Source organism: Vulpes vulpes, chromosome 4 (genome assembly GCF_048418805.1).
Source record: "Vulpes vulpes isolate BD-2025 chromosome 4, VulVul3, whole genome shotgun sequence".
Classification (NCBI taxonomy): domain Eukaryota; kingdom Metazoa; phylum Chordata; class Mammalia; order Carnivora; family Canidae; genus Vulpes; species Vulpes vulpes.
Window position 1 is genome coordinate 22,789,638 of NC_132783.1, and position 64,167 is coordinate 22,853,804.

General features: G+C 39.6%; 1 long non-coding RNA gene across 1 annotated transcript; it reads left to right on the top strand.

Moving 5' to 3' along the window:
• The first annotated feature begins 41,610 nt into the window (after positions 1-41,610).
• Positions 41,611-59,545, top strand: LOC140598518 (uncharacterized). The gene is made up of 5 exons (XR_012000954.1): positions 41,611-42,341; positions 45,386-45,506; positions 52,704-52,810; positions 56,050-56,196; positions 58,302-59,545. It is a non-coding gene; the product is annotated as an uncharacterized lncRNA (long non-coding RNA).
• Positions 59,546-64,167: the final 4,622 nt, after the last annotated feature.

A 64,167-nucleotide genomic window follows, 5' to 3' on the forward strand; every position in this document is an offset into this window, starting at 1 on the left:
TATTTCCTGGATCTGAATGCCTGTTTCCCTTCCCAGATTAGGAAAGTTTTCAGCTAGGATTTGTTCAAATACATATTCTGGACCTCTGTTCCTTATGGCGCCCTCGGGAATCCCAATTAAACGTAGGTTTTTCTTCCTCAGGCTGTTGTTTATTTCCCTTAATCTGTCTTCATGGTCTGTTAATTGTCTGTCTCTTTTTTCCTCAGTTTCCGTCTTTGCCATCATCTTGTCTTCTATGTCACTCACTCGTTCTTCCACTTCGTTAACCCTCGTCGTTAGGACTTCTAGCGTGGATTGCATCTCATTGAATTGATTTTTAATTTCTGCCTGATTGGATCTAAATTCTGCAGTCATGAAGTCTCTTGAGTCCTTTATGCTTTTTTCTAGAGCCACTAGTAGCTGTATAATAGTGCTTCTGAATTGGCTTTCTGACATTGAATTGTAATCCAGAGTTTGTAACTCTGTTGGAGAGAGGAGTGTTTCTGATTCTTTCTTTTGAGGTGAGGTTTTCCTTCTAGTCATTTTGCTCAGTGCAGACTGGCCAAAAACAAGTTGTATTGGGAAAAAGAGAAAAAGAGAGAGAGAGAGAAGGAAAAAAAAAGAGAAAAAGGAAAAAGAGAAAGGAGAAAAAAGGGGAAAAAAGAAAAAGAGAAAGAAAAAGAAAGAAAGGTGAAAAAAAGGGGTGGGGGAAGCAATCAGAAATCAAAAAGAGAGAAAAAAACACAAAACAAAACAAAAAATACAAAAAACACGGGGGAGTATCTTCTGATTCTGTATCCTTTAAGTCCCTTGACTTCCCCTGGAACTGGTCCTTCTAGCTGGTCTTCTGGGGGAGGGGCCTGTTGTGCTGATTTTCAGGTGTTAGCACTTGGGGGAGCTGCTCTGCCCCCTGCCTGGTGGAGGGCTCAGTGGGGGTTGTTTACCCGTGAGGCCCCAGGAGGAACAGCCACAGTGGGGTGGCAGCTCAGGATACCTGGATTCGGCCCCGCAGTAACTCCGGGGCTCTCTGTCTGCAGGGCCTGGAGGCCCCGGGGCAGGGCCGCTGATCTGCTCAGCTCCTGGCAGGAGCGTCCTTGCTCTCCTGGGCCCTCCCGGCCTCTTCCTGTCCCTGGGGGAGGCCGGATTCTGGGCTGTGTCCTGGCGCCCTGTGCTTTGGCGCCTGCGCCCTTGGATTCGTGCTCCAGGCCATGCAGCCCTCTCCACGGAGCCGCCCCCCGAGACCCTCTGAGCTGCTCCGGTCCCGCCGTGTTTGCTACAGCCCTTAGGGATCTCAGCGCACTCTCCTTGGTGCGCCGCAGGTGCCTGTTTGTGTCCCAGGGAGCCCGAGGGCATCCCCGCCTTCCTGGGTCCTGCTCTAACTCCCTAAGGGTGCCTTTCCACGGGGAAGGTTGGTGCAGCTCCTGCTTCTCCGGGACGGGGCTCTCCTGTCCTGGGGACAGTCGCCCTGGCCTCAGCCCGGCTGCTCGCAGGGCCCCTCCCTCTTGGAGGCCTTTTGTTTCTTTATTTCTTTTTCCCCGTCTTCCTACCTTGAGAGAAGCGTGAACTCTTCTCACTGTAGCATTCCAGCTGGTCTCTCTTTAAATCTCAGGCAGAATTCGTACATTTTCAGATTGATTTGAAGGTTATCTAGGTAATTTGGTGGGGACAGGATATTGGGGACCCTACTCTTCCGCCATCTTGCCCCTCCTCCATGAAATCCATTTCTTAAATGAGGAAGTATCTGAGTTGGAACGTGGAGAATCTTGTGGGGTTTTTTTCTATTTTGTTTTTGTTTGTTTGTTTTTGTTTTTGAGGAAAAACTCACATGGCTGGAGAGAACTGGAGAGAAAACATGTCTGTCTGTATAACTGCAGTCCCTCCTTATGTCTTGCTTTGCCTAATGCTGGCTGTCGTCGTGAGCTTGGGGTAAAGCTGTCATCTTATTAGACAGTGTTATGACCAGAGGAGCTCATTGTGTTATGAGGAAGCCATGACTTTGCCTATGTTTACAAGCTCCACCCCCCATCACAGATCAGGTTGAGAGTTGAACCTTGGCTTGTCAAACTCCAGAGCCCTGGTTCTTTTCTATCTTATCACACCACTCTTCTCTCTCTTTTGTGTAGTCAGTCTAGTATGTAATCTCCTGGACGGGAAGAAAGCGACTCAACTGCTCTCTGTTTCACACTTTAACAACACCCCTTCCCATATTCCACCAGCGTAGGATAATGAACTCTGCCATTCCAAGGAAGCCTATGAGGATGCGCACTTTTCAGAACTGAACCAGTTTACTACTACACATTTCAGATTCAAAGCATGGATTCTAAACCCCAAGGGACACAAATGAGAACTCTCTTACCTTTTTTATAAAGTTGTTTATCAATTCAAAGCTGGAGGAATTAGGTGGACAAAGAATGCATGGGGCTCTACTCTCTGATAAATTAAAATCTGTCATCTGATTGGATGAGGATTGTTGCTCAATGTTGTATAACACTCCAAAAAGGCATCACAAGAGAACAGCATTCGCTTTTGGCAGCTGGGCTAGAAGCCTAAAGTCAGACAGATGCACTTTTGAATAAGGCAAGTCATTGCACTTAGGAAGCTGGAAGTATAGAGACGGAGAACAGAGAATATCATTCTAGATCTAGTACACAACGCGTTGTAGCAGAGTTCCAGGCATTAATGTATACAAAAAAAAGTTACACTGAATTCAATTTCTGAGCCAACCCACTCCGGTTAAAGGTTTGATAAGCTTATGGTTATACTTCTGGCTACTGATGCTCTAGCATCTCTCTTAGGCCACTGAGTTTTGTCTACTAGTTTCATATATTCAGATTGTGTACAATGGTAAAGGATTCTACATTAATAAGGTCAGGTGAAGAGCAAAAATAGCCAGAACACATGCCTGTATTCTGAAACATGCCTCCATGGGTATGTAGAATTGAAACTCTTTGGCATTGATCATTATTTTAGTGGACAGAGTGGCAAAAATTAAGCCAATATTTTCCTAATAGTATATTGGCTATACTTCAGATACATGACCAGAGTCGAGTAATTATAGCATCATTACCTTTGGGCTACATTTATTTTCTCCTCCTCAGTCGATTCATCAATAACACCAAGCCATTTATCATAGAGGTCGAATGAAAACATACCTCCTTGGATATTTTGAAAAAAATCCTTATGGTTATAAAAAATATAAACACACAATAGAAAATATATGTTGGAAGTATTACAGAGAAAACAGTTGAAAACTTCAGTTAAGTCCCTACTTCCTTCATAGATACCCAAACTGTGTCCCACACGGAGCTCAGCTCTGACTCTCCATTGATGTGCACATTCGAAAGCAGGTGTAGATTTTCTCCAACAAAAACGAAAGCTTCAAAGCAGAGCCTAGGCTTTAGTGGAAATAAAGACAAAGCTCCGTTCTATCATATGGCACTTACTCTTTTGTGTGCTTTTTTGCAAACTACTACAAAAGCTGCTCTCATAATTGCCTCACTCTTCCTTTCCTTTACTGTATAAAATAGACAGTCTAATGGCAAACTCATGATGGTCCTGAGGATATATTAATTTCTAGTGGAGACCAATTATCCAGATAGTTTGACATGATACTATTCAGGCCAAGGTTGCAGAGACTGATTCTCCACAAAGATTAGACAGCTTTAAGAAGGGAAAACTTTAGAAAGGTCTAAGAACCTACGCACACGTGGACACCATATAATCTGTGCTTGTAACATGGAAATAGAAAGGACCCTACTAAGTCTTGGTAGAAAAGTCAATTCCATGTGTGCACATTAAAGAGGACAACACTTATCCTGCGATTCGGGTACGTAATGTATCATCATTCTTTCCCCTGTCTCTTGATGGCTATATATATTTTTTTACTGGTGTGTTTTACTGTTGCCCAGTGTAGTAGTGGTCAGGGACTATTGCTATTTATCATAGAGTTGAACAGTAATGGGGGACAAGGAAATTCCAAAGGTGAAAAAGAAGGATGAAATATGACCTTGATTCTAAGAGTGTCATCATTACTGCATTAACATCCCTTTGTTTAGAGCTGTTAGGTGCCAAGGTAGATGGATTAAATTGTCTGTTCTAATTTTCACTTCTTTCTCCATTTCCCTTTCAGAAATAGAGCTGGATATCTGTGATTTAGCTGTATAATTTCGAAACTAATCTATTTCTTGGTTGATCTATAGAATTTTCAGAATTCCAAACTACTTTTCTCTGTTGCACCTACTCCAAAAGTTAGATTTATCAAAAGAGGCATGTAGCAAGAGCTGGTTACCATGTTGTTATAACCTTGCGTGGTGGGCTAGACATCACAAATATTAACCAAAGGATGCTTAGGATGTGGTGAAAGGAGGCACAATTGGCAAAATCCTTCCTCCATGACTTACAAAGTATAAGGCATTAAGAGACAGGAGAGAATGATGGTTAAGAATGATTTGGTCACCTCACTGAGCCTTTTTGGATTCCTCATAAAGTAAACACTTGCTTACTATTGTAAACTTCTATACCAATTTTCAAATGTTTCATATTATTTTCCTTTTGGAAACTGCCTTCATTAGGAGGGTGGTGAGGAAGTCATCAAAAGCAGGATGTTTGCTTTGGTAAACATTATGTATGTGCCAGTGGATATTTTGAAATTTATTATTATTACTAGTAGTCATATTAGTATTAGTATTTTTAAGGGGTCTTCAGGTGGGCGGTGTGTGGTGAAAACAAAGTATTTCTAATCTATGTGGCTTTTAACCCCTACAGTATCTTCCTTAAATTTTCATTTCATGAAGTGTTTTCCAGTGTGTCAAGTTCTTAATCAGTTATGCCTATGATGGTTCTTGGGAAATCTTAATGAAAGACACCAATCAAACCTTGAGTTACTCATGTGTGGATAAGGCTAGAACTTTCCCGACCTTTAAACAGATGCTACCACAATAACATTCACTGTCAAAGTTCACTCTGTCCCCAGAATTTAGTTTCCTTTATGATTCTGTATGAATTTATATGGGCTGATTTTCTGAAGATGCCTTCTGTGAGTGGTCCTTTCTGATTGATAAGAAAGCATATCCTGTAGGAAAAAAGAAGGGTATATGGCATGTCATATGCCAATCCCAGAGCAAAAGCTTGCTTCCTTTGGGAAAGAGGTAGGGAATGTGATGGTATACGGTTTTAGAGCTGGAAAGACTAAATTCAATTTAGATTCTTTAGTCAATGTCTCTCTATAGTTTCTACCCAAAAGTCCACCTTACACTCATACACTGAAACATTGTAATCACTTACTTTAATCAGATTTTTTCATTGAATTTACCCTTTTAAACAAACTTCCATGTTTCAAGGCCTTTGTGGAATCCTCGCCTGTCTCCTACTTTGCCAGTCTTTTCTCCTTATTCCCTTCCATAGATGCTCTTCCCCCAAGTATGGAATACTTTTTGCCATACTCATTTCCCATTTGTTGATTCCCCTTAAGTGATTACATCCTCCATTCCTACTACCTCTATTTCCTTTCCTTTTCAAACCAAGCTCAAATGCTCTCTTATTCTCTTATTACATTCCCTTCATGAGTCTTTCACTGTCCTTTGATCTATCTTCATGTCCTCTCCCTGTGGTGTAGAACGATAATAAGGGCTGGAGTCAGAAAGACCAAGGGATTGGAAACCTATTATGCTTCTTATTGTGTGACCTGGGGCACATGCAAACTGTTCTGAATACCTTTCTAACTTTCTAACTCATTTGTAAAGTGTGGAGGACAGTAGTTCTAGCTACCCCCTAAAACTGCTGTGATGCAAGGACTGGGGTAGTAGGTAGCATGTAACTAACATGGTAAATTTCTCCACATCTAGCATAACATTCCCAAATCTAGTGTAGCCCTTGCAGAGGTACTGGGTATTCAGTAAATTTCCACACTAACAATTCAGTACACCAATTTGAGATAACACAGGCCAAACTCTGTGGCTTTCATTAAGCATATTCTGTTAGAATTAATGGACTCATATTTGCCACAGGATGCATCTTTATGCTTAGGTAAGATGTTTTCTAGTGTTAGATTAAGTAGACTCAGTTGAAGGAGACCTGAGACTACTGTGAATTCAGGAAGACAATGGCAGAATGTGAAGATGATTCATGCACACAGAGTCCATTTTGACTGATCTTAACAGGCCTACATGGGTCTCTGTGCAAACAAGTGGAATGGACAAAAAGTTGTCCTGCTGTATTGGCCTCATGACTCTGCAGTGGCTAAATCAAATGACACTATCAATGCTCCTCAGCCACAGCCAGGGGCTGTCTAATAATTTCCACATTTGAGGGTAGGTTTGTATGAAAACACTTGGCCTCTCCAAGTTCCTTCTCCTCAGGAAGGCAATAAAAGACCAAACTGAGACCTACCAGAATTGGAAAGGGCAAGTTGTCATTATCACAGATATCTGTGAGGGAAAATCCAAAGAGCTGTCCTGGTTTTGCAGATGGTGCAGTTGTGCACTGGTTGTTCTTGCAAGTGCCAGCACACCGCCAAAATGCCGAGTTTCTGAAAGCACTGCTTTTCATGGTCTTGTGGCCTGTATCTAAGGAAGAAGGTTGATTAGTGTATTTTAATTCACTTAGCCTTATTTTCACCATGGCCATTATACAGCATGTCATCTAGTGTAAATGTCCCCAGGATGATTAATTAATGGGGTCACTTCAAAAGGGTCAAGTAATGTCAAATAAATATGGAAAAAAATTGGGGCATTTGACTTTCAAAGGGAAAGTATGAATTTTCCAAACCTATTTGACAGGGGAACTCTTTCTGGGAATGGGAAAACAATCCTTGGATCGTATATTCTATATGCACTGATAGCAATCTCTGTCTATACACTGGCATATGTAAGAAATGTACAATTCTGTAGTTCTAAATAGCTCACTTGATGTCTAGTTTGATAATCTGTTCCAAGATTGCTGGAGATTTAGGATTTCTTAATTGCCCTCATGAGTGTGTCTATGTTCTAGAGTCTTTTCGTGCTGTGGAGGCTGTAAAATAGTGAAGTGGCACTTATCTGGTTGCTCTGTGTCATTGATGTATACTAATAGCCGCTGAGGTGTCCAAACTGCTATCTGACCATGGGAAATTGGTCTGTGTGACTGTTGCTGAGGCATGTCTTTCAATCGCAGTGGCTCTCTATTTCTTCCATACTATTCTGGGACTGATCGAAATACATTTACTAACTGATCTGTTCCATGTTGAGGTATAAGGAATTCTGCATGGACATAGAGGGCCATCTTTCTTAGACATGTCAGCTCGCTATTCTGTGAGGAATTTCTGCTTCCTTTTGGTTTCCATCCAGGAAATGGTGCAGATATCCCATGTACCTAACCTAGTGGGTTTGGGCTTTTCCTGTGAGATTGCCACAGAAACCTTTTACTCTATGCCATGATCATTTTTGTTTCCTAGAAAGTTAATCTGTAAAACTGATAAGCAACATGGACCTCCCTTTTCCTAATATTCTCCTGTTGCTTTATTCCCTGAGAATGTGATTAGTTGCCTAAGGCAGCTTAAGACAGGAAGATGGATGAGGGAAAGACCTGCGGTAAGAAATGAGTTTTTATTTCTAAGACATTTCCAACCATACTTGGAATATCCCTTAGGAAATTCTGGGGTACAGAACTGAGGATTAAAAGGCAGTAAAGGAAAGGATATGTGTAGTAGTGGTGCTGCCGTGAGTTTTATGATGTGTGCTCTTAAGTAATAATGCCTCCTTGTCTTGTGAACCACCATCTTTGGCATGGTCCTTTGCACATCCTCTCCCACATTAACTCTTGAGAAGTCTCTCTTGCTTCTGGGAGCTCTTCCTCCACCTTATGAAAAGAGGAAAAGCTACCTTATGGAAGACATAGGGACCAATTGAGTTCCAGCACCAATAGACAGACACCTACGTTAGCTCCAGATGAGCTCCAGGCTAACTGCAAGTGCACAAGTGACCTCAACTGAGACCAGAACTGCTCAGATGAGCCTCCACTGAAGTGTTATATGAATCAGAACCAAATTAAATGGTTGTCTTACCTACTGAGTTACGGAATCATTTTTATTATCCATGTAAAAATATACAGCACAACACAACACAGTACAATACAGTACAATACAATACAATACAAAAAGTATGTAATAGGATATGGTAGGCATTGAAGATAGAGAAGATATTTTGTGGGAAGTTTTCCTCAATATCAACATATGGGACCAAGGAAAAAAATTTAAATGGAAATAGCAGGGTCTTGGAAGGGGCTCGTTTATCATCACTGGAAAAATAAAGAAAGAGGAAGTGTCAAGTGCCGTTATGGAGTATCCAGTCTTCAGTGACTTAGTAAACTGTAGACATATAGGTGGATGGACCCATGCCAGATCGGGATTTGGTATCATTGGGCAGTTGTGCCTTTTGAAATTTACTGTTCTTCTTACTGGCTGGATTCAACAGTTTGTGTTTCTGTCACAGATGAAATGAAAAACAAACACTTGATTTATACCAGCGAATTCTCAGACATGACACTAGACTCACCTTAATTCCTGATGACATGGATTACCCTAAAGATTACCTCAACACAATGTGGTATATGTCGTAAAAAGAAGACATATCAAAACTATGGAGGAATCGATGATATGGGTCTCCAGGTTCTGAATCTAAACTCTGTTTTATAAATGTGGTGTTGCCAGTGAGCTGTGTTTAACTAGGCTCCAATAATACTAACACTAGTCTCAGGGGAACTTCTCCTAGTTCTATTAGTTGGCTTTTTAGAAATGTGTTTTACATCCTTTATCTTATTGAATCTTGACAAAATTTCTAAGATTTGGACATTATGTTTTTCCACATTTTGGGCATAAATAAAGTGATACTGAGCTGGACTAATTGGCCAAAGGTCATATAGCTGACAAATGGGGGCACTGGAGTTTGTACTCTGTAGAGGTGGTTTGACATCAAGTCAAGTCCTTTTCTATCAGTGTTGCTGGTTCTTTTCAACTCATTTTAAAGAGCACTGAATTTCTGAATGCCTCATGAGCCACTGAGGAAAAAGAGGAGGGAGGAGGAATAAAAGCCCCATGCTCTGGTTTCAACCAGAGCACATTTATATATTATAAATTGAAATACACAGTTATGTATTATATGCTTATCAACATATATAATATAATATATATGTGGGATCCATTTAAAATTGTGCTCAAAAAAATTCCCTAAAACTGTATCATTCCATGCTATCTCCTAATACTGCTAGAAACTTCTTGAAGTTTCTATGCTTTTATTGGTCTCCAACAGTGTGAAACCTCCCTTGACCTGTGAGCCAGCCTTCGGAAGAAGGAGCAGCTGAGAATCATTGCCCTGGGGATGCCCTGGGCTCCAGAACAGGGGTAAGTATCTGCCAGACCAATGGCAACCTTGCTGTCTGCTTCTGGCTAAAGCCAATTAAATTATTCACAGTACCTGCGGCCTTCTCATTGTTATCACAACCCATTGAATTCTCTCCCAAGAGAGAAGTGATGTCTACTCCAAATATCTTGAGGCAATTTTCAATCAAAAAGTGTACAAGAGAAACCTGTAATGAAAAGGACCACAAAGGGGTGTTCTTTTTCATATGGCATAGCTATAAGTCATAATAGTCATAGCTATTAAACTAGGCCACAAATTATAACTTTAGCCCACTGACTAGTACTATTTTAAAATCTATACCCAAAGTACAACGGAAAGTATCACTCTATGTTATTTTTCTTTGGGAACTCTTCTTTCTGTATATTTTTATTAACACATCACAATTAACATTGTGATACCTATGGTTACATCATTAAAACTAAGATAGTTTTTGAAGTAACCTAATTTGTTAAACTTTACTTATTTTTTTAAATTTTGTTTCCAATACATATTGGGTTATAACTTCTGTATAATATCTAATTAAAATGTATAAAGCATAGAGAAAAACTTATGAAATCAATTTCTTAAATGAGGAAGTATCTTAGTGGAATTTGGAGATTCCTGAGGGTTTCTTTGTATTTGTTTTTTGTTTTTTGTTTTTTTTTTTTTTTTTTTTGAGGAAAAACTCACATGGCTGGAGAGAAAACATGTCTGTCTGTATAACTGCAGTCCCTCCTCATGTCTTCCTTTGTCTAATGCTGTCTCTCGGCATGTGCTTGGGGAAAAGCAGTCATCTTATTAGACATCTGTGGCTCCATTAGGATGTTCTGGAATATTCTAGTAGTTTCTGTCTGATGTAACAGAGGCAAAACAGTAGCCATGTATTTTTCTAAATGAGCCACAACTTACAGAGGAAGGTCAATGTGTTTGGAGCCATGGGTACTCATAGTGCCTGATCCACCTAGGATGTGCCAGTACTGACTAGAGGACCTAGGTGTTGTTACCATTGTGTTATCAGGAATCCATGGCTTTGCCCAAAATCCATGGCTTTTGCCTTTACAAGCTCCCCCACCCCTCAAAGATCAGGCTGAGAGTTTAACCTTGGCATGTCAAACTCCAAAGCCCAGGTTCTTTTCAATCATATCACACCACTCTTCTCTCTTGTTTATTTAGGTAGTGTAGTATTGAACCTCCTGGATGGGAAGAAAGCGACTCAACTGCTCTGCGTTTCACACTTTAACAACATCCCTTCCCATATTCCACCAGAGTAGGATAACGAACTCTGCCATTCCAAGGAAGCCTATGAAGTTGTGCACATTTAAGAACTGATCCATCCAGTTCACTACTACACATTTCAGATTCAAAGCATGGATTCTAAACCTCAAGGGACAGAAATGAGAGCTCTCTTACCTTTTTTATAAAGTTGTTTATCAACTCAAAGCTGGAGGAATTAGGTGGACAAAGAATGCATGGCGCTATACTCTGTGATAAATTATAAACTGTCATCTGATTGGATGAGGATTGTTGCTCAATATTGTATAACACTCCAAAAAGGCATCACAAGAGAACAGCATTCGCTTTTGGCAGCTGGGCTAGAAGCCTAAAGTCAGAAAGATGCACTTTTGAATAAGGCAAGTCTTTGCACTTAGGAAGCTGGAAGTATAGAGATGGAGAACAGAGGACATCTTTCTAGATCTAGTTCACAACCTGCTGTAGCAGAGTTCCAGGCATGAATGTATACAAAAATGTTTCACCGAATTCGATTTCTGAGCTAACCCACTCTCGTTAAATGTTTGACAAATGTAAGATTATACCACGGGCTGTTGATGCTCTAGGATCTCTCTTAGGCCACTGAATTTTGTCTACCAGTTTCATATATTCAGAAGGTGTACAATGGCTAAGGAGTCCACATTAATAATGCTCTTCAGGCGAAGAGCATTAATAGCCATAAGGCATGCCTGTATTCTGAAACATGCGTCCATGGGTCTGAAGAATTGAAACTCTTTGGCTTTGATCATTACTGTAGTGAACAAAGTGGCAAATGTAAGCCAATATTTTCCTAAAAGTATATTGCCTGTATTTCTGAGACATGACCAGAGTAGAGTAATTATTGCATCATTACCTCTGGGCTGCATTTATTTTCTCCTCCTCAGTCACTTCATCAAAAACACCAAGCCATTTATCCTAGAGGTCAGATAAAAGTAAACTTCCTTGGATATTTAGAAGAAAATACTATGTAGATAACAAAAATACACACACACACACACACACACACATATTGGAAATATTACAGAGAAAACACTTAGTTGAAAACTTCAGTTAAGTCCCTACTTCTTTCATAGATACCCAAACTGTGACCCACACGGAGCTCAGCTCTGACTCTCCATCGATGTGCACATGCGAAAGAAGGTGTGTGGATTTTCTCCAACAAAAACGAAAGCTTCAAAGCAGAGCCTAAGCTTTAGTGGAAATGAAGACAAAGCTCCGTTCTATCATATGGCACTTACTCTTTTGTGTGCTTTTTTGCAAACTACTAAAAAAATACTCTCATAATTGCATCATTCTTCCTTTCAATCACTGTATCAAATAGTCTAATGGCAAACTCATGATGGTCCTGAGGATATATTAATTTCTAGTGTAGGCCAATTCTCCAGATAGTTTGACATGATACTATTCAGGCCAAGGTTGCAGAGTCTGATTCTCCACAAAGATTAGTCAACTTTAGGAAGGGAAAACTTTAGAAATGTCTAAGAACTCTACACACACTTGGTCACCATCTTCCTAGTCTGTGCTTATAACACAGGAATAGAAAAGACCTGACTAAGTCTTGCTAGAAAAGTCAATTCCATGTGTGCAGCTTAAAGAGGGCAACACTTACCATGCTATGCAAGTACTTAATGTATCATCATTCTTTCCCCTTTCTCTTGGTGTCTATACATATATTTACTGGTGTGTTTTATTATAGCCCAGTGTAGTAGTGGTCAGAGACTATTGCTATCTATCATAGAGTTAAACAGTAATGGGGGACAAGGAAGGACCAAATATGACCTTGGTTCTAACAGTGTCATCATTATTGCCTTAACATAGTTTTGTTCAGAGTTGTTAGCAAGTGCCAAGGTAGATGGATTAAATTGTTTGTTCTAGTTCTCACTTCTTTCTCCATTTCCCTTTTAGGAATATAACTGGATATCTGTGAATTAGCTGTATAATTTCAAAAACCTATTGTTTTAGTCAATCTTTTGAATTTTAAGAATCGAAACTATTTTTGTATGTTGTGCCTACTCCAAAAGTTAGCTTTATCAAAAGAGGCATGTAGCCAGAGCTTGTTACCATGTCGTTATAACCTTGGATGGTGGGATAGACATCTCAAATATTAATAAAAGGATGCTTAGGATGTGGTGAAAGGAGACACAAATGGCAAAATCCTTCCTCCATGACTTATAAAGTAAAAGGCATTAAGAGACAGGAGAAAATGATGCTTAAGAATGATTGCCTCACTGAGCCTTTTTGGATTCCTCATAAAGTAAACACTTGCGTACTATTGTAAACTTCTATACCTATTTTCAAATGTTTCATATGATTTTTCTTTTGGAAACTGCCTGCATTAGGAGGGTGGTGAGGATGTAATCAAAAGCGGGATGTTTGCTTTGGTAAACATTATGTATGTGCCAGTGGATATTTTGAAATTTATTTTTACTAGTAGTCATATTAGCATTAGTATTTTGCATGGGGTCTTCAGGCGGGCGGTGAATGGTGAAAACAGAACGTATTTCTAATGTATGGGGCTTTTAACTCCTACAGTATCTTCCTTAAATTTTGATTTCATGAAGTGTTTTCCAGTGTGTCAAGTTCTTAATCAGTTATGCCTATGATGGTTCCTGGGCAATCATAATGAAAGACAACAATCAAACCTTGAGTTGTTCATGTGTGGATAAAGCTAGAACTTTGCCCAGCTTTAAAACAGATGCTACCACAAGAACAGATTCACTGTCAAAGTTCACTCTGTCCCCAGAATTTAGTTTCTCCTTTATGATTCCGTATGAATTTATATGGGCTGATTTTCTGAAGATGCCTTCTGTGAGTGGTCCTTTCTGATTGATAAAGGAATGCATATCCTGTAGGGAAAAAAAAGAAAGAGTATATAGCATTTCATATCCCAAGCCCAGAGCAAAAGCTTTCTTCCTTTTGGAAAGAGGTAGGGATGTGATGGTATACATTTTAGAGCTGGAAGTACTAAAGTCAATTTAGATTCTTTAGTCAATGACTCTCTATAGTTTCTAACCAAAAAATCCACCTTACAGTCATACACTGAAATATTGTAATCACTTATTTTAATAAGATTTTTTCATTGAATTTATCCTTTTAAACAAACTTCCATGTTTCAAGGCCTTTGTGGAATCCTCGCCTGTCTCCTACTTTACCAGTCTTTTCTCCTTATTCCCTTACATAGATGCTCTTCCCCCAAGTATGGAATACTTTTTGCCATACTCATTTCCCATTCATTGATTCCTCTTTAAGTGATTGCATCCTCCATTCCTACTATCTCTATTTCATTTCCTCTTTTCAAATCAAGCTCAAATGCTCTCTTCTTATTCTCTTATTACATTCCCTTCATGAGTCTTTCACTGTCCTTTGCTCTATCTTCATGTCCTCTCCCTGCAGTGTAGAAAGATAATAAGGGCTGGAGTGAGATAGACCAAGGGACCAGAAACTTATTATGCTTCTGATCTATTGTGGGACCTTGGGCACATGCAAACTGTACTGAGAACTTTCTAATTCATTTGTAAACTGTGGAGGATGATAGTTTTAGCTACCCCCTAAAATTGCCATGATGTAAGGACTGGGGTAGTAGCTAGCAAGTAAGTAATGTGGTAAATTTCTTCACACATAGCATAACATTCCCAAATCTAGTGCAGTGCTTGCAGAGGTCCTGGGTACTCAGTGAATTTCCACACTGAAAATTCAGTACACCAATTTCAGATAACACATAACCAAACTCTTTGGCTGTCATTTAACATATTCTGGTAGGATTAATGGATTCATATTTGCCACAAGATGAGTCTTTATGCTTAGGTAAGATGTTTTCTAGTGTTAGATTAAGTAGACTCAGTTGAAGGAGACCTGAAACTACTGTGAGTTCCGGAAGACAATGGCAGACTGTGAAGATGATTCATGCACACAGAGTCCATTTTGACTGATCTGAACAGCACTACGTAGGTCTCTGTGGAAACAAGTGGAATGGACAAAAAGTTGTCCTATTGTATTAGCCTCATGACTCTGCAGTACCTAAATCAAATGACACTACGAAAGCTTCTCAGCCACAGCAGGGGCTGTCCAATGATTTCTCCATTTGGGTGTAGGTTTACATGAAAACACTTGGCCTCTCCAAGGTCCCCCTCCTCAGGAAGGCAATAAAAGACCAAACTGAGACCTACCAGAATTGGGAAGGGCAAGTTGTCATTATCACAGATATCAATGAGGGAAAATGGAAAGAGCTGTCTGGGTTTTGCAGAAGGTGCAGGTGTGCACTGGTTATTTTTGCAAGTGCCAGCGCACCGCCAAAAGGCCAAGTTTCTGAAAACACTAATTTTAATGGTCTTCTGGCCTGAATCTAAGGAAGAAGGGAGATTAGTGTATTTTAATTCACTTAGCCTTATTTTCACCATTGCTATTATACAGCGTGTTCATTGTACTGGCTAGACGAGGGAAACTGAGTCATTTGTTGTATAGAATTCTGCACGTTCTGATGTTGGCTAATACCATCCTCTTGGTGTTGAAGACTTCTTGCCCATATCCTTCAGACTGATGGTTAAGACTAGAGACTCGATCACACTCAAGGTCAGTATTTCCTGTGCCATCAGTTACTGTCGATTACACTGCATCAGGAGACACTGAACCTGTAGACGTTTGTTTTCTACTGGTGTGATCAGTGGGTTCAGGTGTCGGATCTCATTTTAAAAGCTAGAAGGATTTATATTCAAATCACGTGGAGTTTGCTAATCATAGGCTTTCCCAGCCCTTCTCCCCTCAGCCTCAGATATCCTCTTTGGTTTTCTCAGTGCTCAAGTTTCTCCCATGCAGAGGATCTGCCTCTCGTGACACAATTTGCCTGAGCCCTACTTCTCTGGTTCCTCTGCTCTGGGTCATCTTCAAGGACGACTTTCTGCAGTCAGGGTCCTTGGGAAGTTGTCATCACATGCTGGCTATGTGGTGGCTGTGTTTTCTTGTCATACCCCACCAACCCACCCAGAGATGATGTTTTTGTTTAAATATGTTTAACATTTACTGAAAAGAGCCTAAACCACAATGAACTGTGGAAACACACTTCCTCATACACACACTCAAACATACATGTATATATACATCTACACACAAGTACAAGGCTTGAGAAAACATAGAAAAAGCAAAACAATGAGAGGTTATAAATGCATTTATTTACCACCAGTTTCCAGAGATGATTTTTAATTACTCAACATTCCCTATCAAAGGAAGAGCTTTCCAAAGAAAAGGTGATCAGCAGTGAAAAGCTGAATTCAGTGTTTCGAGTGGTCAGCTATGAATGTTTTCCTTTGAAGATACCTTAACATTGCTTAAATAAGTGAATTCCTTAAAAGTCAACAGATGAGCCAAGCTGTTGAAGGATAAAGAGATGAGCAACATTTCACCAAATGACCTTAAACACCTGGCCTCTTGGCTTTTCTGGAATGTAGTGAGTACATCACCACCTCCACTGATGTGGGTGCCAGCACTCCACCAGAAGCATCCTGGTTCTGCCACTTAGGAAGCTCAGCATTTTAAAGCTTCGGTTTGCTCAACTTTAACATAAATGATGCTGCCTACAACTCTTAAACTAAATATATAATATTCTACTCAGCACAAGGCAATAAATGTCCCCAGGATGATTAATTTTCGGGGTCACTTCAAAAAGGTCAAATAATGACAAATAAATGTGGCAAAATTTGGGGCATTTGACTTTCAAAATAAAAATATGAATTTTCCAAAGCAATTTGACAATGGAACATTTCTGGGAATGGGAAAACAATGCACGGATCATATATTCTATATGCACAGATACCAATCTCTGTCTATACACTGGCATATGTAAGAAACCTACAGTTCTGTAGTTCTAAATAGCTCACTTGATGTCTAGTTTGGTTCTCTGTTCCAAGACTGCTAGAGTTTTAGGATTCCTTAATTGCCCCCATGAGTGTGTCTATTATCTGGAGTCTTCTAGTGCCAGGGAGGCTGTAAAATGGTGAAGTGGCACTTATCTGGTTGCTCTGTGTCATTGATGTTCACTAATGGCCATTGAGGTGTCGGCACTGCTCTCTTGACCTGGGAAATTGGTCTGTGTGCCTGTTGATGAGGCATGTCTTTCAAACCCAGTGGATTTCTATTTCTTCCATACTATTCTGTGACTGATGGAGATACTTTTACTAACCGATCTGTTCCATGTTGAGGTATAAGAAACTCTGCGTGACCATAGAGGGCCATATTTCTTAGACATGTCAGCTCGCTATTCTGTGAGGAATATCTGCTTCCTTTTGGTTTCCATGCAGGAAATGGTGCAGATATCCCATGGACCTGCCTAGTGGTTTTGAGCTTTTCCCATGAGATTGCCACCAAAATCTTCTACTCTATGCCATGAATCATTTTTGTTTCCTAGAAAGCTAAATCTTTAAGACTCATAAGCAACAAAGAGCTCCCTTTTCCTCATATTCTCCTCTTGCTTCTATTCCCTGAGGAGGTGATTTAGTTGCCTCTTAAGGCAGCTTAAGATGGGAAGAAGGATGAGGGACAAAATACCTGAGGTAAAAAAATGAGTTAGTACTTCAAAGATACTTCCTACCATACTTGGAATACCCCTTAGGAAATGCTGTTGTAGAGAACTGAGGATTAAAAGCCAGTGAAGAAGAGGATATGTGTAGTAGTGGTGCTGCCATGAGTTTTATGATGTGTGGTCTCAAGAAATAATGCCTCCTCATCTTGTAAACCACCATCTTGGGCGTGGTCCTTTGCACAGTCCTCTCCCACATTAACTCTTGAAAAGTCTCTTTTGGTTCTGGGAACTCTTCCTCCACCCTATGAAAGGAGGAGAAGCTACCTTATGGAAGACATGAGGACCAATTGAGAGCCAGCTCCAACAGACAGACACCTAGGTTAGCTCCAGATGAGCTGCAGGCTAACTGCAAGTGCACAAGTGACCTCAGATGAGCCTCCACTGAAGTGTTATGTGAATCATAACCAAGTTAAAAAGTTGTCTAACCTACTGAGTTATGGAATGATTTTTATTATCCATATAAAAACATACAACACAACACAATACAGTACAGTACAATACAATACATTAAAATACAATACAAAAAGTATGTAATAGGATATGGTAGGCATTGAAGAAAAAGGAGATATTTTGTGGGAAGATTTCCTCAATATGAATATATGGGACCAAGGGAAAAAAATTAAATGGAAATAGCTGGGTCTTGGAAGGGGTTCATTTCTCATTCACTGGAAAAATAAAGAAAGAGGAAAAGTCAAGCGTCATTATGGAGATTCCAGTCTTCAGGACTTAGTAAACTGTAGACATGTAGATGGATGGACCCGTGCCAGATGGGTACTTTGTAGCATTCTACAGTTTTGCCTTTTTGGAAATCACTATCACTCTCAGTGGCTTATTTTCAGGAGTTTGTTTTTATGTCACTGATGAAAAACAAACAATTGTCTTATACCAGCATATTCTCAGACATGACACTAGACTAATCTTAATTCCTAATGACGTGGGTTACCCTAAAGATTTCCTCAACACAATGAGGTATATGTCGTAAAAATGCAGACATGTCAAAACTATGGAGAGATTTATGATATGTGTCTCTAGGTTCTGAATCTAAACTCTGTTTTACAAAATGGGGTGTTGCCAGAGAGCTGTGGTCAGCTAGGCTCCAATAATACTCGCTCTAGTCTCAGGGGGAACTTCTAGTTCCATTAGTTGCTTTATTAGAAATGTATTTTACATACATTATTTTATTTAATCTTTACAGTATATCTGAGATTTAGACATTATTTTTATCCACATATTAGGGATCAATAAACTGATACTGAGCTTGAGTAATAGGTCAAATGTCATATAGCTGATTAATGGGAGCACTGGAGTTTGTACTCTGGAGAGGTGGTTTGAAGTCAAGTCAAGTCCTTTTTTACTCAATGATGTTGGTTCTTTTCAACTCATTTTAAAGAGCACTGGAATCCTATGGTACCTCAAGACCACTGAGCAAAACGAGGAGGGAGGAGGAATAAAGCCTTGCACTCTGGTTTCAAACAGAACACATTTATATATTACAAATAGAAATACAAAATTATGCATTATATGCTTAACTACATATATAATATAATATATATGTGGGATCCATTTAAAACTGTGTTTAAAAAAAATTCCCAAACACTCTATCATACCATGCTATCTCCTAATACTGCTAGAAACTTCTTGAAGTTTCTATGCTTTCTTTGTTCTCCAACAGTATGAAACCTCCCTTGAACTGTGAGCTAGCCTTCGGAAAAAGGAGCAGCTGGGAATCATTGCCCTGGGGATGCTCTGGGCTCCAAAACGGGGCGAAGTATCTACCATGACCCCCGGCAACCTTGCTGTCTGCATCTGGCCAAAGCCAATTAAATTATTCACAGTACCTGCGGCCTTCTCATTGTTATCACAACTCATTGAATTCTCTCCCAAGAGAGAAGTGATGTCTTCTCCAAATATCTTGAGGCAATTTTCAATCAAAAAGTGTACAAGACAAGCCTGTAATGCAAAAAGACCACAAAGGGGTGCTCTTTTTTATATGGCATAGCTATAAGTCACATTTTGTTTATAAATCTTGGATCTAACCAATAATGTGAAAGACTTCTAAGAAGAATTCAGAGTTGATAAAAATATAGAGAAACCTGAGTTCTCTAAGAAAAATAACATAGAGTGATACTTTACAGTGTACTTTGGGTACAGATTTTAAAATACTACTAGTCAGTGGGCTAAAGTTCTAATTTGTGGCCTAGTTTAATAGCTAACATTGTGATATCAATGGTTACATTTTTTAAACTAGCATGGTTTTCAAAGTAACCTACTTTATTAAACTTTACTTATTTTTCAAAATCTCATTTCCAGTTTATATTGGATTGTAACTTATGTATAATATCTTATTTAAATGCGTAAACCATAGACAAAAACTTATGAAATCCATTTCTTAAAAGAGGAAGTATCTTAGTTGGAACGTGGAGATTCTCGTGGGTTTTTTTGTTTGTTCATTTGTCTGTTTTTTGAGGAAAATCTCACATGGCTGGAGAGAAAACATGTCTGTCTGTCTAACTGCAGTCCCTTCTCATGTCTTGCTTTGCCTAATGCTGGCTCTAGACATGGGCTGGGAAAAATCTGTCATCTTATTAGGTAGGTGTGACTACATTAGGAATTCCTAAATACTCTAGAGGTTTCTGTCTGATGTAGCAGAGGCAAAACAGTAGCCAAGTATTTTTCTAAATGAGCCACAACTTGCAGAGCAAGGCCAATGTATTTGGAGCCATGGGTGCTCATAGTGCCCGAGCCAACTAGAATGTGCCTTAATGACCAGAGGAGCTGGGTGTTGTTACCACTGTGTCATGAGGAGCCATGGCTTTGCCCAAGGTTCCAAGCTCCCCCCTCAAGGATCAGGTTGAGAGTTGAAGCTTGGCATGTCAAACTCCGGAGCCCAGGTTCTTTTCTACCATATCACCCCACTCTATCTCTTTTGTTTAGTCAGTCTAGTATTGAATCTCCTGGATAGGAAAGGAGCTACTCAACTGCTCTGCATTTCCCACTTTAACAACACCCCTTCCCATATTCCACCCGAGTAGGATAACAAACTCTGCCATTCCAAGGAAGCCTATGAAGATGTGCTCTTTTCAGTACTGATGCATCCGATTTACTACTATGGATTCTAAACCCCAGAGGACACAAATGAGAGCTCTCTCTACCTTTTTTAGGAAGTTGTCTTACAATTCCAAGCTGCAGGAATTAGACGGACAAAGAATGCTTGGGGCTATACGCAGTGATAAAATAAAAGCTGTCATCTGATTGGATGAGGTTCATTGCTCAATGTTGTATAACACTCCAAAACGGCATCACAAGAGAACAAGATTCGCTTTTGGCAGCTGGGCTAGAAGCCTAAAGTCAGAAAGATGCACTTTTGAATAAGGCAAGTCATTGCACTTAGGAAGCTGGAAGCATAGAGACGGAGAACAGAGGACATCTTTTTAGATCTAGTACACAACCCGCTGTAGCAGAGTTCCAGGCATGAACGTATACAAAAATGTTTCACCGAATTCGATTTCTGAGGTAACCCACTCTGGTTAAATGTTTGACAAACGTAAGGTTATACCATGGGCTGTTGATGCTCTAGGATATCTCTTAGGCCACTGAATTTTGTCTACCAGTTTCATATATTCAGAAGGTGTACAATGGCTAAGGAATCTACATTAATAAGGTCAAGTGAAGAGCAATAATAGCCATAACACATGCCTGTATTCTGAAACATGCCTCCACGGGTATGTAGAATTGAAACTCTTTGGCATTGATCGGTATTTTAGTGGACAAAGTGGCAAAAAGTAAGACAATATTTTCCTAATAGTATATTGGCTGTATTTCTGAGAAATGACCAGACAAGAGCAATTATTGTATCATTACATTTGGGCTGCATTTATTTTCTCCTCCTCACTCGATTCATCAATAACACCAAGGCATTTATCATAAAGGTAGAATGAAAATATACATCCTTGGATATTTCGAAGAAAATCCTTATGTAGATTAAAAAATATAAATATATGCACATATATATGTATATATAATATAAAATATTTATTGGAAATATTACAGAGAAAACACTTAGTTGAAGCTTCTCTCAGTCCCTACTTCCTTCATAGATACCCAAACTGTGACCCACGTGGAGCTCAGCTCTGACTATCCATTGACTTGCACATGCAAAAGCAGGTGTGTGGATTTTCTCCAACAAAAATGAAAGCATCAAAGCAGAGCCTAGGGTTCAGTGGAAAGGAAGACAAAGCTCCCTTCCATCATATCGCACTTACTCTTTTGTGTACTTTTTTGCAAACTATTACAAAAGCTACTCTCATAATTGCTTCATTCTTCCTTTCCTTAACTGTATAAAAGTAGATGGTCTAATGACAACCTCATGTTGGCCCTGAGGATATATTCATTTCTAGTGTAGGCCAATTCTCCAGATAGTTTGACATGATACTATTCAGGCCAAGGTTGCAGAGTCTGATTCTCCACAAAGATTAGTCAACTTTAGGAAGGGAAAACTTTAGAAATGTCTAAGAACTCTATGCACACGTGGTCACCATCTTCCTAGTCTGTGCTTATAACATGGAAATAGAAAAGACCCTACTAAGTCTTCTAGAAACATGAATTCCATGTGTGCACCTTAAAGAGGGCAACACTTATCATGTTATCTGAGTACCTAATGTATCATCATTCTTTCCCCTGTCTCTTGATGCCTATATATATATATATATATATATATATATATATATATATATATATTTAGTGCTGTGTTTTACTGTAGCCCAGTGTAGTAGTGGTCAGGGACTATTGCGATTTATCATAGAGTTGAACAGTAATGGACCAAATATGACCTTGATTCTAAGAGTGTCATCATTATTGCCTTAACATAGTTTTGTTCAGAGCTTTTAGCAAGTGCCAAGGTAGATGGATTAAATTCTTTGTTTTCGTTTTCACTTCTTTCTCAATTTCCCTTTTAGAAATAGAACTGGATATCTGTGATTTAGCTGTATAACTTCAAAATTAATCTATTTCTTGAGTCGATCTATTGAATTTTCAGAATTCCAACTACTTGAAGACATGGGGACCAATAAGAGCCAGCACCAATAGACAGACACCTAGGTTAGCTCCAGATGAGCTGCAGGCTAACTGCAATTGCATAAGTGACCTCAGCTGCGGCCAGAACTGCTCAGGTGAGCCTCCACTGAAGTGTTCTGTGAATCATAAACAAATGAAATGGTTGTCTAACCTACTGAGTTATGGAATGATTTTTAGTATCCATATAAAAACATACAACACAATACAATACCATACAGTACAATACAGTACGATTCCAAAAATATGTCATAGGATATGGTAGGCATTGAAGATAGAGGAGATAATTTGTGGGAAGATTTCCTCAATATGAATGTAAGGGACCAAGGAAAAAGCTTTAAATGGAAATAGCTTGGTCTTGGAAGGGGTTCATTTCTCATTCATTGGAAAAATAAAGAAAGAGGAAGTGTCAAGGGTCATTATGGAGATTCCAGTCTTTTGTGACTTAGTAAACTGTAGACATGTAGGTGGATGGACCCATGCCAGATAGGGACTTGGTAGCATTCTGCAGTTGTGCTCTTTTGGAAATCATTATCACTCTCAGTGGCTTGGATTCAGTAGTTTGTTTTTCTGTCACTGATGAAATGAAAAACAGACACTTGTCTTATCCAGCATATTCTCAGACATGACACTAGACTCATCTTAATTCCTGATGACACGGATTACCCTAAAGATTCCCTCAACACAATGAGGTATATGTCATAAAGCGAAGACATGTCAAAAGTAGGGAGGGATTTATGATATGTGTCTCCAGGTTCTGAATCTAAACTCTGTTTTACAAAATGGGGTGTTGCCAGTGAGCTGTGGTCAGCTAGGCTCCAATAACACTCGCACTAGTCTCAGGGGGAACTTCTCCTAGTTCTATTAATTGCTTTATTAGAAATGTATTTTACATCATTATCTTATTTAATTTTTACATCATTTCTAAGATTGATACATTATTTTTATCCAAATTTTAGAGATGAATAAACTGTTACTGAGCTAGAGTAATTGGCCAAAGGTCATATAGCTGATAAATGGGGGCACTGGAGTTTGTACTCTGGAGAGGTAGTTTGACATCAAGTCAAGTCCTTTGTACTCAATGATGCTGGTTCCCTTCAACTCATTTTAAAGAAAACTGGAATCCTGTGGTGCCTCAAGAGCACTGAGCAAAACAAGGAGGAAGAATGAATAAAAGCCTCATGCTCTGGTTTCAACCAGAACACATTTATATATTATAAATAGATTTACATAATTGCGTATTATATGCCTAACTGCATATATAATATAATATAATATAATATAATATAATATAATATAGATATGGGATCAATTTAAAATTTTGTTAGAAAAAATTGCCAAACGCTCTATCATACCATGCTATCTCCTAATACTGCTAGAAACTTCTTGAAGTTTCTATGCTTTCTTTGGTCTCCAGCAGTGTGAAACTTCCCTTGACCTCTGAGCCAGCCTTTGGAAGAAGGAGCAGCTGGCAATCGATCATTGCCCTGGGGATGCTCTGGGCTCCAGAACAGGGCTAAGTATCTACCATGAACTCTGGCAACCTTGCTGTCTATATCTGGCCAAAGCCAATTAAGTTATTCACAGTACCTGCAGCCTTCTCATTGTTATCACAACTCTTTTTTAATTCTCTCCCAAGAGAGAAGTGATGTCTTCTCCAAATATCTTGAGGCCATTATCAATCAAAAAGTGTACAAGACAAGCCTGTAATGCAAAAAGACCACAAAGCGGTGCTCTTTATCATATAGTATAGCTATAAGTCACATTTTGTTTAAAATCTTGGATCTAACCAATAATGTGAAAGACTTCTAAGAAGAATTCAGAGTTGATAAAAATAGAGAGAGACCAGAGTTCTCTAAGAAAAATAACATAGAGTGATACTTTACAGTGAACTTTGGGTACAGATTTTAAAATACTACTAGTCAGTGGGCTAAAGTTCTAATTTGTGGCCTAGTTTAATAGCTAACATTGTGATATCAATGGTTACATTTTTAAAACTAGGATGGTTTTCAAAGTAACCTAATTTATTAAACTACTTATTTTTCAAAATTTCGTTTCCACTTTATATTGGGTTGTAACTTATGTATAACATCTTATTTAAATGCATAAAGCATAGACAAAAACTGATGAAATCCATTTCTTAAATGAGGAAGTATCTTAGTGGAATTTGGAGATTCCTGTGGGCTTTTTTTTGTTTGTTTGTTTTTGTTTTGTTTTTTGAGGAAAAACTCACATGGCTGGAGAGAAAACGTGTGTCTAACTGCAGGGCAGTCCCCTTCTCATGTCTTGCTTTGCCTAATGCGGGCTCTAGACATGAGCTTGCGGAAAAGCTATCATCGTATTAGGCATTGTGGCTCCATTAGGATGTCCTGGAATACTCTAGTAGTTTCTGTCTGATGTAGCAGAGGCAAAACAGTAGCCAAGTATTTTTCTAAATGAGCCACAACTTGCAGAGCAAGGCCAATGTGTTTGGAGCCATGGGTGCTCATAGTGCCCAAGCCACCTAGGATATGCCAGTAACGACCAGAGGAGCTAGGTATTGTTACCACTGTGTCATGAGGAGCCATGGCTTTGCCCAAGGTTCCAAGCTCCCCCCTCAAGGATCAGGTTGAGAGTTGAAGCTTGGCATGTCAAACTCTGGAGCCCAGGTTCTTTTCTACCATATCACCCCACTCTTCTCTCTCTTTTGTTTAGTCAGTCTAGTATTGAATCTCCTGGATAGGAAAGGAGCTACTCAACTGCTCTGCATTTCCCACTTTAACAACACCCCTTCCCACATTCCACCCGAGTAGGATAACAAACTCTGCCATTCCAAGGAAGCCTATAAGATTGCTCTTTTCAGTACTGATCCATCCGATTTACTACTACACATTTCACATTCAAAGCATGGATTCTAAACCCCAGAGGACACAAATGAGAGCTCTCTCTACCTTTTTTAGGAAGTTGTCTTACAATTCCAAGCTGCAGGAATTAGACAGACAAAGAATGCTTGGGGCTATATGCAGTGATAAAATAAAAGCTGTCATCTGATTGGATGAGGTTCGTTGCTCAATGTTGTATAACACTCCAAAACGGCATCACAAGAGAACAAGATTCGCTTTTGGCAGCTGGGCTAGAAGCCTAAAGTCAGAAAGATGCACTTTTGAATAAGGCAAGTCATTGCACTTAGGAAGCTGGAAGCATAGAGACGGAGAACAGAGGACATCTTTTTAGATCTAGTACACAACCCGCTGTAGCAGAGTTCCAGGCATGAATGTATACAAAAAAGTTTCACTGAATTCGATTTCTGAGGTAACCCACTCTGGTAATGTTTGACAAACTTAAGGTTATACCACTGGCTGTTGATGCTCTAGTATCTCTCGTAGGCCACTGAATTTTGTCTACCAGCTTCACATATTCAGAAGGTGTACAATGGCTAAGGAGTCCACATTAATAATGCTCTTCAGGCGAAGAGCATTAATAGCCATAAGGCATGCCTGTATTCTGAAACTGGCCTCCATGGGTGTGAAGAATTAAAACTCTTTGGCATTGATTGTTATTTTGGAGGACAAAGTGGCAAAATATAAGCCAATATTTTCCTAATAGTATATTTGCTGTATTTCAGAGACATGACCAGAATAGAGTAATTATTGTATCATTACCTTTGGGCTACATTTATTTTCTCCTCCTCAGTCAATTCATCAATAACACCAAGCCATTTATCATAGAGGTCGAATGAAAATATACTTCCCTGGATATCTTGAAAAAAATCCTTATGTAGATTAAAAAAGATATATACAAACAAACATAGATATAAAATAGAAAATATATATTGGAAGTTTTACAGAGAAAACACTGAGTTGAAACTTCACTTTGGTCCCTACTTCCTTCATAGATACCCAAACTGTGACCCACACGGAGCTCAGCTCTGACTATCCATTTACTTGCACGTGCAAAAGCAGGAGAGTGGATTTTCTCCAACAAAAAAATGAAAGCATCAAAGCAGAGCCTAGGCTTCAGTGGAAAGGAAGACAAAGCTCCCTTCCATCATATCGCACTTACTCTTTTGTGTACTTTTTTGCAAACTATTACAAAAGCTACTCTCATAATTGCTTCATTCTTCCTTTCCTTAACTGTATAAAAGTAGACGGTCTAATGGCAAACTCATGTTGGTCCTGAGGATATATTCATTTCTAGTGTAGGCCAGTTCTCCAGATAGTTTGATATGATACTATTCAGGCCAAGGTTGCAGAGTCTGATTCTCCACAAAGATTAGTCAACTTTAGGAAGGGAAAACTTTAGAAATGTCTAAGAACTCTATGCACACGTGGTCACCATCTTCCTAGTCTGTGCTTATAACACAGAAATAGAAAAGACCTGACTAAGTCTTGCTAGAAAAGTCAATTCCATGTGTGCACCTTAAAGAGGGCTACACTTATCATGTTATCTGTGTACCTAATGTATCATCATTCTTTCCCCTGTCGCTTGATATATACATTGTGGTGTGTTTTACTGTAGCCCAGTGTAGTAGTGGTTAGGGAGTATTGCTATTATTGTATAGTTGAACAGTAATGGGGTAGAAGGAAAGACCAAATGTGACAAGGAAGGACCAAATATGACCTTGATTCTAAGAGTGTCATCATTACTGCATTACCATAGTTTTGTTTAGAGGTGTTAGCATGTACCAAGGTAGATGGATTAAATTCTTTGTTCTAGTTCTCACTTCTTTCTCTATTACCATTTTAGCAATACAATGCGATATCTGTGATTTAGGGTGTATAATTTCAAAATTAATCTATTTCTTAGTCGATCTATTGAATTTTCAGAATTCCAAACTACTTTTGTCCATTGCACCTACTTCAAAAGTTAGATTTATCAAAAGAGGCATGTAGCAAGAGCTGGTTGCCATGTTGTTATCACTTTGGATGGTGGGCTAGACGTCACAAATATTAACAAAAGGATGCTTAGGATGTGGTAAAAAGAGACACAAATGGCAAAATATTTCCTCCATGACTTATAAAGTAAAAGGCACTAAGAAACAGGAGACAATGATGCTTAAGAATGATTTGGTCACCTCACTGAGCCTTTTTGGATTCCTCATAAAGTAAACATTTGCTTACTATTGTGAACTTCTATGTCTATTCTCAAATGTATCATATGATTTTTCTTTTGGAAACTGCCTTCATTAGGGTGGTGAGGACGTCATCAAAAGCAGGTGTTTGCTTTGGTAAACATCATGTATGTGCCAGTGGATATTTTGAAATTTATTATTATTACTAGTAGTCATATTAGCATTAGTATTCTGCATGGAGTCTTCAGGTGGGCGGTGTGTGGTAAAAACAAAGTATTTCTAATGTTTGGGGCTTTTAACTCCTACAGTATCTTCCTTAAATTTTGATTTGATGAAGTTTTTTCCAGTGTGTCAAGTTCTTAATCAGTTATGCCTATGATGGTTCTTGGAAAATCATGATTGAAAGACACCAATCACCACTTGAGCTACTCATGTGTGGATAAAGCTAGAACTTTCCCCACCTTTAAAACCGATGCTACCACAAGGACAGATTCGCTGTCCAAGTTCACTCTGTCCCCAATATTTAGTTTCTCCTTTAGGATTCTGCATGATTTTCTACTTCCTGATTTTCTGAAGATGTCTTTCATGAGTGGTCCTTTCTGATTGATAAATGAAAGCATATTCTGTAGGAAAAGAAGAATAGTATATGGCATTTCATATCCCAATCCCAGAGCAAAAGCTTGCTTCCTTTATGAAAGACCTAGGGAATGTGACAATATGTGGTTTTACAGCTGGGGAGACTAAAGTCAATTTAGATTCTTTAGTCAATGTCTCTCTATAGTTTCTACCCAAAAATCCACCTTACAGTCATACACTGAAACATTGTAATCACTTATTTTAATTTGATTTTTTTCATTGCATTTACCCTTTTAAATCAAACTCCATGTTTCAAGGCCTTTGTGGAATCCTTGCCTGTCTCCTACTTTACCAGTCTTTTCTCCTTATTCCCTTCCATAGATGCTCTTCCCCCAAGTATGGAAATTTTTTTGCCGTACTCATTTCCCATTTGTTGATTCCTCTTTAAGTGATTGCATGCTGCATTCGTACTACCTCTATTTCATTTCCTCTATTAAAATCAAGCTCAAATGCTCTCTTCTTATTCTCCAATTACATTCCCTTCATGAGTCTTTCACTGTCCTTTGATCTATCTTCATGTCCTCTTCCTGCAGTGTAGAAAGATAATAAGGGCTGAAGTCAGAAAGACCAAGGGATCGGAAATCTATTATCCTTCTATTCTATTGTGTGACCTGGGGCACATGTTAACTGTACTGAAACATTTCTAATTCATTTGTAAATTGTGGAGGATGATAGTTCTACCTACCCCCAAAAATTGCCGTGATACAAGTACCGGGGTAGTAGCTAGCATGTAACTAACGTGGTATATGTCTTCACACCTAGCATACATTCCCAAATCTAGTGTAGTGCTTGCAGAGGTACTGGGTACTTAGTAAATTTGCACAGCAACAATTCAGTAGACCGATTTGAGATAACACAGGCCAAACTAGTGGCTGTCATTTAACATATTCTGTTAGGATTAATGGATTCATATTTGCTGCAGGGTGAGTCTTTATGCTTAGGTAAGATGTTTTCTGTTTTTAGATTAAGTAGACTCAGTTTAAGGAGACTGGAGTCTACTGTAAGTTCAGAAAACAGTGGGAAAATGTGAAGATGATTCATGCACACAGAGTCCATTTTGACTGATCTGAACAGGCCTACATGGGTCTCTATGGAAACAAGTGGAATGGACAAAAAGTTGTGCTGCTGTATTGGCCTCATGACTCTGCAGTGGCTAAATCAAATGACACTACCAAGGCTTCTCAGCCACAGCCAGGGGCTGTCTAATAATTTCCACATTTGGGGGTAGGTTTGTATGAAAACACTTGGCCTCTCCAAGTTCCTTCTCCTCAGGAAGGCAATAAAAGACCAAACTGAGACCTACCAGAATTGGGAAGGGCAAGTTGTCATTATCACAGATATCTGTGAGGGAAACTCCAAAGAGCTGTCCTGGTTTTGCAGATGGTGCAGTTGTGCACTGGTTGTTCTGACAAGTGCCAGCGCACCACCAAAATGCCAAGTTCTGAAAGCACTGCTTTTCATGGTCTTGTGGCCTGTATCTAAGGAAGAAGGTTGATTAGTGTATTTTAATTCACTTAGCCTTATTTTCACCATGGCCAATATACAGCATGTTCATGTAGTGTAAATGTCCCCAGGATGATTAATTAATGGGGTCACTTCAAAAGGGTCAAGTAATGTCAAATAAATATGGAAAAAAATTGGGGCATTTGACTTTCAAAGGGAAAGTATGAATTTTCCAAACCTATTTGACAGGGGAACCTTCTCTGGAAATGGGAAAACAATGCATGGATCATATATTCTATATGCACTGATAGCAATCTCTGTCTATACACTGGCATATGTAAGAAATGTACAATTCTGTAGTTCTATTTTTTTTAATTTTTTTTAAATTTATGATAGTCACAGAGAGAGAGAGAGAGAGGCAGAGACACAGGCAGAGGGAGAAGCAGGCTCCATGCACCGGGAGCCCGATGTGGGATTCGATCCCGGGTCTCCAGGATCGCGCCCTGGGCCAAAGACAGGCGCCAAACCGCTGCGCCACCCAGGGATCCCAATTCTGTAGTTCTAAATAGCTCACTTGATGTCTAGTTTGATTCTCTGTTCCAAGACTGCCAGAGATTTAGGATTTCTTAATTGCCCTCATGAGTGTGTCTATGTTCTAGAGTCTTTTGGTGCTGTAGAGGCTGTAAAATGGTGAAGTGGCACTTATCTGGTTGCTCTGTGTCATTGATGTATACTAATAGCCACTGAGGTGTCCAAACTGCTATCTGACCATGGGAAATTGGTCTGTACGCCTGTTGCTGAGGCACGTCTTTCAATCGCAGTGGCTCTCTATTTCTTCCATACTATTCTGGTACTGATCGAAAGACATTTACTAACTGATCTGTTCCATGTTGAGGTATAAGCAACTCTGCATGGACATAGAAGGCCCCTTCTTTCTTAGACTTGTCAGCTCATTATTCTGTGAGGAATTTCTGCTTCCTTTTGGTTTCCATCCAGGAAATGGTGCAGATATCTCATGTACCTACCCAGTGGTTTGGGGCTTTTCCCATGGGATTGCCAAAGAAATCTTTGACTCTATGCCATGAATCTTTTTTGTTTCCTAGAAAGCTAAATCTTGAAGGCTCATAAGCAACAAGATTTATTCATTCATTCATTCATTCATGAAAAACACAGAGAGGGGCAGAGACATAGGCAGAGGGAGAAGCAGGCTCCAGGCAAAGAGCCTGATGTGGGACTCGATCCAGGAACTCGGGGATCATGCCCTGAGCCAAGGCAGACGTTCAACAGCTGAGCCACCCAGGTGTCCCTTAAAAATATTTTAAAACTTTTCCAAATTCACATGGTAAATAATCTAGAATAGGACTGAAATTCAGGGCTGTGCGATTAAAAAAATCAATGTTCATAACTAAGATTCTATGTTCTTATTTTAGTCCCAGTGCCTTCTTTTTGACAACTCTGGTCCATAAATTATGTTAACAGTTAATGCACTTAATTCTTATTACACCTATAGGTTATTTTTCTCTGAAACACATGGATACCATACATTTCTTCTGCTTGAAAAAACTAGAATTTTCCCATTTGCCTTCCAGATAAAACCTTGTATTTGTTAGTGTGGTATTCAGAAAGTAAAAGTAAATTAGGGAGATCAGAGTGAAGAAACAGGGGACTCAAGATGAGTTAAAGTTCAGAGTGATTAATGTACTTAATTGTATTTACTTATTTATGTTTTTTTAATTATCTATCGAAGAAAATATCCATTGGATTTCTGATATTTTTCCTAAGATACATTTAAAACTACCATCATGGGGTGCCTGGGTGATTCAGTCAGTTAAGTGGCAAACTCTCAATTGCGACTTGGAACCAAAGTACCACTACCCCCAGCCCATTTTTTGAGGTGGCACGTTGAAACTGACCTCTAAACTTTCCTATTTGCAATATGTAAAGAGTAGTTCATTCTGTCATGTCATGGCAAAATCCTTTTTTTTTTTTTTAAAGAATGACGAAGTTTTTTTTTTTAATTTTTTTTTATTTATTTATGATAGTCACACACACACAGAGAGAGAGGCAGAGACATAGGCAGAGGGAGAAGCAGGCTCCATGCACCGGGAGCCCGACGTGGGATTCGATCCGGGGTCTCCAGGATCGTGCCCTGGGCCAAAGGCAGGTGCCAAACTGCTGCGCCACCCAGGGATCCTGGCAAAATCCTTTTAAAAAAAAAGATTTTATATATTTATTCATAAGACACACATAGAGAGAGAGGCAGAGACAGAGGCCAAGGGAGAAGCAGGCTCCTCACAGGGAGCCTGATGCAGGACTTGATCCCAGGGCCCTGGGATCATGCCCTGAGCCAAAGGCAGATGCTCAAACACCGAGCCACCCAGGCACCCATCAGCATGGCAACATCTTAGCCATTTTTCAATATGTTATACATTTGTGCACACCACTGTGGATCTTTGCCACAAAATCTTTTTACCTCAAGGTAGTGTCCCCTAAAGGTAAGAGGTGATCACAGCTGCAGAAAAATTTAGAGGACTCTAAAGAATAGAGAAGTCAAAAAAGGACTGTCCCTGTTCCCACTGGGACTCCTAGGAGGTAGTTGAGTGTGTCTAAGCAGAGAGGGTTGGGATGATCCCAGAGTCATCTGTACCATGGAAGCAGTGTGGAAGAGGTCCAGGAGTAGGGATGAAGAGGACAATAAATGAAGGACTGCTGAGGGAGACCATGGGGGAATTTCTGACGTCTTAGTAGATGCTAATGAGTTATGATGCCATTGCCCAAAAACTATGAAACCAAGCCTGTACCAATTTTTTTTAATGTATGCCTGATATTTGGATTGAAAACATTGTGACTGCTACCTAAGTCATGGGATCAAATATTTTTTCCCTCAGCCTTCTCTATTAAGAAATTATCTCTGTCCTCTATATGTCTACTCCATGTTTAAATCATTCCCGTGACACCTTTGTGGGGGAGATTATAGTAGAGTAACTAATGCTACATGTCCTGTTTTCTTTATGAGATTGTAATTTGGGCAGCCCAGGTGGCTTAGCGGTTTAGCGCCGCCTTCGGCCCAGGGCCTGATCCTGGAGACCCAGGATCGAGTCCCATGTCGGGCTCCCTGCGTGGAGCCTGCTTCTCCCTCTGCCTGTGTCTCTGCCTCTCTCTCTGTGTGTGTCTCACATGAATAAATAAATAAAATCTTAAAAAAAAGAGATTGTAATTTTGCTGGATTAAGTCGTATTTATCTTGTTATATCCCATCCCTTGTAGGGTCAAACACAGGGTCTTATACTTCTCACATAGTAGGTACTTCGTATATAATATGTATATAATATGTAATATGTTATGAAATGAACTGAATTGTAAAGAAAATACCATTGAGTTTGTATTCCAGAAAAGACCCTTTCATATACTGCATTGTAGGACAAAGTAGCATCACACAGTTCTTTATCACATACATTAATGAGTTCTTACATAAATAAGCGAAGGGACAAAAATATTAGCAAAATGCTGTCAGTTACATAATAAGAGTTTTGCAGAGAATTTACTCTGAGTTCTCTAAAGCAGATAATTCAGTCCTGTGGCTCCAAATAGGCATTTATTATGTCTCCAGAATGCCCCTTTCTTTATTCCATCATTATAGAAGCTCTAATCATAGGGCACAATTTTAGAGAATATGTAAGTTAACATGAAAATTCAGATTTCCACTTATGGAAAATTGCATGTGGAAAAACCCCAGCTGTGATTCCTAAATAAACATCAAGAAAATGAACAGAAAAAACCTTAGTGTGAAACATTTCCCTTGAAGAATTTTCTTCTTACTCTGATACTGGCTTGATTACAGGAGGCTGTTGGAGTAATAGTTATATTTCCTTTGTGATTTTTTATTTTATGCCATTCTTGTAAAAACTGAATTTGTCTGATTTATTAATTTCTGTTTTGAGACATGAAAAATCACTGATCTCTAAATTTTCTTTGTATTGATTACCAACATCTCCATGAATCTGTATGAGACTGCCCCAGAAGACGACTTACCTCATTGTGAGAAGATGAGATATTGACTATTTCATGCATATAGCAAAATGTTAGAATAGTGTCTTGTAATTAAAAGTAACTGTATCTATAAGGATATGATTATGAAATAAACATTGGAAAATCTGGTTGAGAAAAAAGAAACTACTCACCCTATTAAAAATAATTTTTAAGGGTGCCTGGCTGGTTCAGTCAGTGGAGCATGTGACTTTTGACCTTGGGGTTGTTTATAAGTTTGAGTCCCACGTTGGGTCTAGAGATTACCTAAAAAAAGTTTTTATATGTCTCAAATTCTGAAACGCTCATGATGAACATGACACCCAAAGTGCATTTTTACAATAAATGTGTTACTTTGAGAAGAAATATCTTTGTGTCTAACTAAAGAATATGACAGACCTGAACTTTTATATTCTAGAACTAAAAGTCTTACTGTTTGACATTTTTATGTTCATTTATACATTTTATATAAATATAGACATTTCTAGAAATATAAATATTTTCACATTTCCCCCTATACATATGCTTACATATTTATATTTCATTTCTAAGGTATTTATATTTTTTGACCTACCTCATACTTTAGAGATAGTGATGGTTAACTCATTAAACACCCAAACCAAGTAAATGGGACAACAGCACAATTGTTAGACTCTATAGTGGTGCAGGCCATTTATGTGACCTTAACATGGATCTCTTAACATGGATCCCACAGCATCATGGTAAACAAGACAAATACTTTGGATAGAACAAATGCCTTTGTGATGTTCTTACAAATTTATATTCCCATTAATGGTGATATACCAAGAATAGAGTATATTTTTAATTTCTTTTAGGACCACAGCTATGTTTTCCTTCTCACAGCAAATGGTAAGATATCATCACTATTGGGAATTGAAGTCCACAAAAGAGAAAAAATAGTTCTTCAATGACCAAATGTGATTTTCAGAAGTCATGTTTAGTGAGTAACATGATTAATCTTGCATTTAAAAAGGAGTCAGAAATGATAAAAGGAAGAACATCTTCCTTCTTTTGAACTACATTTCACTCCACAAATACTAATACACAAAGAGTAGAGAGTCATGTGAAAAACCTATAAAGGATAATTCAATACAGGAACTTGCATAGAATTATTTTCCATGAACTAATCAGAACCTGCATTAATGTAAATGAAATCTACTTTAGCTTCCAGGAATGCCATTGATTCTTTAAGGGACCTAAAAGAATAAAGAATGAATGTATAAGAATAGTAATATGATGGTAATGTGTAATAATTATACATCTACCTAATTGCAGAATATAGTGCAAAGTGTAATCAGTACTGTTGTTGTGCCCAAGATAGGGAATCCGAGAAACCACCGAGGAGCTGACAACGATGCAAGCACACGAGGGTTTATTAGCAAGCTCGAGCTTGGGTCCAAGTATACCCGACACAGCGGAACAAGGACTTGGACCCCGAAGTGGGTTACAGCTGGGTTTTTATGGGCTGGTCTAGGGGATTTTCAGAAGGGATGGAGGAATTTCTCAAGTTCTGTTTACATTCTGATATGGGGCTTTCAAGGGCATTGAGCTCTGTTCTTATTCTAATAGGGGCTTCCTGCCCTTGGCTTGGGGTCTGTTCTTGTTCTAATATGGGACTTTCTACCATGGGCGTGGGCTCTGTTGTCTTTCTGATATGGGATTACCTGCCGAGGACACTGAGGACATTCTGCAGTTTTCCCATAAAGTTCAGCTCTTATTCACAGGGGCCTAAAATGGCTGTACTTGTGCTAACGCTAAACTTGAGGTGGAAAGGCTTTGATTTTTCTTGGCCTCCACACTGTGAAGAGCAATTTAGTAATCATTAATAATTCTCAGGTGTTTCCCTCATAGTCCAGTGATACAAAGCAATTGTTGTACATTTTCTGCCGATATCAGCCATCACTTTAAAATTGGTTTTGTTTATCTTTACTGAGTACAAAAATTGGCTGTTTTTTAATTTCGAATAAATTTTAAATATGAAAATATTTTGATACTATATTACATATGTTGTACTTAAATTACATGCTGTAGCCTTCCACAACTCACCCTGATACTTTTGGTTTTCTTACATGCAAACTGAAACGTCCTTTGAAAAAAATCCTCATTAGCTGATAGGTCTCCTTTTGTTGACATATCCTAGAGATATGATAATTCCAGAAAGAGGATAAGGAGACAAGAATTTTAATCACTAAATCACAAAATCTTTTGTAAAATTGAATAACCTCCAGATGCTATCCTTTTTAGCCTTGTAAACTAATGGAAACATATTTCAAACTGTAGATTTTTCTTCCCTTTAATGAGGTCACTTGTACCTTTTAGTGGTCTACAAATAGCAAGCTAAATAAAAGAATGTCTTCTTTTTTTATACTCTGATAGCACTAAAAATGAACAAAAGCATCTCTGCTAAGCTTGTCTACTGTTATCTCCAGCCTCGTAGGCATATTTCATTTAAATTATTCCTTGTCTTTCATGAACATACACATTTGGTCTTGGCATGTAGCTGGGCCAGTGGCCATTTTTAACGTTGCAGCATAATAGACCCATGGGAGGAGAAAATAGTGTTCTATTTGTTAGTACTTCTCAAAGTACTTTGGATTGCATACAAAATTACCTGGGGATCTTGGTAAAATATAGCTTCTGACTCAGGAGGGCTGGGGTAAAGCCTGATGATTCACATTTCTAATAAATCTCAGGTGACCCAGTGCCGCTGGTCCACTAACCCTCACTTTGTTTGCTAGGTATGATCAAAGTGATGTATTTTCATCTTTTCTCTTGAATTGAGTGCAAGCTTGGGGGAAGGGACCTAACCTATCTTTATCTATTCTTCAGCAGGGCCAAGCACAGCACTCGGCATCTGGTGTGCGCTCAATAAACATATGTTGCATACCAGACGATAACCAAGAGTAAAGACTCCCTGTTCTCTGGTGCCCTAAATTTTGTTTTCTCTCAGAATGTATAACAACAAGAGACCCTTTTCTCACCTAGTCACGTGATCTGGTTACAAGTCAGAGTAGTAAATTGAAATTATAAGGTTGCACTCACTAGAAGTCACAGAACCAGGATGACAATTTTACAACTTCTTTTATCACCTCTTCCCAGCTTTCCTTTGTCTAGCTAGAACATATTCTAGGAGTGGTGCCCTCTTCAACTCCTCGTGGTCCAAAGTGCTGAAGTATTAAGCCTCTTAGAGGGAAAGTAAGGGAGGAGCACAGGAGGCTGAGGGTAACACCTTGAAAGTTCTTTTTAATTTGAGAATATCAACAGAGGGTCACCCGGACTTACACATGCATTGCTTTGACCTTCTTCTAAGATGTAAAATTGTTTGTTCTTGAGGTTATTTATCCACAGTTGTTGTTGTTGTTGTTGTTTTTTTGTTTTGTTTTGTTTGTTTTTTTAGTTAGAATTGCTCCTAAGCATTTTTGGAAACTGAAGAGGTCACTGGTGTGTGGCTGTTGCATTTTGCCCTAGATCATTAGGCATCCACCTTCAATAGTGTACAGTGAAGCCATCCTGTGGGGTGCTTGGGCAGCTTGCCTTCTTCGTGTGATGGACGTGTAGACAGTCTTATACCCACTCTGTGCTTAGAAAATCAGTGTTAACAAAAAGACATTAAAGGCATTCAAATTGGCAAAGAAGAAGTCAAACCCTCCCTCTTCGCCGATGACAAGATACTCTACATAGAAAACCCAAAAGCTTACACCCCAAGATTGCTAGAACTCATAGAGCAATTTGGTAGCGTGGCAGGATACAAAATCAATGCCCAGAAATCAATGGCATTTCTATACACTAACAATGTGACTGAAGAAAGAGAAATTAAGGAGTCCATCCCATTTACAATTGCACCCAAAAGCATAAGATGTCTAGGAATAAACCTAACCAAAGAGGTAAAGGATCTATACCCTAAAAACTATAGAACACTTCTGAAAGAAATTGAGGAAGACACAAAGAGATGGAAAAATATTCCATGCTCATGGATTGGCAGAATTAATATTGTGAAAATGTCAATGTTACCCAGGGCAATTTACACGTTTAATGTATTCCCTATCAAAATACCATGGACTTTCTTCAGAGAGTTAGAACAAATTATTTTAAGATTTGTGTGGAATCAGAAAAGATCCCGAAGAGCCAGGGGAAGTTTAAAAAAGGAAACCATAGCTGGGGCCATCACAATGCCAGATTTCAGGTTGTACTACAAAGCTGTGGTCATCAAGACAGTGTGGTACTGGCACAAAAACAGACACATAGATCAATGGAACAGAATAGAGAACCCAGAAGTAGACCCTCAACTTTATGGTCAACTAATATTCGATAAAGGAGGAAAGACTATCCACTGGAAGAAAGACAGTCTCTTCAATAAATGGTGCTAGGAAAATTGGACATCCACATGCAGAAGAATGAAACTAGACCACTCTCTTTCACCACACACAAAGATAAACTCAAAATGGATGAAAGATCTAAATGTGAGACAAGACTCCATCAAAATCCTAGAGGGGAACACAGGCAACACCCTTTTTGAACTCGGCCACAGTAACTTCTTGCAAGATACATCCACAAAGACAAAAGAAACAAAAGCAAAAATGAACTATTGGGACTTCATCAAGATAAGAAGCTTTTGCACAGCAAAGGATACAGTTAACAAAACTCGAAGACAACCTACAGAATGGGAGAAAATATTTGCAAATGACGTATCAGATAAAGGGCTAGTTTCCAAGATCTATAAAGAACTTATTACACTCAACACCAAAGAAACAAACAATCCAATCATGAAATGGGCAAAAGACATGAAGAGGAATCTCACAGAGGAAGACATAGACATGGCCAACATGCACATGAGAAAGTGCTCTGCATCACTTGCCATTAGGGAAATACAAATCAAAACCACAATGAGATACCACCTCACACCAGTGAGAGAGGGGAAAATTAATAAGGCAGGAAACCACAAATATTGGAGAGGATGCGGAGAAAAGGGAACCCTCTTACACTGTTGGTGGGAATGTGAACTGGCGCAGCCACTCTGGAAAACTGTGTGGAGGTTCCTCAAAGAATTAAAAATAGATCTGCCCTACGACCCAGCAATTGCACTGTGGGGATTTACCCCAAAGATTCAGATGCAATGAAACGCCGGGACACCTGCACCCCAATGTTTATAGCAGCAATGTCCACAATACCAAACTATGGAAGGAGCCTTGGTGTCCATCGAAAGATGAATGGATAAAGGAGATGTGGTTTATGTATAAAATGGAATATTACTCAGCCATTAGAAACGACAAATACCCACCATTTGCTTCGATGTGGATGGAACTGGAGGGTATTATGCTGAGTGAAGTGAGTCAATCGTAGAAGGACAAACAGTGTATGTTCTCATTCATTTTGGAAAAATAAATAATAGTGAAAGGGAATAAAGGGGAAAGGAGAAGAAATGTGTGGGAAATATCAGAAAGGGAGACAGAACATAAAGACTCCTAACTCTGGGAAACGAACTAGGTGTGGTGGAAGGGGAGGAGGGCGGGGGGTGGGGGTGACTGGGTGATGGGCACTGAGGGGGGCACTTGACGGGATGAGCACTGGGTATTATTCTGTATGTTGGTAAATTGAACACCAATAAAAAATAAATTTATTAAATAAAAAAATTAAAAAAGTAAATTCTAGAATCTCCAAAATTATACCAACAATTATTTACATATTCAGAAAAATGAAACCGAAGAAAATATTTCGTTACGTGCTCAGTATCAATATAAAATTCCTCAGAAAGAGAAACAATTTTTATTTGTAGTAAGCTGAGCATGTGGCTCTACCAGTATAATGCCCGAGTTCTGCCTCTAAATTCCTGGTGGAAGTAGTGAAAAGATGGTGATTTAAACACACCTGTGTGTATACACAGGTACAAAAGATTGAAGGGTGTACGGAAAATATTTTAGGGCTACTTGGCCTATTAGGTATGTTTCAAACTGATCAAAATCTGATAACACTGTCATAGGCAGCATTCTAAGATGGCAGAAAAATCCTCTAAGGAGCACATTTTATGTATTTTTTATTTTTTTAAAGGAATCTTTTCAATTTATTATTTTTTTATGATAGTCATACAGAGAGAGAGAGAGGGACAAGGCAGAGATACAGGCAGAGGGAGAAGCAGGCTCCATGCACCGGGAGCCCGATGTGGGATTCGATCCCGGGTCTCCAGGATCACGCCCTGGGCCAAAGGCAGGCGCCAAACCGCTGCGCCACCCAGGGATCCCCCAAGGAGCACATTTTAGATACTCTCCTCATTTTGAGTGTGGCCAGAGCCTGTGAATATGATAGGATTCACTTCCCGGATTAAATTCATCAAAGGTAAAAAAAAAAAAAAATTTAGCTAAGGGTAAATTAACTGACTAGGTCTAACCCAGTTAGATGAATCCTTAAAAGGGATCTCCATGAAGTCAGACTCGCAGTATGAGAAAGTCTATGGAAGAGCCATCTGGCAAAGGCACAAGACTCCCCTCTGGCCAAGGAGCAAAACAACAGTAACCCCAGTCCAAGGTTATTAATTCTGCCAACAGCCAAGGGGCTTGGAAGAGAACCCTGGGTCTTCTGGGTTGATGGATGCAAATGGATGAGATTGCACTTGCAGAGACACCTGTATTTCAACTGCGTGAGACTCTTGAGTAGAGCATCCAGCTGTGTCACAGCAACCCCTGATGTACCAGATGGCGATAATAAATGCGTGTTATCTTCAGCCATCAATTTGCGGTAATTTGTCATGCAATCATAGACAGTAAGACACTAAGGCATTTCTCATATAATCAAGTAGGATAGCATGTCTGGTGCGTAGTTTTTGAGACTTGATTTTTACAAATAATGTTTCTAGCTGCTTCAAGGACTACAGTGTTTTTGCAATTGACACGGATTGTGCGCTCTCTTTCAAACTTCTCATCCTAACATAACATAGTGAATTCGTGGGTCAGAATTCCCTGACAACTTCTTCCGCGTGTCTGGGCCTGATTGGGGGGGAACTTATTCCCGAGGAACTTATTCCCGCGCGCAGAGGCAGCCCCTGCGGCTCCCCGCTGACAGCACAGGACAGGAGCTGCGGCTCACCCCTTTAACCCCAACCCAATTCCCTTGTTTTTGAAGAATTTATTTATTCATGATAGACACACAGAGAAAGAGAGCGAGGCAGAGACCCAGGCGGATGCAGAAGCAGGCTCCATGCAGGGAGCCCCACGCGGGACTCCACCCCAGGGCTCCAGGGTCAGGCCCAGGCTGAAGGCGCCTCAACCGCTGGGCCACCCCGGCCGCACCCAATTTCTTAAAAGCTGCGCCCGGATCCAGTCACCAGGCCCTCTCAAGCTGCAGCTGGGCAGCCACGCAGGCGGGTTCTTCACTGACTCCGGAAGCATCTAAGCAGAACTTTGGGGAGGTGGCGGGGGTCCCTGGGGCCACGTTAAGAGGCAACCCGCGCGGTTCACATCACTTTGAAAATGGCTTTGAAAAAAAAAAAAAAGAAACAATCGCTTTGGCACTGACGAGCTGGGATCCTGGGCCGCTCAGTCCGCAGGCCTCGGGAGCGGGCGTCAAAGCAGGTTTTGCAGTCCTCTCGCCTCAGCTGCTGCCCGCGACCACAATTACAGGGGCCTGCCAGGACCCTTTGGAGCCCGACAACCCGGAAGTGCCTGACCACGCCTACCCACTGCGCCTGCGCGAGGCGCCCCCCCTCCGGCGAGCAGGGAGACTGGCGCTGGGCGGGCTGAGAGGCTCGTCGCGCCTGCGCGGAAGGCCCCGGGGAGCAGCGTCATTACTTTCCAAATGAGTGGCGGGAACCGTTGGAGCCCGTGTGGTCGCCGCCTGCCGGGTAGCAGCGCGCTCCCTCGTCCCTAGGCCTGGTCATGGCGCTGCAGCTGTCCCGCGAGCAAGGCATCGCCCTGCGCGGGAGCGCGGACATCGTGGCCGAGTTCTTCTGCAAGTCCCGCTCCCGCAGGCCAGAGGGCGGGGAGAGCTGAGGCCCGGCGGCCCTGGAGGCCCGGGGCCACGGAGGCGGGGGCGGGGGCGGGGGTGGGGGCGGCTCTGCTCCAGCGCCCGCCTGGCTGGAGAATCAAATCTAGGCGCCTTGCTCCTGGGGCAGCGGGAAGCCCAGGTGCTGCCCAGGCCTGCCTCGCGCCGGCCCCTCCCCAGCAGCCTTGCTTTAAACTGCGGATCCCACAGGCTTCCCAGCCCGGCCGGCCGACACCGCCCCGAGAGGGTGGAGCCCCAGTACATTTTGCACAGCCCATCCACCAAGCTTTGATTCCGGCACTGAGGGCGATGGACTGGATTTAGGAAACTCTGTCCTGGACCAGGCCATGTTTGCACCCTCTGATAGACTCTGGCAGGAGAAGAGGAGGGAAAAGTGAGGGAGAGGCTTGCTCTGGAGCATTGGACCGGTTAATCAGTCAATTGCTAATCCAGACGCAAAAGCCTATTTGGACACCCTGTGATCACATAACCTGAATTGGGGCTTGCATTACCGTGAGCTTGTAGTTCTACTTTGACGCTAGGTTAATGCAGTTTGGCATTTTTCTTTCCGCATAAAAGCACGTATCGTGTTCTTTTGATTTAGAAGCAACATTTTTAAGGATTTTCAGTGGCACTTTTCACCTACTCTGCTTTCAGCGAGACACCCACAAACGCACATTAGGCTTTTTCAGTTTGATGCCATGAATGAAACCGCAGCCACATCTAAATAGGTTTTATTTTCCAGAGTTACAAAGTGGAAATAACTTTAACATTCCTTTTGTTTTCAGCATTTGGCGTCAACAGCATTTTATATCAGCGTGGCATATATCCACCTGAAACCTCTACCAGAGTGCAGAAATACGCATTCACCTTGCTTATAACAACAGATCCTGAGCTCATAAAGTAACTCAGTAATGTAGTGGAACAAGTGAAAGGTATTTAATTGTTGAAAACCAATTTGAGTTTCGCAGGCCTTCTTGGACCCGTACTTTCTGGCATCTTGGTGTTCATTTTTCAGCTCTATACAAAGAGGTGTAAAACACTGCAATCTCAAATAAAGCGATTCTCCATCGGAAGGAAGCAAATAATAAAGTGAAAGAAACTCCACTCTTCCCTACCACATTTTGAGTGGGTTAAATACGTTGATGTTAGGAATCTGATCTGGCTTCACAAAACAATCTCTATCAACTCTTTTTGAAGTGATTTTTGCAGTTCGTGTAGCCAGGTGGAACAAGTTGGAATTTTACATAACTATGATGATGTTTATTGTTGGAGAGAAATCCACTATATATTTTTACATGACATATTTTCTATAGCTGCCTGGAGTTTAAAACCGTCATTATTTTAAGATAAAAGAAAATGAAATTGGATCCAGCCTGGGAACTAAACTTAAAAAAATACTACTAATAGAGTACCCAATAAAGTTTTTTAATGTCTTACTTTCTTCATTTGTCTTTGTTAAAATCCTGCCTGTAAGTTAGCCGTTTCTATCTGAACACTCCTTGTTTTTCCGTAGCTCAAGAAATTCCTGAATACTTGTTCTCCATCTATTCTGTCTCTTTTTCCCCCATGTTTTTCTCTACTTAGGATTCTCACTTCTAATTTTTCTGTGTTATAGGATGTTTCTCCCTGGCTCCTCATTTGACCTTCCAAAGCTAGTTCCAAAAAAAACCAAAAAAAACATTATAGTATTTTTTTTTATTCCTAAGTCATATATATATATATATATATATATATATATATATATATATATATATATATTGTTTCAAGAGGCTTTATTTTTAGAATTCTATTAATTATATTTTTATCATCTTCAGGGCTAAATCACCCAGGGCGATACTCAGATTACTTAGCCTGCAACATAGAAGTAACTAAGAATCTATGTCACCTTAATTTGATGAAGAAGCAAACCCTGCCTAAGTTACTGGTTTTTAGGTTGTCTCCTTTAAGACTACACTGATGACATTTCACCTCGGTTGTATGTACACCTTCCTATTTAATTTGTCCCTTTTATTTTAGTTAGAATGGGGGAATTGCTCTTCTTAGAGGCAAATTGTTCAATCTCTTTGAATCCCCATCCCTCTAGCCTTCTTAAGGACTCTACCCTAGTTCTTCTCTGGTATTTCTGACTTCTTTCTTTTGAGATATTTTCATTGGTTTCATTTGTCTTCAGTTTTAAAAGAAAAAGATTTCCACCCACCCCAGATCTTTAAGTGACTACCCAATCTCTTCCTTTTCAGACCAAAATTGAGAAAAGGTTGTTTTTTGTCGAGGGGTCGGCAAGCCTGAGGGCACATATCCAACAAGTGGCCTATTTTTGTACTACCTGCAAACTGAGTGTTTTCAGATTTTGAAAGGCTAGTTTTTAAAAGACTACGCAAGAGACCTAGGGGGCCCACAAGTCCTAAATATTACAAGATTGTTTTTGTCTCTTGAAAGAAAACAACAACTGTGTATTCTTGAGTATATTATCCCCAGTTCCAAGATTAATTCAGGGCTCATTATGAGGTCCCCTTATTATAATCTCTAAGATGACTTCTGACACATACATAACTTTACTAACAATCTTTGTGTAGTTGACTCACAAACATACATCCAACCCAAGTCTTCTCTTTGCTCATATAGTAAGTGGCTCCCTTGATATCCACATGTGGCTATCCTAGTGATACTTGAAAACTAAATTTAAGGGGGTCCTGGCTGGCTCAGTCAGTAGAGCATGCAACTCTTGATCTTGGGTTGTAAGTTCCAGCCCCACATTGGGTGTGGAGATGACTTAGAAATAAAACCTTAGGGCAGCCCGGGTGGCTCAGCAGTTTAGCACTGCCTTCAGCCCAGGGCATGATCCTGGAGACCTGGGATCGAGTCCCACATCAGGCTCCCTGCATGGAGCCTGCTTCTCCCTCTGCCTGTGTCTCTGCCTCTCTCTCTATGCCTCTCTCTCTCTCTGTCATGAATAAATAAATAAAATCTTTAAAAAAGAAGAAAAATAAAACCTTATAAAATTGTAAGCATCATGTCTCATTCCCATTCTCTTTCTCTCAATGAATGGATCAACCTTCCAACCAGTGGTATAAACCAGAAAGTTGGGAACTATCCCTGAGTATTTCCTCTTCCTTAGTCTCATAAGTATCCAATAAATCTTAACAATTTTAACCACGAAATCTCTTCACTCTACCTATACTGATCCATCTCTCCCAATTTATCCTTCTATAAGCCTTCAGTACCTCTTGCTTGAATTACTAATCAATTAGCATCCCTAGATCCTCTCTTTACTTCCACTCTACTTTCCACACATCACAGCCAAAAGGATAGTTCTGAAATATAAGTTTAATCACATCACACCCTGCTTCAGACACAGTAATGACTTCCCTGGTACTTGAAGTATATAAGTTCTTTAATTTAGCCCATGTGACCTTGTGTGGTCTGACCCCTATGTATCTTGCACAAACCGACCTTGTTCATTCTCCCTTTCTTAACTGTATCTGTATTACCCTTTCAATCCTCTGGTCAGATACTTTTTGCTTTCCAGTATTTTAGACCTGTACCCTTTTCTGTAACCTTTTGCATATTTAATTGTATTTACTTGTAGAACTGAAGTCCAGTGAGAATTCCCTGAGTCAAATTTTCCTATATTCTCTCATTGGATCACATACTGCACCTTCTTGGCACTTATTACAATTAAAAATTTACATTCATTGCTGCAGTGATTAGATTAATGCTCATCTTCTGCAATTTACCTTGGATTACAGTATACTGCATGTTCACTACTCTGTGCTTAGCATTCAGTACTAACTACATCTGCTATGGATACTGAGAATTGGAAAACGGGAGCTAGGTTATCGTGAGGCAAGTTTTCTGTACAGGTTGGAGGAGTTCCAAAATACCAGTGGTAGGATTTGCTAAGGGTAGAAAGTGAGACCTGGGAAGAGTTACTTTGTAATGCAGTGAACCAAAACAGATGCCTTGTTCTGTATTGCAGATTGGTTATACAAGTGTTCAGTTCAGAAGCTGGTGGTATTCATCTCAAATAATGAAAGCAGTGAAGTCCTTGAAAGGTGGCAGGTTGACATTGAGTGCGACAAGACTGCAAAAGATGACAGGTAAGTATGAATTAAACTGCTTCCATTTTCATGATTTTTTTCCCAAAACTTGTTTTCTTGACTAAATGAGTTCTAACTATATTGAACTAGCTTCGTATAAGGTAGTTTGTTTGTAATTATGTTAGATCTCCTGTGGAGAAGAATAAGACTCACAAACTGTGCTCACAAAAGAGTCATGCCTATTATGGACTTGTATAGTGTACTTTTAACATAACTGCCCTTAGTCTAAAATCCATGAATTTCAACCGTTAGTATTTATGGTGCTATATGTAAGCTATGTATTAGGTGTATTAGGATGTATTAGGTGGCCCATTTAATGGATTGTGTCAAGGTACTTTTAACCATGAAGTATTATCCTAGACGTTCTCCTAGCTTGATATGCAGCTCTACTGTATTTCATTTAATGCTATGAACTTCCTAAGACACTCTGAACTGAAGTTCTTAGATCCTCTGGATGGGAAATGCCCCCTCATTATATGCTAATTCTTAGCATTGTCCAAGGCATGCTTACCTGTAAACTCAGAACTCTCTCTCATAATGAAATGTACTTTGTTCCTGAAGCCTTTGGTCTATTTTAGAAAATGTTTATTTGATTATTTTAAATAATTTATTTTTATTGGTGTTCAATTTACCAACATACAGAATAACACCCAGTGCTCATACCGTCAAGTGCCCCCCTCAGTGCCCACCATCCAGTCACGCCCACCCCGCCCTCCTCCCATTCCACCGCCCCTAGTTCGTTTCCCAGAGTTAGGAGTAAGTAAGTTCTGTCTCCCTTTCTGATATTTCCCACACATTTATTGACCCTTCCCTTATATTCCCTTTCACTCTTATCTATATTCCCCAAATGAATGAGAACATATAATGTTTGTCCTTCTCCGATTGACTTACCTTCACTCAGCATAATACCCTCCACTTCAATCCACGTTGAAGCAAATGGTGGGTGTTTGTCATTTCTATTGGCGGAGTAATATTCCATTGTATACATAAACCACATCTTTATCCATTCATCTTTCGATGGACACCAAGGCTCCTTCCACAGTTTAGCTATTGTGGATATCGCTGCTAGAAACATTGGGGTGCAGGTGTCCCGGCATTTCATTGCATCTGAATTTATGGGGTAAATCCCAGCAGTGCAATTGCTGGGTCATAGGGCAGCTCTATATTTAACTCTTTGAGGAACCTCCACACACTTTTCCAGAGTGGATGCACCAGTTCACATTCCCACCAACAGTGTAAGAGGGTTCCCTTTTCTCCACATCCTCTCCAATATTTGTGGTTTCCTGCCTTGTTAAATTTCCCCATTCTCACTGGTGTGAGGTGGTATCTCATGGTGGTTTTGATTTGTACTTCCCTGATGGCAAGTGATGCAGAGCATTTTCTCATGTTCATGTTGGCCATGTCCAGGTCTTCCTCTGTGAGATTTCTGTTCATGTCTTTTGCCCATTTCATGATTGGATTGTTTGTTTCTTTGGTGTTGAGTTTAAGAAGTTCTTTGCAGATCTTGGATGCTAGCCCTTTATCTGATACGTCATTTGCAAATATTTTCTCCCATCTGTAGCTTGTCTTTTAGTTTTGTTGACTGTATCCTTTGCTGTGCAAAAGCTTCTTATCTTGATGAAGTCCCAATAGTTCATTTTTGCTTTTGTTTCTTTTGCCTTCCTGGATGTATCTTGCAAGGTGTTACTGTGGCCGAGTTCAAAAAGGGTGTTGCCTGTGTTCTCCTCTAGGATTTTGATGGAGTCTTGTCTCACATTTAGATCTTTCATCCATTTTGAGTTTATCTTTGTGTGTGGTGCAAGAGAGTGGTCTAGTTTCATTCTTCTGCATGTGGATGTCCAATTTTCCCAACACCATTTACTGAAGAGACTGGCTTTCTTCCAATGGATAGTCTTTCCTCCTTTATTGAATATTAGTTGACCAAAAAGTTCAGGGTCCACTTCTGGGTTCTCTATTCTGTTCCATTGATCTATGTGTCTGTTTTTGTGCTGGTACCACACTGTCCTGATGACCACAGCTTTGTAGTACAAACTGAAATCTGGCATTGTGATGCCCCCCGCTATGGTTTTCTTTTTTAAAATTCCCCTGGCTATATGAGGTCTTTTCTGATTCCACACAAATCTTAATATAATTTATTCTAACTCTCTGAAGAATGTCCATGGTATTTTGATAGGGATTGCATTAAACGTGTAAATTGCCCTGGGTACCATTGACATTTTCACAATATTAATTCTGCCAATCCATGAGCATGAACTATTTTTCCATCCCTTTGTGTCTTCCTCAATTTCTTTCAGAAGTGTTCTATAGTTGTTAGGGTATAGATCTTTTACCTCTTTGGTTAGGTTTCTTCCTAGGTATCTTATGCTTTTGGGTGCAATTGTAAATGGGTTTGACTCCTTAATTTCTCTTTATTCAGTCTCATTGTTAGTGTATAGAAATGCCACTGAATTCTGGGCATTGATTTTGTATCCTGCCACACTGCCAAATTGCTGTATGCGTTCTAGCAATCTTTGGGTGGAGGCTTTTGGTGTTTCTACGTAGAGTATCATGTCATCGGCAAAGAGGGAGAGTTTCACTTCTTCTTTGCCAATTTGAATGTCTTTAATGCCTTTTTGTTGTCTGACTGCTGAGGCTAGGACTTCCAGTACTATGTTGAATAGCAGTGGTGAGAGTGGACATCCCTGTCTTGTTCCTGATCTTAGGCGAAAGGCTCCCGGTGCTTCCCCATTGAGAATTATATTTGCCGTGGGCTTTTCGTAGATGGCTTTTAAGATGTTGAGGACTGTTTCCTCTATTCCTACACTCTGAAGAGTTTTGATCAGGAATAGACGCTGTATTTTGTCAAATGCTTTCTCTGCATCTAATGAGAGGATCATACGGTTCTTGGTTTTTCTCTTGCTGATATGATGAATCACATTGATTGTTTTATGAGTGTTGAATCAGCCTTCTGTCCCGGGGAAAAATCCTACTTGGTCATGGCGAATAATTTTCTTAATGTGTTGTTGGATCCTATTGGCTAGTATCTTGTTGAGAATTTTTGCTTCCATGTTCATCACGGATATTGGTCTGGAACTCTCCTTTTTGGTGGGATCTTTGTCTGCTTTTGGAATTAAGGTGATGCTGGCCACATAGAACGAATTTGGAAGTACTCCATCTCTTTCTATCAAACAGCTTTAGTAGAATAGGTATGGTTTCTTCTTTAAACGTTTGATAGAATTCCCCTGGGAAGCCATCTGGCCCTGGACTTTTGTGTCTTTGGAGGTTTTTGATGACTGCTTCAATTTCCTCCCTGGTTATTGGCCTGTTTAGGTTTTCTATTTCTTCCTGTTTCGGTTTTGGTAGTTTGTGGCTTTCAGGAATGCGTCCATTTGTTCCAGTTTGCCTAATTTATTGGCGTATAGCTGTTCATAATATGTTTTTAAAATCGTTTCTAATTCCTTGGTGTTGGTAGTGATCTCTCCTTTCTCATTCATGATTTTATTAATTTGAGTCTTCTCTCTCTTCTTTTTAATAGGTCTGGCTAATAGTTTATCTATCTTAATTAATTCTTTCATAGAACCAACTCCTGGTTTTGTTGATCTGTTCCACAGTTCTTTTGTTCTCAATTTCATTGAGTTCTGCTCGAATCTTTATTAACTCTCTTCTGCTGGGTGTAGGATCTATTCACTGTTTTTTCTCTAGCTCCTTTATGTGTAAGGTTAGCTTTTGTATTTGAATTCCTTCCAGTTTTTGAATGGATGCTTGTATTGTGATGTATTTCCCCCTCAGGACTGCTTTTGCTGCATCCCAAAGATTTTGAACGATTGTATCTTTATTCTCATTAGGTTCCATGAATCTTTTTAATTCTTCCTTAATTTCCTGGTTGACCTTTTCATCTTTTAGCAGGATAGTCCTTAACCTCCACGTGTTTGAGGTCCTTCCAAACTTCTTGTTGTGATTTAGTTCTAATTTCAAGGCATTATGGTCTGAGAATATACAGGGGATGATCCCAATCTTTTGGTATCGGTTCAGACCCGATTTGTGACCCAGTATGTGGTCTATTCTGGAGAAAGTTCCATGTGCACTTGAGAAGAATGTGTATTCAGTTGAGTTTGGATGTAAAGTTCTGTAGATATCTGTGAAATCCATCTGGTCCAGTGTATCATTTAAAGCTCTTGTTTCTTTGGAGATGTTGTGCTTAGATGACCTATCCAGTGGAGAAAGCCTTAAATCGAAGTCACCAAGTATATTATTATCTAAATATGTCTTAATTTATGTTATTAATTGATAGTTTTGTCAGCTCCCACATTCGGGGCATATATATTGAGGATTGTTAAGTCCTCTTCTTGGATAGATCCTTTAAGTATGATATAGTGTCCCTCTTCAACTCTCACTACCGTCTTTGGGAAAAACTTTAGTTTTTCTGATATAAGGATGGCTACCCCTGCTTTCTTTTGAGGACCCTTTGAGTAGTATATGGTTCTCCAACCTTTTATTTTCAGGTTGTAGGTGTCTTTCTGTCTGAGTCTCTTGTAGACAGCAAATAGATGGGTCCTGCTTTTTTCTCCAGTCTGAAACCCTGTGCCTTTTGATGGGGTCATTAAGCCCATTCACGTTCAGAGTTACTATTGAAAGATAGGAGTTTAGTGTCATCATGATATCTATTCAGTCCTTGTTTTTGTGGTTTGTTCCACTGAACTTCTCCTTAAAGGGGAATTTTAAGAGTCCCCCTTAAAATTTCTTGCAGAGCTGGTTTGGAAGTCACATATTCTCTCAGCGCCTGCCTGTCTTGGAAGCTCTTTATCTCTCCTTCTATTCTGAATGAGATCCTTGCCGGATAAAGTATTCTTGGTTGCATGTTCTTCTCATTTAGGACCCTGAATATATCCTGCCAGCCGTTTCTGGCCTTCCAGGTGTCTGTAGAGAGGTCTGCTGTAACCCTAATACTCTTCCCCATAATAGTCAGGGATTTCTTGTCTCTTGATGCTTTAAGGATCTTCTCTTTATCTTTGGAATTTGCAAGCTTAACTATTAAGTGTCGAGGTGTTGAACTGTTTTTATTGATTTTAGGGGGAGATCTCTCTATCTCTCTATCTCCTGGATTTGAATGCCTGTTTCCCTTCCCAGATTAGGAAAGTTTTCAGCTATGATTGGTTAAAATACGTATTCTGACCCTCTGTCCCTTTCGGCGCCCTCGGGAACCCCAATTATACGTAGGTTTTTCTTCCTCAGGCTGTCGTTTATTTCCGTTTATCTATCTTCATGGTCTTTTAATTGTTTGTCTCTTTTTTCCTCTGTTTCCCTCTTTGTTGTCTTCTATGTCACCCACTCATTCTTCCAGCTCATGAACCCTCGTTGTGAGGACTTCTAGTTTGGATTGCATCTCATTCAATTGATTTTTAATTTCTCCCTGATTAGTTCTAAATTCTGCAGTCATGAAGTCTCTTGAGTCATTTATGCTTTTTTCTAGAGCCACCAGTAGCTGTATAATAGTGCTTCTGAATTGGCTTTCTGACATTGAATTCTAATCCAGATTTTGTAACTCTTTGGGAGAGAGGACTGTTTCTGATTCTTTCTTTTGAGGTGAGGTTTTCCTTCTAGTCATTTTGCTCAGTGCAGAGTGGCCAAAAACAAGGTGAATTGGGAAAAGGAGAAATTGAGAAGAGAGAAAGGAGGAAAGAAAAGAGAAAAAGAAAAACGAAAAAAGGAAGAAAAAAAGAGGAAAAAGAGAAAGAAAAAGAAGGGAAAAAAAGGCCAAGGGAAACAAATAAAATTCAAAAAGCAAAAAAAAACAAAAAACAAAAAACAAAAAACAAAAACAAAAACAAAAAAAAACAAAAAACAAAAAACAAAAACAAACAAACAAACAAAAAACACAGGGGAGTATCTTCTGATTCTGTATACTTTAAGTCCCTTGACTTCCCCTGGAAGTTGTCCATCTAGTTGGTCTCTAGGGGACGGGCTTGTTGTGCTGATTTTCAGGTGTTAGCGCTTGGGGGAGGTGCTCTACCCCCTGCCTGGTGCAGGGCTCAGAGGGGCTCGTTTACCCCTTGAGGCCACAGAAGAAACACCTGCAGTGGCAGCGGCCTGCTCTGGAGCTCTGGAGTCAGCTCCTGCAGTTACTACGGAGCTCTCCATCTGCTGGGGCCTGGATGCTCCGGGGTCGGGGCCGCTGATCTGCTCAGCTTGGGGCAAGAGCGTCCTTCCCATCCTGGACCCGCCTGGCCTCTGCCTGTCCCGGGAGGAGGCCGGATCCTGGGCTGTGTCCCTGGCGCCCTGTGCTCCTGGGCCTGTGCTGTTGGATTTGTGCTCCCACCACACAGCCGCCTCTCTGCAGAACTGTGGCCCTAGACCCTGTGAGCTGCTCCCGGGTCCAGCCGTGTCTGCGCTGCAGCCCTTTAGGGAGCTCAGCACACTCTCCCCGGGGCGCAGTTGCTCTGTTAGTGTCCCATGGAGCCTGCGGGCATCCCCGCCTTTCTGGGGTCCTGCTCCAACTCCCTGCGAGGCCTTTCTGCCCAGGAAGATTGGTGAAGCTCCTGCTTCTCTGGGCCTGGGCTCTCCTGTCCTGGGGACACTCGCCCTGGCCTTCGCCTGGCTCCTTGCATGGCCCCTCCCCCTTGGATGCCTTTTGTTTCTTTATTTCTTTTTTCGCAGTCTTCCTACCTTGATAGAAGTGCGAACTCTTCTCACTGTAGCATTCCAGCTGTTCTCTCTTTAAATCTCAGGCCGAATTCATAGATTTTCAGGATGATTTCAAGATTATCTAGGTAATTGGTGGGGACAGGTGATTTGGGGACCCTACTCTTCCGCCATCTTGCCCCTCCCCTGGAAAATGTTTAATAATAAAAACAACTTGATATAACATCTTCTTTGAAGCACTACAGAATTAGACATTTATGTATTCCTAAAAATGCCAAAATGATTATGCCAATTAAAGATCTTAGATACTAATTGTTATCTTTATTTTACAATATGCTGAATGTTTCCTGACTTGAAGCACTTGGCAGGTTTTCTGGTCATCTGTTATTTAATGACCTGATACTAAGATCAGCCTTAATCACTGGAATAATAAGTGAAATTATAATTGTTTTTTAAAAACTCCTTTTGAATGCATTCCTTAATTTGAGTTTTGAAGCATTTAATCAAACAAATAATCTTACCAGTGTTTTAAATAACTTGTTAAAACTTAAAATGAATCAACTCATTTGGTTTCTTCAGTAGCACACCCAGAGGAAAGTCTCAGAAGGCCATCCAGGATGAGATCCTCTCCGTAATCCGACAGATCACAGCTACCGTGACGTTTCTGCCGCTGTTGGAAGTCTCTTGTAAGTATTATATGACTTCATGATGGTTCAGATTTGTTGTGGAAAGATTAAGCTATTACTTTAAGAATTAACAGTTTTGTTGAGTTTTTTCTTAATTATCCATGTCATGGTATATAAGTGAGAAAAACGTCATGAATCTAAAGCGATGCTGGTTGTGTTTTATTTACAAGTGCCGAATAGGGAAAGAATGAAAGTTTTCATTCAGTACTCCTGAATATTTTGACGTAATTTCTTCCATTACTTTTATTTTATACACATTTCCTTGTATATAATTAAGACTTAGACAGGTATAACTGTGTCTTTCTTTTCTGGCTTAGTTACTCCTTCATTCATCAGATATACCCTAAATGCCTACTGTATGCCTTCCATGGTTCTGGGCATTGGGATACAGCGGTCACAAAACCAAGATGTTCTTTTTCTCTGGCTTAGATTCATGCTGTCTCGTGATCAATTATATACTTTCTGCAAATATCTTTAATGGCTTTTCTCTTTGAAGAAAAAAAAACAATCGAGTTTTTCATTAAGTAAAAAGGAGTACAGTATTTTCTGTACTAAAATTTCCATTGAAGAAAAGCAATTAGCTAATATAACTGATTAGAGATCAAGCCAAACTAGCTTTTCTGACATGATAGGTGGCTCACATGTGAGGGAGAGAGGAAGGATAGTTGTACCTTTCAAAAACTAATTGTACTTTAATGATCTTATCCCCAATTTAGGTTCATTTGACCTACTTATTTATACAAAGATTTGGTTGTACTTGAATAATGGGAAGAGTCGGGACCACAGTTTATTACCAATTCTGAGGAAGTCTGTCTTCATTCATTTACTACTACTATCCACAAAGTAAATAGCATGGTGGCCTATAAAATTCCGACCAGTGACTGAGGATGAGATTAGGACAGTGATGTACTTGTAGTTCTCAGATGCGGTTTTCCTGAAACCAAGTCAACTATAGTTGATAAATTTTGTATCACTGGTTAATTTTTAGACTGGGGAAACTTAACATTATACATCTATTGAACTGTGCATAATTGTCCCATTTTTTGTTACCTGTATGACTTGATACAGGGTTGGCATAAATTATTGCACATTGTTCAAAAGGGAACTAGCAGATCACATCAGCATTGTTGTCAATTCCTTGAAAGTGGTAACTGTAGATGGATAACTTTTGCCATAAAACTAAATGCCTTCTTAAATCAGACCTTTTGGTCAAGGACTTTGCCTCTGGATTATAGGTAGGGAGATATTAAATGTAAAATACAGCAACAGAAGTATGAATATTGAGAGTCTTTGTTTAGATTCTGAAATTATCTAATGACAACCTGCAAGTAATGAAACATTGCTCATAATAGGTCTCTGCCATTTATTTCATTTGTATATTTTCCATATTGAAAACACTTCCAATTATTTGATTTTGATTTGTTGTAGAACTCGAACCTACAAAGCTATGTGTATTGCCACTGTTTAAATTCCTGTGATACAGAACTCTTAATTTTTTTGTTTTATAAAATCAAGCTTTAAATGATGATGAAATAAAGTTAAATATGTATGTTTAAAATTTGTCTTAAATATGTTTATATTGGTGTGGTATTAACACATATAATAGAATGGATTCAGTATAGCAAATAATATCTTGTGCCTACTGAGGCCTAAGGATACCAACTTGAATAAATCTGGAGGTACTTTCAATTTAACGAACAAGCTTTGATTATATCCCTTTAATCTTATAACCTTAGACTTAAAATAAGCATCATTCTCTGTATAAAATAATACATGTCATTTGGAATTAATTCATTTTAGCATATAGTGGACTGGAGAACTTTTCTATCCTCTTAGCTTTATTGCCAGCCTAGTTTTCCTTATTTTTTAAGGGTCAGTTTAAGGCAAACTTCTGACATCTTTTCTAATCTCTATTCTAAATGTTACCTTGTTTTGTAATTAAGTGCTTAGTATCAGACACCGTTCTAAGCTTTTTATATGAATTAACTCATTAACCTTCACTATAAAGTAAAAACACATAGCCTGTATCACTCATTCAGAAATGACAAAGTGAGCACCTGTTAAAGTTCCAAGTATTAGGATGAATGAAACAAAGTCTTGGTCTTTCTGAAGCTTGAGATATGGAGAGGAAAATAGATGGCAAGCTTCCAGGCAGTTACTACACAGGTTTATCTCATTATGTATTTGTTTTTTCACCTGAGTAATCTAATCTCTTTGATCCAGTTGCCTGCTTGTTAAGAATAAAAGGCAATTCTCTCATTGCAAGACAAATAAGTGCCAGTATTTGATGACAGGTATAGTGAATGCTATTGTGAAAGCCCATTGCCTGGAGAATTGTTGAAGCTATCTAATTGAGGTCCACCCACATATGTCCTTTTCCTGAATAAGAAAAGCAGTTCTGCAGAAAGGAAAATGATGTTGAATTAAGGTGTGGTCAAGAGTCTGGTTTTCCAAACATGAGGTATGTTACAAAGTGGACACTAGTAAGATTAAAGCATTTAAATTCTGTGCTGTTTGTAACCTCTAAACATGAAACATTAGGTTGAGACGGAAAGCAGAACTGGAAGTTCAGTAAAAATATGAAGAGTTAAAAAATCTGGTCCTACTTTTGGGACAAAAGTTTGAAATTCTTTTTAGAAAGCAGTAACTGCTTTAGGAAACACTAAATGCCTCTGCTAAATAACCAGAAATAATGTGGTCATTCCCTGAAAAATATTCACCAGTAGCAACTTTCTTAATAGATCACGGACAATACTTAAATTTCTGTCAGTTGTTTTTATTCGCCAAATTAAAAAGTCCTAATATTACCACTTATACTTCGTGGCTTATACCACTACTGACTCCTACTAGTACATATATTAGAGTTGAGTGGGAGCCAAGCTACAAGCTTTATTGGCAAAGCTCAACCGGAAAAGCTTTAGCCTATGGCTCCATCTAAACTTGTCCTGCCCTCTTTTCCTATACCTTGAAGTCCACCTTAAGAGGAAGATATTTAAATCAACAGATGTAAGAATTGCAAATGACCTATGAACAGTGGGTATTATATGTAAGTGATGAATCACTAAATTATACTCCTGAAACCAATATTACACTATATGTTAATTAAAATTTAAATAAATGTTTGGAAGAAAAAAAAAAGCCCTACATGACTTCCACACCATGTTATACAGTGAACCCAAGATTCTAAGAGAGCCTAATGGGCCTGCCCTGGACTCTTGACTCAGTTTTGCTTACCATAGGTAGAGGAATGGAAACATGTTCCGACTGGGCCTATCCGGGTCTGAAATAGAGCCCCAGAAGGGACTGAACCACACGTCTCCAGGAATCTTCTCCCAGTGTCATCAATTGGAGAGAGGAGTCAAGCTTCCATGGGAATTCACACAGAGGTGTGTAATAGTCTCATGTATTAATTGGCTTTTGCACAAACAACCATAGAATAACAATTTTTTCCCGTGTAGTCTGTGGGTTATCTGGAGTGCTTGTCTTCTTCTTTGCCCCTGCAAATCTGCAGGGCACGTGTCTCCTTCTATCATTGAAGGGGCAATGGCTCACCAGGACTCCTAAAGCTTATCTTCAGAACGTTCACACTGACATTTTTGCCCATATTCCACTGATGCAGGTAAGTCTTAAGGCTAAGCCAAACTTCAATGGGGCCAGAAAGTACACTCTTCCCATGGACGTGGGGAGAGGGCTGTGCGAAAATCTGATGAAAGTGATAGAAAGATCAGGATACCTAAATAATGCTACCCTGTAACTCGTTTTCCATCAGATGTCACTAATGCTACAATATTCAAATTAAGGTGAACTTTTAACTTTAGTATTCAGCCTTTCCTATTCGAAATTAACATTGGGATTTCTGGCTACAAAGATATAAAGACATCAGAGGAAGAAAACACAGCACGTGTATTGGCTAGGTAATTTTTCATTTAATTTTCCTGCTTTAGTGCACAAGTAGAATTGCAGGATCAATGGACACACAAACAGCTCTACATTTTTTAAACTTTAGGTGGTCTCTTCTGTCCATGATCAAGAAGCTCATTTGGCTCCTCAGCAAGCACATCAAGAGAAGTGTGTATTCACCTTTCCTAATGGCTCCTACCCTTTTACATCCTTTTAGCAATTGAATGTCCATAACACATTACTTTCCATTTACTGTATTTACAAAACTCCAGGTTTCTTTGGGAGCGTTGTAATTACACTGTCCTCGGATGACTTTAACCAATTAATGGCAGGAACCAAAAGACAGAGGACTGAATCCTGTAAGTTATCTATATCGTTCAAAGAATAAATCAAGTGTGAATTTGTGAACCGTTGTGCAACACTTTCCCAACCAGTCAAAAGAATTGTTCATTAAATAACCTTTTACTCTTTAGGGAATTAATTTTTGGCTAAAGTTGTAAATAATAATATCTTCATCTTTTTATTAAATATGTAAAGCTCTGTTTTAAGTTATTTTTGTACAATGTAACCATGATAAAAACTTGTGTGTTGGAATAACTATGGAATAGAAATGCTGCTAAATTTCAAATTTTATTAGTTACACCTTCTTAGAGCAGATCTTTGTTTTTTATTTATTTTTTATTTATTTTTTACTGGAGTTCAATTTGCCAACATAGAGCATAACACCCAGTCCTCATGCCTTCAAGTGTCCCCCTCAGTGCCCGTCACCTAGTCACCCCATCCCCCCACCCACCTCCCCTTCCACTACCCCTTGTTCATTTCCCAGATTTAGGAGTCTCTAAGAGCAACTCTTTAAAGATCTTTCCATTCTTCATGAATATGGCTTTGAAAGCCAGCAGCATTAACTGATGTTTATTTTTAAAAAATCTCGTTGGGAAATCTACTTAATCTTCATTAGAGTTGACAGTCCTCTTCCAATCTGGCAAAAACATGGTAGCCTTAGCAACAAAACTATCAGAAAAAGCTTAGAGAGGAAAATGTCAAGAGTTGACCCTCTGATTACAAAAGTCAGTTTATGTTACCATTTCACCTATTTTTGTGCTCTTACCATTTGATCTATTTTTATACTAGAGAAACATAATTTTCATTTATTTGTATAAATTCCATTCATCTGTGTTTATCTGCACCATTTTGCTAGGCAAGCTTGTTTGCACAAAGGAACACATGACATCAAAATCTTTATTGTTTTGGCATTTTATCTGTGCTAACAAAAGCCTCTGATTATAGGCACGACCACACATACTCCACTATCCATGCAAGGGAAAGATCTCAAACCTCTTCCAAAACTATCTAGTTATGGACATACCCAGTGGATACCTAGACATGGATCTGAATTTCTTTCTGAACGGCAGTGTCACTGACTCACATGCATTATTACTTAATCCTCACAGCAAATCTAGAGGGGTTATTCCCATTTTACACGTATAAAACCTGAGACTCAGGAAGGCCAGGTAATTTGCTGAACTTCAGACATCCAGGATCTAGCCCCAGGCCTGACCCTAAACCAATATTCTTTCTCATTGTTTTTCAGAAACTCGGCAACAGCGGAAGGTGCCCTGCTCCAGCTGCAGGGACTCAGCCAGAAAGACTGGAATACTACATGACTGTACCTGCAAGTTGGGGAAGGAGAACTCAACACTATTTGAGTATTGAGTTGCATTCATTTTTTAAAAAACACTTTTTCAAAATAAGCTATCATTAAATGTTTATATGTACATAGTATTTTTGCTGTATAATAGCAGCATGCATTTTCTTCCATCAATGTTTTCTTCTCTCATTCTTTCACTTGTTTATGTAACTACATGCTGTGTTGGAATTTGGGCTTCTTTACGGGTTGGAACCAGTTCGAGAAAGGGGACACAGCAGGCAATTGAAATGTATGTTATCATCCAAATTATAGGGTTCCCTAGTAAAGCTGGGTAGAGGCTTAGACGTCATGCAAAAACAGGGTTTGCTACTGCATCTCCATAAACAAGCCATGGGATGGCCAGACAACTGCAGTTGTCCTCACTCAAGCCCACTCCAATAGGGGACCAAGAAACTCTTTAAGTACAAAAGCTCTACACAGCTTCTATAGGTCTTAAAAAGGTCTGCTCTACGTTGCTTGGGATGGTGTGAGAAAGTGAAGAGAGCGACCCCAAATCTCTTCTCCAACACCATGTTGTGTCATCAGGATTGGAGTCGAATCCTGAAGAGGGGAATAACACGCATCCCTCCTAATGCTTGCCAGCTTTTTAATTTTTTAAATATATTACATTGTGGATTCCACTGGCATCATGTGAGTTGTTTTAAGTAGGCATACTCCCAGGCATTTTTTTTTCAGTTTTATTAATTATGTATGCATTTTCATCTGTAGTCAGAAAGATACCTGTTTTTTTTTCCTAACATGTTTTAACACATATTACCCTGAGCAAAGATTGTAAAGTCCATGCTGAATACTTAAAAACATGTATTTGTAAAAAAGTCATGAAGGCGGTGTACGCATGATGGAAGGCTGAGAAACAATGTCATAACCCTTTGTACTCAGGCATCAGAAGGGGACCAGGCAGCTGTCCCTCTCAGCCGAGTGGTGCATGCTCACAGTGCTGCTGTGCTCACACAGACCCCATGTCTGCTTCTCCCTACACAGAGTCCTTCTGGGACTTCTTGAAGGGCATTTTGCTTTTTGCCCATAAAAGACTAGCACCATGAGTCAGATAGTACTAAGCTGAAAGTTCACTCTCTAATTCTATTTCTTATCACTAATTATGCCCAGTCATGTTGTCCAAAATAGCTCACCAGATTTTATGAAATGAGTACAGAGAACTATATCAATATGAAAATGTCCCAAATTTGAACAATATGAAACTGATTTTTGTTACTCAACTTCCCCACAAACTAAATCCCCTTGCAAGGAAAAGCTCATGGAGCTTTTATTTAAAGTCCAAATGCTCTCACTCTCCATTTTATACAATTGGCTCAGTGTAAGCCAGAGGCTTTTACTTAGAGCCGAGGTTCCTATAGCTGCAGCTGTGTCCTGGGATTTCACAGGAATGAGTATAGCTTCTTCAGCCTCTTCAAAGTTGCTTCAAATCTCTAATTAGTTCTAGTCTCCAAGGGGTCAGCAGTCACAAAAGAAACTGTCCACTATAGAAGTTGTCACAAACAAAACTGTGGTACCCCAATTAAGTGACTATGTAATGTCATCTGATACTGCTATCGGAGCACAGCAGATAACTTAGTAGCACCTATGCTGGAGACAGCGAGGACCTGGTCTAGGTCCGGTGGCAAGCCAGCCAGCTGCACCAGCACTGAATCCATGGCCTGTGAATCTGTATGACTGAGCAGAAAGTGCCCATCAATAGTTGTGCTTCCCCATGTTTAATATAGGTATTCCTTTGCTTTTGCTGTTGTTTTGTTTTGGTGATGTGTGCAGTGGTCTCCCATATATATTACCTACTTTCTCTCAGAGAGTGACATTTGAGACATTATTGCCTTCTTCAAAAATGTAGATAGGTATTCTGGTTTCTTCATTTCCTTGTGTCTTGTGTCTCATGTTTTGGCTACTTTGGTACAAGATTGTGAGACCACAAGTCTAGAGAGAATTTCTCCTCCCACATTCTCCCAAGTCTGTTCTCTCTAGGACAGGGAAGTACACTCTCCTCTTAAAATGCATGAGGAATGGGATAATGAACATCATCCTACTCCCTTAGTGCTATGTTTTACTAGTATATGAAGTTTTATTTTTTCTGAAAATGATAATTGTCATCTCTCTTCCATAGATGTTTCATTCCTACCTAGGCAGGTTGAGTTGGGCCAGGCAAAGCAGTAGTTGGACAGAATCAAGATTCTAAGAAAATAAAATACTGTGATCACAGTAAGAGGCAATGAGTCAAGATTAGTCTTTTGTCAAGAAGTAAAAGAAGGATAACAAAGTTTAGCAAAACTTTAAAGAGGATCTAGATATCACAGATTAAAGTAGTCAAAAGTTAGTATTCCAAAGAGTTGCACATTGAAAAGATAGAACCCAAGCACAAAACAAAAATATTCCAAAAAACTTAAATTCAGGACAGAAACTTTTTTTTAGAAGCTTTTTAAAAATTTTTATTTATTTATGAGAGAGAGAGAGAGAGAGAGAGAGAGAGAGAGGCAGACACAGGCAGAGGGAGAAGCAGGCTCCGTGCACTGGGAGCCCGACGTGGGACTCGATCCCAGGTCTCCAGGATCATGCCCAGGGCCAATGGCAGGCGCTAAACCGCTGCACCACCCAGGGATCCCCAGGACAGGAACTTTTCTAGTCTCTTATTCCTTCCTGCCTCCATAGGATTGGACTACTGGTGTGAGGAGAGAGATTGCAGATGGGAAGGAAGTGGTGCCAAGAGCTGCAGCTGCAAAAAGTCGAGTTGGTTTTGTTTCTTCTAACTTTTAAACTTAAATTTAATACATACACATGTTTTAAAAATCAAGCAGTAGAGAATGATACCAAGAGAAAAGTAAATTCTCAGCCTGAACTTGTTCCCCGACTTATTTCCAGCTCCCTGTTTTTAAGTATTTTCTGTTCTCCTGGTGGTTATCACAGTACCTCTGAAATATGTGTTAATACTTGATTTCTCCTTTTATCTTGTTTATCAACCTTAGATAGCATCTATTGGAAGATGAGAAACTTATTTCTTTGATCCATCCATGTCTACATTTTTCCAGTTACATTGCTTTGATATTTCTGGTGATTATCATTTTAAAGAGTATATTTAAACTCTATTTTGTTACATCAATTTTACACGGTATATAATTGATTTCTTGCTATATAAATAAATAGGTGAGAAAAATCTGTGACATTATCTTCCATATCTCTCTGCTGCTTTAATATTCAGACTTCCAGTATTTCATATTATCAGTGTTAATATTAGTCAGATTCTCTTTTACACTTGTTGTCTTCCAAGCTTTGTTTGTATGTTGATTCTACCAATTAAAATAGCTTTTCTGTTATTCCAATGATTAATTTTCTCCTTACTGAAGGACTAAATAGGTCTAGTTATTGAGGAAAAAAAAGGGTAACCTTAGGTCAGGAAAACTGAAAGATGAATGTTCCAAGTGTCAAGGTCAAATAGGATTCCTTGAACTCAATCTTCAAGACTTTCTATTCAATTTGGTCGATGATACCTTTAATATACAAGAAATATTTATCTGCCTTTGTTCTTATTTTGTAGCCACCTCTTTTTTGGCTTCTTGACTCTAAAGATGTTTGTTGGTTTTGTTTTCTTAATTTTTTTTTCCGTTCTCTTGTTTTTCTCAGGAGTCTACTGTTATAATATCTGTTCCACTTGCACCTTTTTTTTTTTTTTGGTTTATTCTAAATTTTCTGGGTCTTTTTCCCAAATATGCGAGTGATGAAAAAGGTTCATCAGCGCTGGTAGCATGATTTTCCACTGTGGTATTAGACCTTTTTCTTGAATGAAAAATGGATGGCAGGGTCTTTGTACATATAAGCTAGTAGTACTGTTTTAGGGTACATTTCGGTATTTTGTTCATCATGTATTTTTTGAAAATTGACTTCTAAAAATATTACATTAAAATATCATATCTTCTTTACTTAGTTTTTTGGTGCATCTCAAATTTTGTGTGCCTGGTTTCACTCACTGCAGTATCTCTATCTGCTTTGGGACAAGGACCTGGAAGGTTAAAAGTAATTTCCAGATATGGTCAGTAGAGGGCAGCAAAGGGTAGTGGCGTGAACACTCAACTGCCAAGGCCTGGGCTTCCCTTTTTTCCCTCTTTATAGAGATCAATTAGTGGTAGTAGAAAATCCAGAGTGCCAGAATCAGGATAGAAATTACTCATAATACTGATCCAGGATGGGTATCAAGCTTAGAAGGCAGTGGAAATGTTTAGCCACAAATTCATAGCCTGGTATCTATCAAAGAGATGTGAACCACTGGACATTAGGAGGGGAATCATTAGACTTTCACAGTCCTGACTCTTACTCCCAGCCTGTCTAAAACCTAAGATCTGGTTCTGTAAAGTATCAGGAGTCTCCTACCCACATTGAGAGCTGATGCAAATTTCCTGTCATTATCTGATACGTCATTTGCAAATATCTTTTCCCACTCTGTAGGTTGTCTTTTAGTTTTGTTGACTGTATCCTTTGCTATGCAAAAGCTTCTTATCTTGATGAAGTCCCAACAGTTCATTTCTGCTTTTGTTTCTTTTGCCTTCGTGGATGTATCTTGCAAGAAGCCACTGTGGCCAAGTTCAAAAAGGGTGTTGCCTGTGTTCTCCTCTAGGATTTTGATGGAATCTTGTCTCACATTTAGATCTTTCATTCATTTTGAGTTTATCTTTGTGTATGGTACAAGAGATTGGTCTAGTTTCATTCTTCTGCTTGTGGATGTCCAATTTTCCCAGCACCATTAATTGAAGAGACTGTCTTTCTTCCAGTGGATAGTCTTTCCTCCTTTATCGAATATTAGTTGAACATAAAGTTGAGGGTCCACTTCTAGATTCTCTATTCTGTTCCATTGATCTATGTGTCTGTTTTTGTGCCAGTACCACACTGTCTTGATGACCACAGCTTTGTAGTACAACCTGAGAATTCTCACAGAGGAAGAGATAGACATGGCCAACAAGCACATGAGAAAATGCTCTGCATCACTCGCCATCAGGGAAATACAATCAAAACCACAGTGAGATACCACCTCACACCAGTGAGAATGGGGAAAATTAACAAGGCAGGAAACCACAAATGTTGGAGAGGATGAGGAGAAAGGGGAACCCTCTTACACTGTTGGTGGGAATGTGAAATGGTGAAGCCACTCTGGAAAACTGTGTGGAGGTTCCTCAAAGAGTTAAAAATAGACCTGCCCTACGACCCAGCAATTGCGCTGCTGGGATTTACCTCAAAGATGCAGATGGAATGAAATGCCGGGACACCTGCACCCCGATGTTTCTAGCAGCAATGTCCACAATAGCCAAACTGTGGAAGGAGCCTCGGTGTCCATCGAAAGATGAATGGATAAAGAAGATGTGGTTTATATATACAATGGAATACTACTCAGCCATTAGAAATGACAGATACCCACCATTTGCTTCGACGTGGATGGAACTGGAGGGTATTATGCTGAGTGAAATAAGTCAATTGGAGAAGGACAAACATTGTATGGTCTCATTCATTTGGGGAATATAAATAACAGTGAAAGGGACTAGGATGGAACGGAGTAGAAATGGGTAGGAAATATCAGAAAGGGAGGCAGAACATGAAGACTCCTAACCCTGGGAAATGAATAGGGGTGGTGGAAGGGGAGGTGGTCGGGGGGTGGGGCGACTCGGTGGTGGGCACTGAGGGGGGCACTTGACAGGATGAGCACTGGGTGTTATTCTGTATGTTGGCAAATTGAACACCAATAAAAATAAATTTATTTAAA